Source organism: Hydra vulgaris, chromosome 08 (assembly GCF_038396675.1).
Source record: "Hydra vulgaris chromosome 08, alternate assembly HydraT2T_AEP".
Taxonomy (NCBI): Eukaryota; Metazoa; Cnidaria; class Hydrozoa; order Anthoathecata; family Hydridae; genus Hydra; species Hydra vulgaris.
Genome location: NC_088927.1, coordinates 13,024,386 through 13,096,474, shown reverse-complemented (window position 1 = coordinate 13,096,474; position 72,089 = coordinate 13,024,386). Strand labels below are relative to the sequence as shown.

Genomic DNA, 72,089 nt, shown 5'->3' with positions numbered 1-72,089 from the left:
GAGACTGGTCTTATTACCTTTCCTAAGGATAAAACAGAACTCATTGCAAAGAGCATTTCATCTAATTCGACTCTCAAATCTTTAGGCCATTCTCTTCCTTTCATTCCAATTAAACAGGTTAACCCATTGTTAGACATTCAAATCACTCCAGCCTCCATTGACCAAGTCATGTCTTGATGAACTCTTCTACAGCTTGTGATCCAGACAACATTCTTGTAATAGTCTTTCAAAGTTGTTCTCCAGAACTCTCTTCAATTCTCTCTAAACTATTTGATAAGTGCTTGACTGAGAATTGCTTTTTTGTCTGCTAGAAAGTGGCATCTGTTGTTCCAATTTTCAAAAACTCCGGTGAACATTTTGACCCCTCCAATTAGTCTTTTTCCTGTTATTAGCTAGGTGTTTTAGTCAAAGACCTTGCTAATAACAAAAAATATTGCTAATAATTTTGATAAACAAATTTCTCACACCCCATCTAGAGTCAAATATCAGACAATATGTTTTTTGATCCTCTTGATCTACAGCTGACTTACTAACTGCTGTGACTGAAAGATTTTATTGTGCATTAGATGGAGGCAGAGAAGCTAGGAATAATGCTCTTGACATATCTAAGGCTTTTGACAAAGTTTGAAATGCTTGTCTTCTCCATAAGCTTGTTTTATATGGTGTATCTGGGAAAGTTTTTAAGATTATTAAATCTTTTCTTTCCAACTGCTTTATTAAAGTCATCCTCAAAGGCCAACACTCTTCTTTATTTCCAGTAACTTCTGGGGTACCTCAAGGTTCTACTCTTGATCCTGTTTTATTTCTTACCAACATCAATGATCTTCTCAACAACATTACATCTATAGTAGCACTATTTGCTGATGACTCAACTTTATACTCCTGTCTTGACAAAAGTCTTCTCTCTTTGATCGCTTAAAACAGGCAGCTGATCTTGAACCTGATCTCACTTGTGTAACAGATTGGGGCTCACAGTGGATGGTAAATTTTAACTCCAACTTTGGGCTGGTTTTTCTAATGATGTTCTTTCTCTTCTAGACAAGGTCCAAAAATGCATTGTAAACGTAGGTGGACCCACTCTATCTGCTAAGTTTGAGCCTCTTTCCCATTGTTGTAAGGTTGCATCTCCTTAACTCTTTTCTACAAATACTATCATGGTTGCTGCTCAAAGGAGCTATTATCTCTAGTTTTATCAACTAAAACTCATTCTTGCTTGACTCGTCATTCAAATCTGATTTGTTTACTGTATCTGTCCATGCATGCTCTATAAACTTTTATTCATCTAGTTTTTTTCCCAGCATATAAACCCTTACTCTTGCCCATCTTCATGTTTTCTTGACTCGTACAACCTTTATCTTTTTAAGTTGTACGATTGTTAAAATCATTTACATTATTATTTAATGTATGGATTATTCTTGAAACTTGATATAATATTTTTGTTAATCACAAAAATTTCAAATAAAATTTTTACTTACATTTCACAGTTTTTGAATTAAAAACATCGTTCGTTCCAGAAACTATAAATTGCAAGTTTGTCTAGAAAGCTTCTCCTTGATAGTTCTAGATAGTCCCAATACAAAAAACTGTTGTCAACTTTTGAAATGGAATTTACATCAATTAAAAGAATTCTCAACATTCCTAATAATTACTTTGAATAAACTAAAAATTCATATCCATTTTTTTCTTTAATTTTTATGTGGTTAACATACAAATGTTTGGTTATTAACTTAAGCAAAGATCAAGTTAGCTTTCACATGAGTTCTAATCTATTAGGAAAATTTGTAGTAGAACCAATGATAATAAATCATATCTAGAATCCCAGAGCAATGAAAAACCTAGATACATCCTCTCTACCAGTCTTCTAGATACCAGTCTTCTAGATACCAGTCTTCTAGATACCAGTCTTCTAGCAAGCAAAAAAATAACTGAGCTTTAAAGTTTTACTTTCTGTTTAAAGTTTTAGTGCTAAACTATCCTAAAGTAAAAACTTTTTTCCTCCAAAAAATTTTTGCGGGGAGTTTAATATTGAAAATTTAATTTTTACTCTAGTAAGAAGTTAATTTTTAAATTCTTATTATTTATTACATATAATTTTTGTAAATAGGATTTTTTCAAATTTTACATTTTGCCATAATGTTAATTTTTGTTTTTATTTAAAATTTTAAATTAAATATATCATTCCATAAAAGATAAAAAATATTGAAGGAATGAAAGTTCAGTTATAAATAAATTTTCTATCATAAAAAATGGTTTTAATATAAAATGGTATATTTTGACTAAATTTATATTATTATAAAGTTTTGTATAACAAGGTTTTAATATAACACAAAACTGGGTTCCATACTTTATAAAAATAATAATTTAAAAAATTCATAAAAAAGCCTCATTCCACACAGCTTTAAATTAACATAGTACCAATAAATCGTGATTAAATGAGAGACACCCGCACAAATCTTGATTCTAGCAGAGCCACAAAAATAAAAAATACCTATTCCATAAATAATGATTTCTGCATAGTAGAAATTATTTTAATCATTTATTTTCTTGTTATGTTCATTTCAATCTTGTAAAATTGTAAGTTGTTTATCTCTGTTAACACAGAGATAAGCAATTATCTCTATGTTAAAAGTAAATTATTATGGGTTTTAATTTATATTATAATGAGAAGTATTTTATAACATAGTTTATTGATTAAATTTTAAATATGTCTGAGATCCAACTTTTATTTACTAATTCAACTGGATTAATTTGTATTATTTATAATTTAGTGTTAAAAAAAAGTTAATAAATGGTTAGTCTTTCTTTTTTTGTAATTTTTTCGCTTATATAAAAGTCAATATAGTTATTTAATCTGTTTATGTTGACATCAAAAAAAAAGTTTATGTTGACATCAAACCTAATGTTGTTAATAGTTGCATGTGTTATAATTGAGTTGATGTTGTTAAATAAAAATAGAATTAAACTCTTTTGGTGCTAATTTGATGTTGCAAAGCTCATTTATTATATTCCTGAAGAAGGTCTTAAATGACTGTTCACCATGTTTGTTGGAAGTTTTTTAAAGTTCTTTTTTTTCTAGTATTTTCTTTCTAGTATTGTACTTGATGTTATCAAGGTTAAAAAACATTAATTGTTTGAATAAGTTCATTGGTTTCGTGTAATAAATTATTTTATTGCATGGTTGTAGTGCTTGACAGAAAAATTGATAGTGAAAACTTAGTAGGTTGTATGCTTTAACTTGTTGATTGATTTGAAATAAATCTTTGTTTTGAATATTAATATTGAGTAATAAAAATAAAATCATGTTGTATGCATTGCTAACGCTTTGTATTTCTTTTCTAGTGTAGTAAATTATTAGACTTGAGCAGTAAACAAAGTTAGGTAGTATAAATAATTTTAAGAACTGTAAACAAACTTTGAAGGCTAGACCAAATATATTAGTTATTGAGAATAATTTTTTATATACTTTTGCTTTTATCTTTTTTATGTGTTCAGTAAAATGTTATTTGGTGTTAATAATGACACCAAGCAAAGAAAAATTATTAACTAATTAAATTTTGAACATATTACCTAATATGATTGAAGTTGGCAATATTATTTCTATGGTATGCATATTTTTTAAGATCAATGCTTTAGTTTTATCCAAATTGATGTCAAGTTATTACCACTAAATTCGTTAAATACTGACTTAGCCTTTGTTATTAGATGATTTGAATTGGTATCACTTGTCATAAATTTTGTGTCATATGCAAATAATGTTGATTCAAATAGCATTAAATATTAATGTAGATCATTGATGAAAACAAAAACAAAAGGAGGTCCGAAAATGGAACCCGGTTGTATACCAATAATTACTTGTACATTGTTAGAATATGCATCATTAACTACTTTTAATTACTCATTAAGTTCAAAGCATTGAAAATTTAATTGAAATTTTAATTGAAAAATTACGTTTCAGCTTTAAAATCAGTAGTTCGGAATCTACTAAGTAACAAGCTTTTCTAAAATTATTTGTAATTTTCTAAAAATAATTGTAAATTATGTAAAAAGTTTTTTAGAATTTTACTTTAGAGATAAGAATGTGCAATGAATTTTCAAATGAATGATTGCATCTTAAACTGTGTTGGTTTAAGATGCAATCAAACCATTATTGAATAAATAAATTTGTTCAAAACATGCAGTTATTCATTTAGAAATTATACGTTCTTATTTCAATTCACCTTCCCAAGCCCATGAAGGTCACTACAGTCAAGGCTACTTTAGTTATGGTGACAGCCCTCTCTTAACTCTAATTTAAACACCAACCTTGACGATACCCTCTCTCAACTCTACAACTTAAGTTTAAGTTAAGTGCCGTATCTTGTGGTTACAGCCCTCTCTCAACTCTAACTTAAACACCAACCTTAATTATACTCTTTCTCAACTCTGTAACTTAAACACAAACCTTGACATTACCCTGTCTAAACCTTGACAATACCCATGTTTAAGTTGATCGCTGTACTACCAGGGACGTGGTGGGGTCGAACTCTGAACATATATCATTTCATTTACCAAAATACATATTGAACCTAGCAATATTAAGAGAACAAAGAAACTGGTCATGACAAAAAGATGTAGAAGAACATGCAGATTTGGCCACAGCAATTATTGGAATCAGTTTTGATAGCTGTAAAGAAAAAACCCTAAGGTTATTGCAACCTTTGTTGCAAGATTGTTGCAACAAGACTTTTATCAAAGAAGATAATTGTGTTATCTATTCATATTACAACAACATCTAAATTGATCATATTTGTTCACAAAGTAGTAAGCAGTTGATGTTGCAAAAGAATTCATTTCAGTTTTAAATGACAGAAATTCTCCTGCGACTTTACAAGGTGTTGTTTGTGATGGGACCAATGTAAACACAAGCTGGAAAAATGGTATCTTTTGTTTACTTGAAACTTGCATTGACAGACCACTTTAATGGCGTGTTTGTTTACTTCATTTAAATTAGCTCTCTCAGAGCAATTTTCACTGCACTTGATGTTAGTATATCTGGTCTTACTGTATTCAAATGCATTCTTGGTGGACAACTATCGTTTGATGCTCATTCTCTATCAATATTTGATTTTGCAAGTGCAAATGAAGTAAACATTAAAACATCTGATGACATTATTCATGATCTCAATAAAGATAAGAAATACTTACTTAAAGCATGCAATGCTGGTATCTGAGGATTCCAAAATGTGTATGTAGAAACAAAGAAGTATTTCACAAAGACTCCTCTCTGATATCTCAATTATGCCAGGTAGCTTTTGTTTGCTGATCATCTGCTTCCGTTATACATGTCGACTATAAAACCCTATTACAAGTCTGATAAAAATTGTTGATAACATCATCAAAGTTCACTATTTTTGCTGGTTTTTAATCAAGAAAAATTGGAAATGTGCTTACGGAGCATAAAACTTTTTCATTGTTATGAAATAGCAATCACCCAGAAAATATTGCTAAAACTTGTTATTCCCCTCATCCTGAAAGTGTTTTGTTGTCAGCTACCACAAATGAAAACAAAAAAAAAGCAGTCAATGCAGCAAAGAAAATTACTGAATGCAGAAGTAAAAAAAATACTGATGGTGTACATGTTTTCTCTCTACAAATGCTTTCTATCAACTTCTGATTTCCTCACATTTGTAAATGATTGACTGGTATATACTATATATATATACTTTTTTTTCATTTAATATATAGCAATTACTGCTTCTTATATGAAATCGTGATTATTTTTAAATAAATAACTAACTGTTTATAACTATTAAATAAACGGAATCTTAATAATATATATATATATATATATATATATATATATATATATATATATATATATATATATATATATATATATATATATATATATATATATATATATCAATCTAAAAGTGTTTGAGGTCAGCAAAAATTTGCCAGCCTCATTTTTATGTTTTATGGTAAGACAACAATTATAGTAATTACAATAAACTGTAAATATATAAATATGTAATATATCACTAAATAAAATAGAAGTAATTCATTTTAAAATTTACCTCTAAGCCATCCAAACCTAGTTGAATAAGTTTTGATAACTTTCCCATGCTTACTGGTAATGAATGAATATCAACATTTCGACTAATATCAAGAGTTTCTAAACATTTCAGGTTACATATACTTTCAGGAACACATTTTAATCTATTATCTGCTAAATATAAGTGTTTTAATTTAAGTATTTCAACATGCAATGGAAAACTTTCTAATAAATTTTTTTCAAGAGTTAATGTTGTAAGACATGGTGACCATTCTTTAACATTAGGGAGATGTATTAATTGATTTGATGAAAGATTTAAAATGCGAAGATTAGGAAGCTTAAACAATTCTGAGGGAACATCTTGTAATTTATTTGAATTAAGATTCAGCTTTTGTACAGCTCCAAGACAACTCATAATATTTGTTGAGGATATGCTTTTAATTTTATTATGAGAAAGGATAACATCTTTATAGCTTGTTAGACCTTTGAACCAATCTTCATGAAGAAAACGTAGCAGGAGTCCTCTCCAATCAGCTTTAAGATTTTTCTTATCACAAAATATGCTCAATAATATATATTCAACACCTTTAAAATTTTTCACCATATGATTACATCCAATGCTAACTGGGTAAGCAAACACTTTGTCATTGCTTACAAGTGATCTTAAAAAAAGAAAAACATAAATATAGTTTAATAAGCTTTTTTCAAACTATCATGCCATATTTTAAAAAACTAATGATAAACTAAAAAAAAATAGATAACATTATATTTTTTAACTAAGCAAATTGTTTATGCAATCAGGCTTAGGCTCAATTGTGAGAACAGACTGATCCAATCGTCACTAATGAATATATATCAAATAATTAGTTTAACCTAAACATATACAAATTGAAACTACAAATGTTTTCAATAAATTTGATTATATCTTAATTTAACATAATGAAAAACAAAAACAAAAAACAGGACAAGATTTAAGGAGGTTAAGACAAAAAATAAAGAACTAGAAAATAAATCTTATATATCAATAAATAGTTCTTCTAGTCTTCTAGTGATGTCTGACATTAAGCTTCATTATTCTTAGCTGACTAAAACTCATTTTTTATCTCAGAAGTTAATTTCTAGAGAATTTTGGAAAATCTTTAACAGTGTCATTAACAAAGTCTAACATCTTTAATATATGGGTCTGATCCTATTACAAGAATAATGTATAGCTATTTGCAAAAAACCTTTCCTCTAACTAATAATTTTATCGTGCATTGGAGGCAGCAAGGTTTAGACAGGGTACTGTCAAGGTTTGTGTTTAAGTTACAGAGTTGAGTGAGAGTATAATTAAGGTTAGTTTTTAAGTTAGAGTTGAGAGAGGGTTGTGACCACAAAATACTGCACTTAACTTAAACTTAAGTTGTAGAGTTGAGAGAGGGTATCATCAAGGTTGGTGTTTAAGTTAGAGTTAAGAGAGGGCTGTAACCATAACTAAAGTAGCCTTGACTGTAGTGACCTTCATGGGCTTGGGGAGGTGACTTGAAATAAGAATGTATAATTACTAAGGCTAGGTATAATGCTCTTGACATTACTAAAGCTTTCAACAGTTTGACATGCTGGTCTTCCCTAAAAGCTTCCTTCTTATGGTCTACCCGGGAAAGCTTTTGAAGTTATCAAATCATTCCATTCTAACCACTTTATTGAAGTCATCTTCGAAGGCTGACACTTTTTTTCCAGTAACTTCTGTGGTACATTAAGGTTACATCCTTGGTCCTGTTTTTTTTCTTATCTATCTAAATGATCTTCCCAAAAAGCATCTGCTAAGGTTGCTTCTCTTTATCGTGCTTGCTATTTCTTTACTCCTGTTCAATTCTCTAAAAAATCTCTTATTTGTCTTATCATACAACATTGCTCTTTGACTCTTTTCTTTTTTTTTCTAGTAACTCCGAACTTATATTGTGTTTTGCTTGCAGCCATGTTTGGACTGAATCATAATATTGAAAAAAACTTTTTCTGTCATTCCAGAAAAAAAAAGTAATCCATAGTGAGACATAAATCATTCAAATTTCCATTGCCTAAGTTATCTCTCTTTAAAATGATTTCATTGCTTGTGGTCCAGACAACATTCTTGTCATAGTTTTACAAAATCTTTCTCCAAAACTCTCTTCATTAACCTCTAAACTATTTAATAAGAGCTTAATCTTGTCTCCTTACCTGTTAATTGGATTTTTTGGTAAAAATTTTTAATTGACAAAGTTCTAATATCTCATCTTGAGTCAAATAAAAATCAATACAGATTTAGAATCTCTTTTTCTACAGTTGATTTGTTAACTGTTATAACAGAAATTTCTGTTATGCATTAGATGGTTGAAATGAGATAAGAACTATTGCTTTAGTCATATCAAAGATTTTCAATAAAATCTGGGTTGTTGGTGTTCTCTATAAGCTTGTTTTATATGGTATGTTTAAGAAAGTTTTTAAGATAATTGAATTCCTTTTTAACAAAAGCATTTATGTTGTCCTCTTTTTGCTGATGACACCTATATGCTCCTGCCTTGATGATAATTCTTAAAACAAATAGCCAATTTAAAATCTAATCTCACTTTACTATGAGCCGCAACAGCTCGGGGCTTGTAGTGGCTTGCAAACTTTAAATCCAAATAAACCTAGTATCTACAAAGAAATATTGCATTGTTGTGATTATTGTGATAAATGGAAACACCTGAGTCTACTGCTTATCAAATTATCATTCACTACAGACCTCATATGGAAATCATGTACAAAATCTTTTGCTAAGTTAGCATCTGCTAAAGTTGCTTCTCTTTATAGTGCTCACCATTTCTTTACTCTATATTCCATTCTTTACCTCTGAAAAAATCGCTTATTTGTTCTTTTAAGGAATGTTTTATATTTGGGCTGGTTCTTCCAATGATGTTCTTTCTCTTCTATAGAGGATCTAAAAACATAATGTAAATGTAACCTATTCAATCCGCCAAACTTAAACCCCATCGTTGTAAAGTTACATTTCTTTCTCTTTACTGCAAAAGCATCAAATACAGCTGCTTAAACAAGCTATTATCTCTAGTTTCATCAAACTCATTCTCACATGCTAGTCATGCCCGCAAAAGCTGAAGAACTTCTGTTCGGCAGTAAAGTGCCGTACTTAGCTTTTGTCAGATTAGCAAAATATTGCTTTTGATTTTTTTTTCATCCTGTTACAAAAGGGTTACAAAAGCATTGCTTTATAAGAGATATTATATATTGCTTTAGACAATAATTATTTAAATTATTCTTAAGCAATTAAACTTTATGTAACTATGTGCAAATTTATTAACTGACTGTGTTTAATGTGCATCATTATCATTGTAATTATAATGCATTTAGCAAACTTATATAGACTTATATTAATAATATTATTATATTATAAACTGGGACTATAATATTATAGTCCCAGTTTTGTTTGCACTATAACATTGTTTGGAGGATTCAGCAGTCCTTTCTTTTTTGATAATGATAGTATCAAAAGTTTTTTTTAACTTAGTCTTAAGACAGCTGCTGCATGTTTAGGAGAACATAAAAAATGGTCTAAAAAGTTATTCTTTTTTTATGATTGGTGTTTCGCTTGTGAACATTTCTGTTGCTAATTTAGCAGTTTTTATTTTTATGGTGACAATTTTCAAAAGCTCTGAATAGTCTGCAAGTTTTACATCAAAATAAAGTAACTTCTCATAAATCATTTTTTTTTTTCATTGTTTGAAAGCCGTAGAATTTAACCCCCCCATTTTTCAATAACTGTTCTGTTAGGCATATTATGACTTCTTTAGGGTATTCTTTATGCAATACTGTAGTATTTCTTATTTTTAACTGCTCTATTAAAAAAAACCTTAACTTGTTTTCAACTCGTGCTTCCTTAAAGTCTTTTTTTAACTGTTTTTTTTCTCTAACAATTTGTCGCCTACTAACTCTTAACTTAAATAGTAAATTGCTTTGTTGGGAATTCAAATTATAAAACGTGATGAACAAAATTGATGTTGAACACACAAGATAAGATAGTTAAAGCAATTTATGTCCTAATTATCCTGAACTTTTTCCAAATAAGCAAAAAACTAGTAAATACAAATGATAAGAATACAAAAAACATAAAGAGTTTATTTAAAGAATATAAACAAAAAGATCTTATAAAAATCTCATGCTGACTGCATACAATCTTATATGAATATTTATGGAACATTAATTGATCTCCATAAATTTATTGCTTTCTTCAGTAGGACAATAAAAGAACTAAAAGCCTCTGATAGAAATTAAACTTTCTATTTTATATATAAACTCTCATTAATACATTTTATTTGAAATTCTTGTTGTAATTAATAGTACAATACAATTAGTAAAAAATTATACAATTAGTAAAAAGTTATAGTAAAGTATGATAATAAGTATGGGACACAAAAAAAAACAATATAAAGCTTAAATCTATAGTTATCTGTTATAATAATTAGTATATACTAATAGTTATCTATAGTATAATTTATCTATAACTTAAATGTATAGTTATCTATTATTTGTATATAAGTTTTAGTATACTAAAGGAACCAATAAAAAAAAAGCTCAACTAATTTGAAAGTGGTAATTTTATTTTTATACCAGTTTTCGATTGAAAAATTTGACAATTTTGCCCAAATTTGACAGAATTAAAAAACTATTAAAAGTTTCATATATTATTTGTAACTCAAAACTTAACATAAACTTGATGTCACCCTTTTTTAAATTTTATAAATATTATCCAATTAAATCAATATTAGTCTGAAGTTAAAACTTATATTTTACAACAAGTCTGTAACAATTAAGTGTTAAATATTTTAATAACTACTTATATTATAAAAAAAGTTTTGTACAGTTAAGTGTTAGCTGTTACAGACTCTTTCAACCTTTACGCATATATTATTTCATTTACTTTGTATATTATTATTTATTAGTACATTGGTGTATAATAAAATTAGTCTATCATAATCAAATATTTTAGAAAATGATGATACTGTTTTGTGCTGCTTCTAGTTTATCTATTACTTTATTAGCCTAAACTGTTATCTGACATTATTTTTTGCCTAAACTTCATCAAACCTCCAATAAATACTTTAACACAGAGGCTAACTTTTCCTTGGACTATATGTTTTAATGATCTACGCTTTTTAAATATGAAGGTTCACAAACAATGAGAAATAAATTAATGATGCATACTGAATAAAAGTAAATTTAACAAAGACAACCATTTTATGAAAATTTACAAGAAAGGGCTTCAGGAAATCTTTGAATCAGTAAGTATTTGACTTCAAATCAGTAAAATTGTGGTTTACTTCAAATCAGCGAAGAATGTGGCAATGACAACAAAATGTTTTATTATATATTTACATTTGTATTACTTTGCATTTCAGTGGTTTGAACAATACCTCAAAACAAGCTAATCTTAACCTGTTTGTTTACAATGAATGTAGACAGAATGATGTTGATTTGAGAAAAAAAAAAGAAGGATTTGAACACAGATTTTGAGAAACGGCTACAATTTTCATTTTCAACATTTATTATCACAGAGGAGACCAGGGTTATGATAAAGTTTCAATGGAAAAAGAAGTTTTACCATATAGTTTTTCTGAAAGATGAGATAAGAACTCATTTTCAAGTGCATATATGGTTAGAGGTTTCCTATGTTCATAAACTCTTTTAACATATTATAGGTACACTACTCCACCTTGTTTTTTAGAACTTTGTTGAAGTTTTATTAACACCTCTTTATTAACACCTCAACAATATTTCAACAATATTTACAACATTAATATTTCCAAAGTCAATTTTAATCTCAAAGCTTAAAGTATTAAATCGTCATAGATTACATCATGGATTATATCATATATATGGATTACGTCATGGATTATATTATTATGAATATTATAATGGATTACATCATGGATTATATCATTATATGGATTACGTCATGGACTATATCATTATATGGATTACGTCATGGATCCGTTTATATATTATTATATTATTATGGATAAGAGTTAAGTTAAGAGTTGAGATAAGAGTTAGTGAATGTCTTCAAAATAAAACAAAAAGTTGAAATAAAACAAAAGACATCAAATACTTAAAAAATATAACAAATGAAAACAGATATATATAAAAATTATGCTAAACATTTTAAAATCCTTCTTATTCATAGGGAGTTATACAAATACTGAACATTCTTTTATAAAACATCCTTTTATCCATATCGTTTCCATAACTTGTGTTTCCCTTTTAATTCTTACCTTGACAAATTTGAAATATTATTAGAGTTTGAAAGATCAAGAGTTTAAAGTTTAAGAAAGTATTTTGTACAATAAAATATAGTTATCATACAATAAACAATTTACTATACTGCAACCAATGTGGCTTACAACTAAACAATTGCACTAAACATGCAGTTCTTCAATTTACTATAAATATTTCTCATTTAAAAATTTTAAAATTATTTTAATTGATCTTTGATTGATATGGCAAAAACTTTTGATACTATTGATCACAAAATTTATTTTCAAAAGTTAGAGTGGTGCAAACAGTTAGAAATATATTAATTTACTTAAAAAGTAACCTGATTAATTGAAAACAATTTGTTTACGCATATTAAAGTATATTATTTAATTTTTGAACATTGCACGTAGAGTTCCTCAAAGACCCATTTGGGACCTCTCCTATTTCTAATTCACATTAAAAATCTATTCAAAGCTTTTAATGTAATGACAATTATATTTGCTGATGATTCAAACTTCTCTTCTTTAATACGATTAAACACATCCTTTAATAAGATTAGACACAGATTAACAAATAAAGATAAACAACCTTTGAATATTGATAAAACTTTAAATATTGATATACTAAAAGAATAAGTTTATAAGCTAATACGGGATCGTCCATAAAATATGCAATGCTATATTTCACCAATAAACAAAACAAAAAAGATTAAAAGTTTTCTCTCGCAGAGCCTTAAGTCATTAAAAATTAAAATAGCCCATTAAGTTTAACTAAAATCGCCGCAAAAAAGAGCTTAAGATCTCCTACTCCTTTTTTAAAAATAAATTCAACGTTACCTAATTTATGGATGTTTCTAAGTTAACTTATGGCTGTTTCTAAGTTAATTTATGGACGTTTCTAAGTTAAATAATTCATATTTTACTTAGGATTAAGATTTATCTTATTTGTGATTGTTATTAAAATTAAGGTCTTAAAACAAACATGAGAGTTAAAAGAATCAAACCGCCATTACTTTTACTAGGACTTTGAAGCCTTAGAATTACAAAAATGTTAAAGAACTTTAGAACATTATATGGAAAAAAAAAACTTTTTTTTTTAACTCAGAGTCCCTCCAGTAAAAAATAAGCTTAAAACTCCCGGGTCAAAAATAATAGATTTCAGGACTTAAATAGGACAAAATCCAAGTAAAAAAATTGAAAAAAAATTTTTTAAGTTTCAGGGAAGGTAAAAGGGTAAGAGAAAAATAATAAAAAACAGAATAAAAACAGGTTTTTAATAAACAGAAAAAGTCTTGTACAGAAAAATAATAAATAAAGATTACATTTTACAAAGATTCAACTTTTTTACTTTTACTTAAGTATTTTGGTCTAGCAGTACTTTTTACTTTTACATTGCTACATTTACTTTTTACTTAAGCATTTTAAAAATATAACAGTCCCAATCCTTCTACCTACAATATAAAATATTAGTTTTAACTAATATTTTATAGACAGTTATATTAATATAATTTATGTAAATCAATTAAATTTCATTCCTTTACCCTCTAAAATAGGAGCATTATTTCAGTTAATAAATTATAAATGCTACACTAGAAAAAACTTTACATACTTATCCTAATAGTTCCATAATCTTACATTATTATTTTGTGCCGATTTTTAATTAAGTATGAAAATTAACTATATTTTAAAGCATTATATTTCAAGGTTTATGTTTAGTGGGACAAAAATAGCATTAAATTTATCTAGATAAAACAGTTAAAAAAATAAAAAATTATGTATATATATATATGAATAAAGATACTTTAAATGATGCAATGTTTCAGCAGAAATTTGAATGTCGCACTTAAACAATTGATTTTTGTCTAACTCCACATCTTTATTTTCAAAAATTACTTTGATTACATCATTAAAGTGTTTTTCTACAGCATAACATAATAGCAATATAAGGGTGCTTTTAGAATAATTAGGCTTTTTTAGTGCATCAACCAAACAGTCTTTAGCATAACGAGGTTTCCGAATCAAAATAATTCCTACTACAGCATAGTTGTCTTCTTCAACTGCTAACTTGAGACATTTATCAAAACAATCAGGAGTAACACTCTCGGAATCAACTGTTTTCATATACTTAAGAAAATCATGATTGCGCCTTTGCTTCAGACTTGTTAGTATATCTATAAAAAAAAAAATTTTTTAAACATTTTATATAAAATTTTAACAAATACACAAGAAACACATGCTTAAGACAATAATGAGCAAAATGTTAAAATGCAAGCAAAATGATAAAAGTTTTTGTCCTTTAAATAAATTTCTCTTGTTTTTTAGAGCAGATATATCAACTTGTCAACTTAACACTAAGTCTTGACATCACAATATTTTGATTCAATTCTCTCTACTGTAAGTATGATTCAAAAACTGAGAAATATTAGATATTAAAACTATTTTATGTTATTAATCTTAAAAACTTTTGTTTATTAGATTTTAAAATTACAGTTTCATTTTTATAATTTATTTATTTTATTTTTTTTATTTTATTTTTTATTTTTTATTACATAAATATAAAATTATTTTTATTAAAACCCTTTAGACAAACACAACTTAACTTGTTGACTTAATAATTTAACATGACATAATTTAACAACAAAACGTTTTTATAATTAAACTATTCATATCTTACCACAAATAAACTTGGGGTAATTAAAATCCTTTTATAAATTCAAAATCAAAAATAAATTTTTCATTTTTTATCCCACCCACAGGCCATGGCACATGATCCAAGAGTAAATATTATGTTTATATTGATCGATATAAACTTTCATAAAAAAAAAAAAAATATTGGTGTATATGTCAATATATCCGTGCATATCTAACCAAATATTAAAATATATATCTGATTTTTGTCCAGTTGTAGCAAGACAATGAATAAAAAAAAAATTTAGTGACCAATAGTAACTTATCTTTGATGCAATATAAAAGTAATGTTTTAAGTTATCATATGTTGCAATAGACACTATTAAACAAAACACAAAAAAAAGAAAATTTTTTTTCAGTATTTAATTTAATTATTTCATTTAGAATTAAAATAAAACATTTATTTAGTGGTTTTTATTTTTATTTAATTTATATTTTAACTGAAACATTATTTTTGCTGTTATTATTTTAACTTAAATAGTAAATAAAAATGAACTTTTAAAACCACGCAGGACTAAAAAGGATTGTTCCACCAGTTTTTTTTTATTTTTTAGTTTTTTTTAACTTCAATAATAATATAATTTTTTTAATAACAAATAAAAAATAATAACAATAAAAATATAGTAATATAAAATAAAATAAAAATTATAATAAAAATATAGTAGCTTCAAGAAAAAAAGATATAAGAAGAAAAAATATACATGACAGCTTTATTGTAACAATGGGCAGTTGATGACAACAATGGAGCAGAAGTTTGTTAACTTGTCGGAATATACATATTTTAGATTTATTGAATAAAAAAAATCAATAATAATGATTTAGGCCTTTAATCCGATGATGGTTTAATAGTAATGCATAAAAAATCTGGTCTGCAGCTCGATTAAGTTAAAGGAGATATTTAAAAACTTTTTTAAATATCTTTCAAATTGAATAAGTATAAGCTTAAAAGTTGTATATTTTGATTTTACATATAACCTCTCTGGAAATTCATATAAGCTTTTCAAAATATTGAATGATACACCCATATTGAACCATACACCCCAAATTCCTAAACAAATTCCAATTTTTTAATTAATAACAAGCTAAGCCAAATCTTCTCTGATAAAAAAGAATTCGATTTCTCCAAGGTATTTACAAAAAAGTGGTTTTTGAAATTTTGAACTAAAATTTGTTCCTGAAAAAAAGAACGCAAAAAAGCGAAATAGAACAATTTAGTTTAACCTATATAGCAAAAATGCTTCAACTAATATGGAAAATTTGTTTTTAAAATTGGTAGATAAACACTTCCCATACTCTAATGAATTGCATAAAATTTTAATTGGAAATACAATTGAAGATACTTACTATTGTACAAAAAAAGTGGAAAGAAATATAAAAGATTACAATAATGCTTTGTTAAAAAGAAAAAAAAATTCTGAATGTAAAAATTAAAATTGTAAACAAATTACAAATTGTAATTGTAAACGAAAACATAATTGCCCAATGAGTGAAATATGCTTATCAAAAAACATGGTATATTAATGTGTTATTTCTTCTAAGAATTTATTTAATAAACAATATATTGACTTAACAGAGGGCGATTAGAAAAAATATTTTGGCAATCATACAGAGATCATCAAGGTCATATTTAAAAAAAACAGAAAACATTTTGAAAAAAAATCTGGAAAAAATTTCAAAATTTTTTCCTCATATTTAACTTAATTTAACTTTAAACTGATGGCTTTTTCAATTTTTTTTTTTTTTTTTTGTATGGATAATGACTTAAACAGTTTAAAAACATATACAGTGTTTCCAGAGAGTATTAGCGCACTCATATTTTTTTTTCCTTCAGTGAATCTTTATTATTATCTTGAATTTAATTATACAATACAATAAGAGTGATAAAAACAATATTAAAAATGTATGCAAAAGTATTAGTGCACTTACAATTTTTCAAAGATTCTAAGAAAATTTAAAATTTTATTTTACCACCTTTGTTTTTGTGTGGCAAATTGCCAAATGGAGTCAGCTTTGAAAATGTCTATTGAAGGCTTTAAATAATCCTCTAATATTTCTCTATACCGATGTTAATTAAGGCAATCAGTGTAAAGATGTGCCAGGCCATTGCTAGATCCAGCCCCAAATGCCAATTGAACCTCCTTTTGTCTTTGACTGTTACAAATTCATTATAGTTTTTGAGCGTTGGTAAAATGCTGCATTTACTGATTTCAAGTTGATGTCCAATTTCTTGATTGCTGAGACAACTTTTATGCAGACCAACAACTTGCCACGTTGTTTCAATTTATATGCTCTTCAAACCCATATTTTTGTTGTTTCAATTTTGAATTTTTAACCCTGCTGGAATTAAAGCCTATGACATCTGCATTTCTTTATCTCTTACTCAGATAGCTTACATTGTGACTTGTTTGCCTGACAACTCTAATCATTTACCTTTACTCCTTAAATTATGTCTTGTTTTTTATCCTGGCTGGTGTTCAGTTTCTCCTTTTTCTCCCTTGGGAGGTTCTGACCATGCAATGATCTCTTTAAGTCTTTACAAGAAAAAATACCAGGAAAAAGATAATCCCTGATCATTAGCAATCCTTTAAAAATAAAAAGTATTCAAAAGACATCATGCTGCTAAAATACATATGGGAATTGAAAGATGAAAAAATCGATTATTTTACAACTGGTTAGTGTAACTAACCAGTTGTAAAATAAACAATTAATAAAAAATGTTTTTATCATTCTAAATAATATATATATATATATATATATATATATATATATATATATATATATATATATATATATATATATATATATATATATATATATATATATATATATATATATATATATATATATATATATATATATATATATACATATATTAGGGTGACAAATAAATTTATTGAAAAAAATTTTTTTTTTTTATGTTCTCAACCTTTTATTTGGTTCCATTTAATGAAAAAATGATACTGGGAAATTTTGGACACAATTTGTTAAGGTTTAGGGGTTGCTCAATCCAATATTTTATTTTTACAAAGCTGCTCGAAACCACATTTTTCATATTTTATCATTTATCTTTTCTATTTTACTAATTAAGTTGACAATGCTATCAATATTTTATTATTTGTTAATCTAATGAGTCATGCATAATACACATTGTTTTTTTTAGAAAATTAAAAAGTAAAAATAAAATAAGTTGGCTGGCGTTTAAAACACCCATTGTAATATTTCATCATCCAGTTAAGTTACTGCATCAGTATTGCACTACTGCTAAAACTATTGCATTATTCTGTAAATACAAAATACATTTTTAAAACACATTATTAAAGAGATATTTTCAAAATTGATTTATTGTAAATGGAGACAAGAAGTCAAAATGAACTATGGTGTATTGGTCAAGCTACACCTGTGATCACAGGGCACAAGTTGCCATCTAAAAGACAAGTTTTAAAATCTTATTTTTTCTTCAAAAATAACAACAATGTAAAAGAAAGTGCAGGCCTTGTGACAGATCAGGTTCTAGACTTTTGGCAAAGAGCTAGAATTCCAACAAAACAACGTTATCATGTTATAACACATGTTGAAAAACTTGTTGAGAAATACAGAAAGCTGAAAAAGAATAAAGGCAGAAAAACAGAAACTCAGCAAAGAAATGTGGAAATTTTTTCACAAGAAATTGAAGAACTATTTGATATCTTTCTTACACTACAAAGAGAAGGAAGAAAAGGCTATATGAGTTCAGTTGATTCTGTCAAAACTAAGTCTGTGACAGTCACAGACCTAGTTTTGACAGAATCAGACTCCTCTCAGGGTACAGATAATGAAGTAGATGTCTTTATTCCATCATCAGCAAAGAAACTGAAAAAAAGTGAAAAAACAGAAAAAAAGAAAGTGATTACTCCAGCATTTTGTTCAGCTCTTGATCGTTTGAAAATTCCCAATCGTTCTGGTTCCTTGGTTTTGTCTACAGTTTGTCAAGGGTTAAGTGCCAATATTGAACATTTATCTACATCATATGAATCTCTTTGATGTGCACGTATTAATAATCGTAAAGAAGTTGCAAAAAGAATTATTTTAGAGTTTTAACCACAGATTCCATTAACTGTACATTGGGATGGAAAATTGTTATCCGATTTGACAAGCAGAAATGAAGTGGATCGACTGCCCATATTAGTGACAGGATATGATGTAGAAAAACTGTTGTCAGTCCCAAAACTGGATAGAGGCACTGGTGAGCAAATGAGTTATGCAACAGAACAAGCTTTATAAGATTGGAACATTTCATATGACAGAATTGTGGCGCTCTGGTTGGATACTACTTCAAGCAACACAGGTATACATTCAGGTGCTTGTACCTTGCTGGAAAAATTAATTGGAAAGTCTTTATTATACACAGCCTGTCGACACCATATTCATGAAGTGATTTTATCCCATGTTTACAAAACTTGTTTTGGAACATTTTCTGGTCCAGAGGTTAAGTTGTTTCAACAATTTCTTGATCAGCGGAGTAAACTTAATTCTAAATCATGGCTCTTAACTGATGCAGATCTCAAAGTATATGGCTCACTTTTACCATCAGCTATAGAATTTGCTGTAATTATGATGCAAGGATCAAAACAACCTGGCAACCATTACAATGAGTTTTTGCAACTAGCAATAATTTTTTTTAGGAAAAACTCCTCCAGGCCAAAAGGGAATAACTTTTCATTCTCCTGGTGCTATGCACCAAGCACGATGGATGGCAAAAGCACTGTACTCTATTAAAATCTACTTGTTTCGAAATCAATTTTATTTAACAAAAAATGAAGAGAAAAATCTTTTACGATTTTCGATTTTTTCAATATTGATTTACATGGAACATTGGTTTCGGGCTCTCATTTCTTCATCTGTTCCTCACAATGACCTGACACTGATTAGGAAATTGAATAAATTCAAAATATTTGACAAAGAAGTAGTTGAATCTGCCATAAAAGCCATTGCAGGACATTTATGGTATTTAACTGAAGACCTTGTGAGTCTCTCTTTTTTCAGTAATGATGTTGATAACCAAACTAAAGAAAAAATGTTGATTGCGCTTGAAAAGCCAGCCAATAAAACCCAGATAAAAAGAGTTAAAGGTAAAGGATTAATGGATAAAATTGTAAGCATGAACTTAGATGACTTTGTAACAGATAGATCAAAATATCTATTTGAATTGCTTGGAATAAATTGGGCATTTATGAAGGAACATTGCCCAGACTAGTGGAGTACAATAACGAAATACCAGGATGCACATAAAATTGTTAATTCTATGAAAGTTGTGAATGACACAGCTGAACGAGCAGTGAAACTGGTTTCAGATTACACAAAAATCTTGACAAAAGATGAAACTCAATTGCAATATATTTTACAAATTGTGGAAGAACATTGACGTCAAATTCCAGATATGCGAAAGTCTACAAATGTTAACGCATTAATAAAAACAAGTGAACAACCTGAATCAAACATTGATTACAATCATATAAATAACACTAAACTTGAATAAAATAATTGAAATTTTGTAGTAATGAAAAAAAAAAAAGTATATTCATTTTTACTTTACGTTGACCCTTAAATCTGATAATATCAAGCTCATTGAGCAACCTCTAGATACGAAAATATCCTAATAATATTTTGCACAGTATATTTTTTAGTTAAAAGGAACACAATAAAGGGTTGAGAGTTCAATTTCGAGCACTTTGATTTTTTTTTGTCACCCTAACATATATATATATATATATATATATATATATATATATATATATATATATATATATATATATATATATATATATATATATATATATATGTATGTATGTATGTATGTATGTATGTATGTATGTATGTCTGTATGTATGTATGTATGTATGTATGTATATATATATATATATACAACCCTCCGAATTAGGTCCCTCGGCAGGTCCCAGGTCAGCATTGCCGGCATTTGGCAATGCTGACCTAACTACCGTCTTTAAAGTGTTTGAGGTCGGCAAAAAATTGCTGACCTCGTTTCTATGTTTTATGGTAACCCCTTGATAGCAAATTTTTTTTGTCGAACTTATACCGATCTCTAACAGTTTGGGGTCAATTTATTGTTGACCTCATTTTTCCTAATTCAGAGGCTTGTATATATATATATATATATATATATATATATATATATATATATATATATATATATATATATATATATATATATATATATATATATATATATATATATATATATCTTGAGGGGTATATATATACATATATATATATATATATATATATATATATATATATATATATATATATATATATATATATATATATATATATATATATATATATATATATATTTAGGTGGTATATTTTTGTTGCATATCTTAATTTAAATAGTGTATGACTAATACCAAAATATACTTTTTTATTATGATCATGGATTATTATTGATAATGGAACTTACGGTTGCTTGGTAGAAGATATTGTTAGACAAACACTATATGAATACTATATGAATTTATGATAGACTTTAGGTTAGGCATGCAGCTGTAGCTGATCTTAATAGAACTTGATAGAATATTTTCTGTAGCTTGTGGCCAGCTGGGAAATGGAAGTCAATTAGGGCTATGAAATGATTTCCTTTTTTTTTTTGACATCAAGCTGAATAGAGGATTGTACCAAATGATATTACGTTTATGTTTTTTTTGTCTTTTTTTTTAATCTGGGATTATTAATTAATTAGGGATTGCTTTTATTTTGCTTGGAGGGTGGTTAGAATTAGAGTTGATGTGCTTTAATTGATTATCAGGTTTACAATATGGTCGAAATGTATTGTTATTTAGATTTAACGTAATATCATGTTAACTAACAATACTTATATTAAATTAAATGATGATTCGAAGATCATTTTTTTAAAAACATGTTATACACTTTTTGATCTTATCCATGCGGTAGTGGTGTAGTGGTAAAGCACTTGCTTCATAAGCAAGAGGTTCCAAGTTCGATCCCCACCAAGTCCCTGGTAGTACCGCACTCAACTTGTTTCTCCGCGCAGCGGCCTTGTTCGTCAAGGTTGTTCGTGTTTTGGAGTTATAGTGTTGAGAGAGGGTTATAACCACTATTAAGTAGCCTCCTCATCTGTAGTGGCCTTCTCAGCCTTGAGGAGGTGAATAACAAAAAAAATAATAATAAAAATAAAATTTGCTATTGTTTTTGATCTAAAATACGACATCATCATACGATACATCATACATCATACAACATCATCATACGATATAGGCCAAAATTTTCTTTGTTATAATGCTGTGAAATTTGATACAGTATAAAAATACTTATTAACTCGCAATCTTCAGCATCATCAACTGCCCCCAGCAGGACATTAAACAATCTGCCTTTTTTTTAAATCCATCCTTCATCTTTATTATCTTGTGTGCTTTATCAATGCTTTGTCTTTACTTTTGATAATGATATGATGATCAGCAAAATTCATAGCATCGCTCATTGTGTTTTTATTTATGGAAGGGTAAAAATCATTTATGGAAGGGTAAACATCAAAAACTAGAAATTTGTATGAGTACTTTGGATTAATTAATTTTATTTAATTTTAATTATATTAAATAAAATTAAATTAATGCAAAAGTACTCATACAAAGTTTACTTTTAAGTTCACAATCGATTTTTAATAAAATTATTTTAGTAATTTGTCCTACCTCATTTTTTGAAGAGTTCAAAAAGCACAGAGATGGCTTGTTAACGATGATTTTTTTGTGGTCTTTCACAATGAAAAAACAGCTAGATGATTTATTAATTTTAATTTTTTTATATACCTCATGGTTAAATATTTTTATACACCTTATGGTTAAGTATTGTTTTCCTTCTTTGGTTATATAGGCTTCCAATCTGGATTTGCTGTTTTGTAGGTGGTGGTAATAACATTTTTTAATAGATTATTGTAATGCTCTTTGGACAATTTATATATATTTAATGATTTGTCAGCTTGTGTTAGGGTTTCTTGAGATATATGTAGAGATTTAATGTCTTTTTTCATACCATTTAAAAAAGTGTTGCTTATGTCTTGAAACTTTATTGATTTAATAAAACTAAGTCTTTTTCGAAGCAAGATTTAATTCCGTAGTTAGTATAACTGAGAATGTCTTTTAATTAATAACAATCCATTTCTTGGATTGTTATTAATTTAAAAGAACATTTTACATCTGATTTTCTGTAAGAGTAATTTTGTTTTGTTTATTAATTTGAATTTAAAGTCTCCTTCTGACAGTATTGATATGTTTTTTATTGAACGATTAAAGTTTATTTTTCCATCACATTGATGACTTAAGTAGTGCGCTCAACTTTACAGAGCAAGTATTTGTAAAGATATAGATATATAAAATATATCAGAGGTTAAGTATTTTGATGTAATAAAACAAAGACTTGTACCTATTACAGCGCTCAATATTATTAAATAATAGACCTTAATTGGCAAGGTCATCGCAGATAGCAGTTGTGTTTTTTTAACCATTGAAAAAAAAGAAAATCAAAAACTGAGATAATTGTCAATTGTTTAAATAAAAAATTCAATAATATCAAAAGAAAAGAAAGCATAAAAAAAAAACAAGTTGTATTATATAAAAAATAAACACTTAAAAAAAAAAAATTCGAACATCGCTTTTAATTTAACAAGGAAAAAAAAATTAGTAGTAAAAAAAAAAAAGGAGAGATAAGTTGATAAGTTAATAAGGAGATAAAAGAGAAAATCAGTTTATTAAAAGAGAAGATTTTATAACTTTTATTTTTGTTGGTGTATCTATTATTTTTTATCATACTTTAAATATTACACTTTTATTTTTATCTAAATAAATATATATATTATCTATATATATATATATATATATATATATATATATATATATATATATATATATATCTATATATATATATATATATATATATATATATATATATATATATATATATATATATATATATATATATATAACATTATTTATTTATATTATTGTTATATTTTTAATTTACATTTCTCTTAACTTTTGTTTAATTTTTACTTATTTAATTTGACTTTATAACTTTCTTCAATATTTTTGTTTTTGTTATATTTAACAATTTATTTGGCTATTGCATTGTTTGTTTAAACTACCTTGTTTACTACTTTGTTTAAACTACCTAATTTAAACTAATTCTTTGTTTAAACTAGTTAGTTTAAACTACTTATTGTATTTTTTACACTACCATTATTATTATTACTATTTATTATAATTGTTAGTGTGTTGATGTTGTAACTGCCTTTTCCTAATAATCTATTCATTAGTATTATTTTATCTATTTAACTAATATCTATTTAACTATTTATATCGTATTTATTGTTTATTTAACCATAAAATAAAAAAATTTACAATAATATTTTATAAACTCACATAAATAAGGTGTCACTCATATAGTTAAAAATTAGTCAATGGAGTGACATCTAAAAAAAAATTAAACAAATACACAAAAAAAAAAATCTATAAATAAAACATAGAAAGAATTTAAAAAAAAAAATAAGGATAAAAAAAAAAAAAATAAAAAAAAAATAAAATAAAATAAAGCACTAATAAATAAAAATAATAATAATAATTGTAATAATAATATAAAAAAAAAAATAATAATAATAATAATAATAATAGTAATAATATGAATAAAAAAACATTACAATTAGTAACTATAATATGTTAACTTGACTAAAAATTATAATTAATGATAAAAACTATGGTAAAAAAAACTATAGTAAAGTTTATAACGATGACAGAAATTATTAAAATAAACATAACATTAGCAAAAATAAGGACAATAACCATAAAACTGTTACTACAATAGAATCACTAACACAATCATTATAAATAATATTAATAAGATTAATAAAACAAAGGTAAACTGATGATAATAGTAATATTAGTAGTAGAGTATTAGAGTAGAGTTAAAAAAGACAGTATAAAATAAAAGTAATAATAGTTTTATAAATACAGTAATATAAAAAAAGCAATAATAATAAAAGATAAAATTAATATTCATTAAATATATACGCAAATATAAATTTTTTAATTTGGTTTTGATTAAGGAACCAAATTTGTTTCTTAAATTCTCTCTAATATTACAGTTCTATTATGGCTTTAAACGGTCATTTATGTAAAAAAAAAATTAGTCAAAATTCCCACTCAACTCAATGTAATATTTGTTTATTTTGGACTCATTAAAAATGTGGAAGGCTTAATGATACTAAGTACAGTTTACTAAAATAAAGTCGCATGTTGTGGAATTGTGTAAACTACACTAAAAGTGTCTTTCCTTTCACAGATTTAACAGATAACAAATTTAAATTGCAATTTTCTTCTAATAAAATTCTTAAAACTGATGATTTTAATCTATTCTAATCCTCTGTCTACAAACCTTTTCCCATCTTTTCATTTAAATAGTCTCTAATCAAATTAATAATTATGTTTTATTTTGTGTTTTAGACAAAGAAATTTTTTCTTTATTGGACATATTATGAAATTATGTTTGTGAATATTATGAACTAAGCAAATTATGTACACTTAACTTTAACAAAATAAACACTTTCACCTTTTTTTATCTAAACATATCATCGTTACAAAAACACTTTAAAGATTTAAACATGATATTATCATTAATTAATTTTGATTTTCTATTATTTGTATAACTGAAACAAGGTTAAAAAAAAAAAAACATCTTCAATTCATCTGATTCTCATTGATAATTACAACTTTGAGCACACACCAATCCTCTTGTGGTGGTTACTGTGGTAAATATAATTGTCAAAAAAACTAATATACAAACAAAGAGATGATTTATAATTTGCATACCTAACTGTTGAGAATACATAATTGTTTTATCTATTTTTTTCTAAAAAGATTAATGTTATTGTTGGTTGCATTTATAGAGACCCTTGCATGGATATCAATACTTTTAATAATATCATGTCTGTCCTACTTCAAAAATGTCCATTGAAAATAATTCTGTTTTCTTACTTGGTGATTATAATATTGATCTGATACAATCAAATAATGACATTGCGACGTCTGATTTTTTAAACTTATTTTCTTTTTATAATATTCGCCCTTAAATCACTTGCCGACTAGAATTACTGATCACTCTGCTACAACTATTGATAATATTTTCGCTAATTTAATAACTAATGAAATTATTTCAGGATACTTGACAACTTCTGTTTCTGATCATATATCTCAATTTTGTATATATATATAAAATTGCAAACTTTGGAAAGGCATTAACATTTTTTTTTTTTTTTTTTTTTTTAGATTATTCACCTCCCCAAGGCCCGAGGGGGCCGCTACAGTCGAGGAGGCTACTATTTTTTTGTGTTTTTTATTAATCTCAAAAATTATAATAAATCATCCCCCAACTGTTTGCAAGAAAATGAAATATATATAACTGACCTGACACTAATCTCTGAATCATTGAACACTTTTTTTACAAATGTTGCTCATAAACTCAAATCCAATATTCATTTGTCTTATGTTAACTAGCAAAAGTATCTAAAATATCCAAACTTACATAGTTTATTATTATCTCCAACAAATATTCCTGAAATTTCATCTCTTTTCTCTAAATTGAATCCTTGTCGTTTTGTTTGTGATGTTTTTATCAATTTACAAAAAGCTTTCGATACCTCTGACCATAGTATTTTGATTTCTAAATTAAAACATTATGGAATTTGCGGTATTGTAAATGACTGGTTTCGATCTTTTTTTTCAGATCGAAAACAATTTGTAATTATTAATAGCTTTAATTCTAGTAATAAATCAATTTTGTGTGGTGTTCCTCAAGGTTCTGTTCTAGGTCCTCTTTTATTTTTAATCTACTTTAACAACCTAATCAACTCTGTTCACTTCTCTTCACTTTATCTGTTTGCTAATGATACAAATCTCTTGCACATCAACAAATCGTATCATTCTTTATATAAAAATGTAAATTTGGATCTAAAAGGTATAGTTCACTAGTTAAATGCTAACCTAATATGTTCTAACACCAAAAAAAGTGAACAAACTTTTTTTTTATCTCTGAGAAAAAACTAAAAACTATTTCTTTAAAAATGTTGAAATCAAAATCAAAATAAATAATAATCTCTAGCTAATGGTATGCTTTCAATAATTCATCATTATGACAATAAAGTTACACTTAAGAATATTTTCTATGCATTATTCTCATCTCATCTTAACTAATGTAGCTACATAGACAGATACATTTTTACTAGAAATATATTCAATGGAAAACTAAACATACCATCTTTTACAACCCAGAAGTATGGTTAACATTCTATTGTTTATCAGTGCGCCTGTGAATGGAACAGGAGCCTTGTGTGCAATTTGAGACCAAAAAACTACATCAAAAAACACCTTTTCTCTGACTTAAACTAAATTAATTTCTTTCCCTTATTTTACAATTCTTTTTTCTAGCTTAAGGAAAGCCTCTAAATTGTTTAGGGCTGTTGAAAGAATCTGATGATTTAGACAGATCGAGCATGACAACAATAGTAGCAACAGGTTTATATGAATCAAAAAGAGGTGGAGATCACAGTATACTCAAATCTTAATATTAGAAGCAGTAGGGTTTCCATTTGTTGAAAGATATATAAGCTAAAATTTCAGATGTAATGTTTGCATTATTTTTTATACAACTTTTTTTAAGATCAAAAGGTCTGTTTGTCACAGAACTGCACATAAAATCAATATCTGTAAACACGTTTCTATCATAAGGAAATATAGCTGCTTTTTTAAATGCAACTATAATGTTAAAATGTCTTACTGCATTTCGAAATGCAATAAGACACTTTTAAACTTTTCTTTCAAACTTTAAAATCAAGTAGTTTAATAAAAATTTATTTATTGAAAATTACTTTTTGTGGGTTCTGCACAGTAACATGTCCAGTTTCATCAACGTTTATAATCTGTGTTCCATGTTAGTGATCTTGCAAGAACATTTTTACTTTTTTAAAAAATATAGCTACATTGTGGGCATTTAATGATGTCGCCCTAAAAAAAGAACATCTCAGGTGTTCTAAAGGACATATCTGGATGATGTTTTCTAAAATTGTTCATCCATTTCAAACCTGCCATTGAGTCCTTGCCCCACTTTTGTGGAATACTAATTTTATTAATAGTTGCAATCTCAAAAGTTATATGCCCACATTATTTTATTGGAAGACCATAGAACATTCCTGAGCAAGTCCAAATATATTCATTCAGTTCTAACTTTTTCTCATCTGTGAATATTCTTTTAATATAGTAGTTTGGAGTCAATCTAATATTTTTATCAACCAGCATTTTTTTCCAATAACGACGAAGCGATGCATATGGGATGATGGAAGTTTTTGCTATATCTCTAATAACTTTTTCTTTTTTGGATTAAAATTATAACTTCTTTCATATCTTTACTGGAAGTTTTTGCTTTTAAGGTAGTTCTTTTCAAGTAACCCTTGAAATACTGTAAGTCAAACTTGATAATGTTTTTACGCAAAAGACAACACTAAGGTAAAACTTACAACACTAACGTAAAACTTATACTAAGTACAAGTGAGCCACAGTTCCTCCTACCCATGAAGGCATGGCTCATTCATCCCCAAGCTGTGCAACTGAATTAAAGTGTTGAATGTACAATAATAGTTCTAGAAAGTGTTGAATGTACAATAATAGTACTATAAATTGTTACATTTGAGAGTACGGAAGGTAAAAAATGATTCTTTTGACAACAAATACGTCACTTTTAATTCCTTTTGACTTTCATCTAACATTTCCGTGTTGTCATAAAGTTAAAATTAATTTTAATTGGAATTTAATCACTTTTAAAAAAAACGCAAAAATGCAAATTTAATTGACCAGAATGTTTTGAAAAACATTCTGAATGTTTTTAAAACATTCTGAATGTTATTAATAATATAAAAAATGTTTTTAGTAATATAAAATACATTTTTTTTTTCTTTTTTAATAAAATGTTGTTTTTTTATACTGTAAATCATGCATGGAGTGTTGCTACATCAACTATCTTATAGCCTGCTGTTAAAAGGAAGTGCTGCTACATCGACTATCTTATAGCTTGCTGCTACAAGCGAGTGTTGCTAAATCGACTATCTTAGAGCCTGACTCACAACAGAGTGCTGCTACATCAACTATCTTATAGCCTGACTCGCAAGGGAGTGCTGCTACAGCAACTGAGGGTTTAGTTGGGGCAGGCAGTCTATTAAGTAATAAAAAAAAATTCCAGTTTTGCATTTTAACTTTTTTTTGTGTCAACAAAATACAGAAAAACTTTCTGACAACCAATTAGGATTTATATATATATATATAAATATATATATATATATATATATATATATATATATATATATATATATATATATATATATATATATATATATACATACATACATACATACATACATTCATACATACATACATACATATATATATATATATATATATATATATATATATATATATATATATATATATATATATATATATATATATACATATATATATATATATATATATATATATATATATATATATATATATATATATACATATATATATATATATATACATATATATTCATATATATATATAAATATATATATATATATATATATATATATATATATATATATTCATATATATATATATATATATATATACATATATATATATATATTTATATACGTATATATATATATATGTATACATATATATGATATATATATATATATGAATATATATATATATATATATATATATATATATATATATATATATATATATATACATATATATATGTATATATATATCTATGAATATATATATATATATATATATACATATATATATACATATATATATACATATATATATATATATATATATATATATATATATATATATATATATATATATATATATATATATATAAAAATAGAAAATTATTTGTTTTTTCAAAAGATAAAGGTATAATTGAATCACACGTTGAATGTTTTCAACTAATCATAAAGATATAGGAACTTTATATATAATTTTTGGGGCATTTTCTGGAATGATAGGAACTGCTTTAAGTATGTTAATTAGAATAGAACTTTCAGCACCACGAAGAGTAATAGGAGATGATCATTTATATAATGTAATAGTAACAGCTCATGCTTTTGTAATGATATTCTTTTTAGTTATGCCAGTCTTAATAGGAGGTTATGGAAATTGATTTGTGCCTATATATATAGGAGCACCAGACATGGCTTTTCCTAGGCTAAATAATTTAAGTTTTTGATTACTCCCTCCTGCATTAATTCTACTTTTAACTTCATCTTTAGTAGAACAAGGAGCAGGGACAGGTTGAACAGTTTATCCCCCTTTATCTGGGCCTTTAGCTCATTCAGGAGGGTCTGTAGATCTAGCAATTTTTAGTTTACATTGTGCCGGATTTTCAATTGCTGGAGCAATTAATTTTATTACAACCATCTTCAATATGAGAACACCAGGTTTAACATTTGATAAACTTCCTTTATTCGTATGATCTGTTTTAATAACAGCATTCTTATTACTTCTTTCTCTTCCTGTTTTAGCAGGAGCAATAACTATGTTATTGACTGATAGAAATTTTAATACTACTTTTTTTGATCCAGCTGGAGGAGGAGATCCCGTTTTATATCAGCTTTTATTTTGATTTTTTGGTCATCCAGAAGTATATATTTTAATAATTCCAGGATTTGGAATTATTTCACAAATTATTCCTATTTTCAGTTCAAAAAACCAAGTTTTTGGGTATTTAGGTATGATATATGCTCAATTAGCTATAGCCTTTTTAGGTTTTATTGTTTGAGCTCATCATATGTTTACTGTAGGTATGGATGTTGATACTAGAGCTTATTTTACAGCAGCTACTATGATTATTGCTGTTCCTACAGGAATTAAAACTTTCAGTTGATTAGCAACAATGTATGGAGGAAAAATTAATTTATCTACACCTATGTTATGAGCTACCGGCTTTATATTTTTATTTACCTTAGGTGGTTTAACTGGTGTAATTTTAGCTAATGGATCACTAGATATCTTATTACATGACACATATTATGTAGTAGCTCATTTCCATTATGTTTTATCACTAGGTGCAGTATTTGCTATGTTCTCGGGGGATTTTACTTTTGATTGGAAAAATTTCTGGATTTGCCATTAATAAACTTTTGGTAAAATTCATTTTTGAATTACTTTTATAGGAGTAAATTTAACTTTCTTTCCACAACATTTCTTAGGACTAGCAGGAATGCCTAGAAGATACGCAGACTTTCCAGATAGCCTACTCACTTGAAACACCATTAGTTCTTTAGGCTCGATTATTTCTATTATAGGAGTGGTTTGATTTATTTATGTAATTTTTGATGCTCTTTATTCAGAAGAAAAATTCATTTCTTGAAATAATTGAGACATACAAAAAACTAATACTTTAGAATGATCACTAAATTGTCCTCCTAACCATCATACTTTTAACGAACTACCTTTTATAAATCACTCAACCCATTAAAACAAGGGAATAAAATCTTTGTGTTTTCCTCCTCCTAAAAAAAAGGATCACCCCTACCCCCCCTCCCCCCCCAGCCGAGCTTTGCACTGGCGCACCCCCTGCTTGAATTCAACCCCTGCAAAATTCAAACACCGGGCCCCCTGCGTTAGCCACAGCAGGGGGTGCGCCAGTGCGGCGCTAGGGCTGGGGGTAGGGGTGATCCTCTTTTAGGAGAGAAGAAGCCCAAGAATTTTTATTCCCTGTTTTTAATGGGTTGAGTGATTTATAAAAGGTAGTTCGTTAAAAGTATGATGGTTAGGAAAATTTTTAAAAATTTTAATTATTAGATCCTCTAAAAGAAGAAGAGTAAACTAATGGAAAGTTATTTGGCTCATGACCAGAATATAAGGGTTCGATTCCTTTCTCTTTATTTTTAAATTAAATACTTAAATTATAAAAATAGAATAATCAATAAGAATAATATTAATAATATTATTATAATCTTTTCATAAATGATTAAATTTAAAATGAACTGAAACATCTTAGTTATTATAAATAAACATTATGAAAGTAAAGGCGATTGAAATCATAATTTTTTCTTTGAATTTACAAAATAAAACAATTGATTATATCTATAGAACTAGTACTGTGAAGGAAATTAATAAATAGTTTATATTAAAAAATGAAAATCATTTACCTTTTGTATAATGGGCTTATAAAAATATAATTAGCAAGCTATAAGGCTAAATAATTTATAAAGTTAATTATTCCGAAACTTAACGATCTAATTGTGAATAATTTATAGAATGAACCAATAAATGATAAAAATTTTTGGATAATTTGCAATTGGCAGTGAAAAACTAATCGAGTTAAGAAATAGCTGGTTTTTCATGAAATTTATATAAGTAATTTTTTTTAAAAAAAAGCAGTTATTTAATGCAAAGATTATTTAACGAGTAAAAAACAATTTATATCCAACATCAATGAACCTTATAAACATTTAGAAATAAATTTATGATTTAGACAAAAAGCAAATAAGCTTAGAATCAGCTATATTTTAAAAATTACGTAAAACTTTACTTTAGAAAAATTATAATTTTATAATACAGTCAATTATTATCATTTTTGTGGAAAATAGTAATGAAATTTCTTTTAATACATTATGAAAATTTTAAAAGAGTAATAATATAAGCATTAGTAAAATTAAATTTATCCTATTTTTTTCTTAATTTAATAAATTGATTAAGGTAATTCAATTTCTCAATTTATAAGGAATATATTAATATATTTTTCAAGAAAATTTTAGTTCACATTTTGTAAAAATCTAAATCAAGTTGGGATAAATAATAAATTAATTTTTTCTTAAGGAACTCGGCAAAATAAAATATCGACTGTTTACCAAAAACATAGCCCTCTAAAATATTGAAGGTGAAACCTGCCCAATGATATAAAAATAATTATAATCTAATTTAAATAATATTAAATGGATGCAGTAACTCTGACTGTAATAAAGTAGCATAATTAGCTGTCATTTAATTGATGGAGAGAATGAATGGTTACACGAATTTTTCACTGTCTTAAGAAAAAATTTTTAAAATTGAAATAATAGTTAAGATGCTATTTAAAATTGTAAGACGAAGAGACCCTATAGAGCTTTACTATAAACTTTTTTTTTAAATAGTAATAAAAAATTATTAAAATTAGAAAGTTTGGTAGTTTAGTTGGGGCGACTGTTTTTTAAAAATAACAAAAATAAGCAATATAATAAATTTATTTATTGTATAATTAAACAATTTAACAATTACTATAGTAGGCTATAATGACCCGTTATTATAACAAACAATAAATTACGATTAATTAATAAAAGCTACCTTAGGGATAAGCAGGATAATTTTGTTTTAGAGTCCTTATCAAAAACAAAGTTTGTCACCTCTATGTTGAATTAAGATATCCTAATAATGCAGTAGTTATTAAAGGTGGGTCTGTTCGACCTTTAAAATCTTACATGATTTGAGTCATTCCGTCGCAAGACAGGAAGGTTTCTATCTACAATTATAAAATTACTTTAGACTTTTAGTACGAAAGGAATAAAGCTTCATCTAGTTAATTAAAAAAACTAATAAAAAAATTTTGAAAGAATCTAAAAATTTAAAGTAATTATTTAATAAAGAGGGTTGATTAAGTAGATCAAATAGTCTTCAAAATTATTAGTATTGGTTCAAATCCAATACCCTCTGTTTTATGAAAAATTTAACATTTTTAATAAGTTTTTTCACTTGTTTATTGTTTAATAATTTTATTTATAAAGACATTCCTGAAATAAATCAACTTTCTTTTCAGGAAAGTGCCTCCGATCTTGTAGTAATAATTTAATATTTTTTCATGATGATACTATGTTTTACATGGTAATTATTCTTGTATTGGTAGGATGATTATTATTTTCTGTAATTATTAACAAAAATTATAATAAACTTTTATTAGAAAATAATTTTATTGAAATTGTGTGAACATTAATACCTGCTATCATATTGATTATTATAGCTATACCCTCTTTATTTTTATTGTATTCTATTGATGAAAATGTTGAACCTTCTTTGACTGTAAAAATAGTTGGTCATCAATGATATTGATCATACGAATATTCTAATTTTTCACCAAACATAGAATTTGATTCTTATATGATTCCTACTGCAGATTTAAGTCAAGGTGATTTTAGATTACTTGAAACTGATAATGATCTTGTTTTACCAGTCAATACAAAAATTAAATTGATTGTTTCAAGTGCTGATGTTATTCATTGTTGAAATGTCTTCTTTAGGTGTAAAAGTAGATGCTATTCCAGGTCGTTTGAATCAATTAAATTTTATTATTAATAGACCTGGTAAATTTTTTGGTCAATGTTCAGAATTATGTGGTCTTAATCATTCTTTTATGCCTATTTCTATTTACTCTGTTTCTCAAGAAAAATTTATAAATTGATCAATTAACAAAACTTAAAATGTCTCAATTAGATTTATCTTTATATTTCAATCACTATCTTGTTTTACTATTATTATTATTTTTATTAATAATTTTATTAAGTTTAAGATTTTATAATTTTTTTTTGATTTTTAATATAAGAAATAATTTTATTTCAAATAATTTAGAGTCAAATAAAAATAATTTCAAACAATTTTCTATATTATGTAATATATTAAAACTATAATGTCTTCTTATTTTGATCACTTTTTAATTATTAAAATTTTTGGGTTTTTATTTGACTCTCATCTAGTATTAGTATTATCTGTATTTATAATTTTTATAGCTTTAAATTTTAGTTTTATAATTCCTTCAAGGATTCAATTGTTTTTTGAAATGATTATTAATCATTTTTTTCAAATTGTAAAAGAAAATTTAGGAAATAATTCTCAAATATTTGTATTATTTTTATCAACTTTATTTTTTTATCTTTTATCAATTAATCTGCTAGGATTTTTTATTTTTACTTTACCCTCTACTACTCATATTTCATTAACTTTTGGATTGTCGTTTTTCATATGATTATCAATAATAATATTTGGATTTTTTAATTTTAAAAGCTCTTATCTAAGTATGTTTATGCCAACAGGAGCTCCTTTAGGTCTTTCTCCTTTATTAGTATTTATAGAATTAGCTAGTCATGTTTCTAGACCTATAGCTTTAGGAATGCGTTTAGCAGCTAATTTAACAGCTGGTCAATATCTTATTAGCTATTCTTTCTGATTTCATATTTAAAATGATATGTTTTTCTTCTTCTTTTTTAAATCTATTTCCATTAATGATTATAATATTTATGATTATATTAGAAATAGGTGTTTTAATTATTCAAGCTTATGTTTTTACTGTGTTGTGTTTAATTTATTTAAAAGATAGTTTAATCTTACATTAATGGAAATACATTATCATCCTTTTCTTTTAGTGAATCCTAATCGTTGGCCATTTTGGATATCTATGGGTGTATGTACTAACCTTAAACACTGTTGCCTTTTTTTCATAAAGGATTTTATTATCCTTTATTATTAAGTTTTATTCTAATAATTTTATTTATGGTTTTATGATTTACAGACATATTTATAGAATCTAGTTTAGAAGGGGCTCATACTAAGTTAGTTTTAACAGGTTTAAAATTAGGTTTTATATTATTTATAATTTCAGAAATATTATTTTTCTTTTCCTTTTTTTGAGCATTTTTTCATTCTAGTCTTTCTCCCTCTATAGAAATAGGAATAAATTGACCTCCTTTAGGGATAATAACCTTAAATCCGTTTTCTATTCCATTATTAAATACTATTATTCTTTTATCATCAGGAATAAGTGTTACTTGATGTCATCATAGTCTAATTCAAAAAAACAGAAATCAAACTTTAATTAGTTTAATAATTACAATTACTTTAGGCTTATTATTTACATTTTTACAAGCTTTAGAATATTTATAATTTAATTTTTGTATATCTGATTCAGTTTATGGTTCCATTTTTTTCGTAGCCACAGGGTTTCACGGAATTCATGTCATTATTGGTACAATATTTCTATCAGTCTGTTTGCTTAAAATTTATTATTCTCATTTTACTAACTCTCGTCATTTTACTTTTGAAGCTGCATCATGATATTGACATTTTGTTGATGTTGTATGATTGTTTTTATACATATTTATTTATTGATGGGGTTCCTAAATCTTTCAGATTGGTATAATTAAAGTTCGATTCTTTAACTGTAATAATTTTCATGATCTTTGATTATAATAATTTATTAATATTTTCACTTGTAGTTTTTGTTATATTAAATTTATATTTAAATAAATATAGTTTTTTTTGTTTAATACCATTAATAATTTCGTTTATTATAATCACACAATTTGTTAAAACAAATTCTTTTTTGTGAATTAGTATAATAATATTTATCATTATTTTAAATAACTTGCATTTAAAATTAGAAAATCTAATCTAATACGGTTTTATTTTGTTGTCAGTAATAATAATAATACTGTCTAATAATTTAATAATACTATATTTATCTGTAGAGATTGAAACTTTTTCTTTATTAATTCTTATTAGTTTAAATAGAAATAATATAAAAAGTCTTGAAGCAAGTTTAAAATATTTTATTTTAAGCAGCATTTCATCTGGATTTTTTCTCTTGGGTCTTGCTTATTTATTTAAAATTTCAATCTTATTGGATTTAAATTTATTTAATTTCGTATTTAATAACACATCTTCTTTTCATTCTTTTGGCAACTCTATATTAATTCTTTCTCTTCTATTCAAATTAGGTTTAGCCCCTTTTTATTACTGAATTGCTGACATTTATGAAGGATCAGATCTTGTATTAATATTATTATTATCCTCTTTATGTAAATTATCTATATTCATTATTTTATTAAAATTTAATAATAATTTTGAAATGCTTATGCTTTTAGGGACATTATCAATAATCATAGGCAACTATTGCTGGATTTAATCAAACTAAAATAAAAAGGTTAATAGCTTATAGTGGTGTTTCTAATTTTGGGTTTATCATTATAGCATTAAGCTTAAATAATATAATAGGCATCGAAATTTGTTTATTATGTCTTTTTATTTATTTATTTACAAACTTATTTATAATTATGATATTAGTATTATATAAAAATAATATAGAATTTATTATAGAATTAAGCGGATACCTAATGAATAATAAAATTTTAACAATTGCTTTAGTTATAATAATTTTTTCTATAGCAGGAATCCCTCCTTTTTTAGGGTTCCTAAATAAATTCATTCTTATTTCTACTTTAATAAATTATAACTATATTATAGCAGGATGTTTATGTTTATTAATTACCTGTATTGGAATAGGTTTTTATTTCAGAATAGTAAAAATACTTTTATTTCAAAATAATAACTTTTATGTCTTTTGAAATAATATTATTTCTTTAGATAAAAATAGTTTATATCTGAATTTTATTTATTTAGGTTTTATTTTATATTATACATTGTTTTATTTATTAAACCCTAAATTTTTTATTTCTTTCTTAATTTATATATTAAATTTATAACATGATTTTAATTATAATTCTTTTACCTTTATTTAGTAGCATATTATGTGGATTATTTGGTAGATTTTTTGGTAATAAAAGGAGCTAAATTGATTTCTTTTGTTATTATCATTATAACACTTATAAACTCTTGAGTTGTTTTTTATGAAATTAATTTTAATAACAACTTTTTATACTATGATTTATTAAATTGATTTAAACTAGGGTTATTAAGTAATTCAATTAATCTAAAATTCGATTTAATAACCATTAATATGCTAGTTTTAGTTATCACTGTTTCATTTTTTGTTCATCTATTTTCTTATTCTTATATGGAAAACGACCCTCATTTATTAAGATTTATTTCTTATTTATCGTTATTTACTTTTTTTATGATTATATTAATATCAAGCTCAAACTTAATTCAACTTTTTATAGGATGAGAGGGGGTTGGATTATGCTCATATTTATTAATTAATTTTTGATATACTAGAATACAAGCTAATAAATCAGCAATTAAAGCAATGATTATAAATAAACTAGGAGACATTGGATTGCTAATTGGAATAATATATCTATGAATCTTTACAGGATCATTTGAATTCAATGATATTTTTATAATTTCTACTACTAATAATATTTCTATACTTTATATTCCACTATTCTTCATTTTAATAGGAGTCATAGGAAAGTCTGCCCAATTAGGGTTTCATATGTGATTACCTGATGCAATGGAGGGGCCTACACCAGTTTCGGCTTTAATTCATGCAGCTACAATGGTTACAGCCGGAGTATTTTTAATTATCAGAATGTCACCTGTATTTGAACTTTCATCTACTGTGTTAATCTTAATCATTATCATAGGAAGTTTACCTTTTTTTTTCTCGGCAACTATAGGAATGGTTCAAAATGATTTGAAAAAAGTGATAGCATATTCTACTTGCAGTCAACTAGGTTACATGATAATGATTTGTGGTTTTTCTTTTTTATGATCTAAGTTTATTTCACTTAATAAATCATGGGTTTTTTAAAGCATTATTATTCCTTAGTGCAGGATCCATTATACATGCTATAAATGATGAACAAGACATGAGAAAGTACGGTGCTTTAAAAAATTTTCTACCTTTAGTGTTCGTTTTTATAATCATAGGATCTATAGCATTACTAGGGTTACCGTTTTTATCAGGATTTTATTCTAAAGATTTAATTGTTGAAGTAGCATTGTTTTCAAATTTTTTCACTTCTTTCTGTTTGAATTAGCATCAGTGCTGTGTTTATTACAGCCTTTTATTCTTTAAGATTAATTTATTATACATTTATTAACAACCCACAGCAAAGTAAAAATAATTTTTCTAATATTCATGAAAGTGATTATAAAATTATTATTTCATTAACCTTATTAACATTATTTTCTATTTTTTCTGGTTACATGTTTTAATTTATAATTATAAAAAAGATAATTTTCCTAATATGATTTATAATATTAGTAAGTTACTACCTCTTTTTTTTAGTATATTAGGAATTATCATAGCTACAATAATATTTACTAATTTAAATAAGACTTGAAACGTTATTTTTATCAATTATTTTAAAAGTATTTACTTACTTTTTATAAATAATTGATATTTCGATATTTTAATAAATTACATTTTTTCTAAAAAATTAAGTCCTTTAGGGTATAAAGTTACTTATAAACTCATAGATAATCAAATTTTAGAAAGTTTAGGACCGTCTTATTTTAATAAAATTATAGGTATAATTTCAAACAAATCAAGTAAAATTTATTTAAATTCTATTTATTCTTATATTTTAATTACATGTTTTTTTTTTTATATTCTGCATTTTAATTAATATCAAAAGTTAAAGTCTATTTCTTAGGACTAGCAGGAATGCCTAGAAGATACGCAGACTTTCCAGATAGCCTACTCACTTGAAACACCATTAGTTCTTTAGGCTCGATTATTTCTATTATAGGAGTGGTTTGATTTATTTATGTAATTTTTGATGCTTATTTGAGAAGAAAAATTCTTTTCTTGAAATAATTTAGACATTGAAAAAACTAATTCTTTAGAATGATCACTAAATTGTCCTCCTAACCATCATACTTTTAACGAACTACCTTTTATAAATCACTCAACCCATTAAAAACAGGGAATAAAAAAAATTCTTCGGTTTTGTTCTCTCCTAAAAGAGGACTACCTCCTCCCACCCTTAGCGCCGCACTGTGCGGGTGAACGCAGGAAACCTGCGCCGCACCAACCTTGAATGTTCTCCCCCCGTTGAAGGGGGGAAAAAAACAGGGGGGTTGGTGCGACGCGGGGCCCCCTGCGTTAGCCACAGCAGGGGGTACGCCAGTGCGGCGCTAGGGCTGGGGGGGTAGGGGTGATCCCTATATATATATATATATATATATATATATATATATATATATATATATATATAAATAAATATATTCCCATATATTTATTTATATATATATATATATATATATATATATATATATATATATATATATATATATATTTATATATACGCCGTGTCTGCATGCCGGCAGCCGGGTAGTAAAAACGTAAAGCCTACATGCCCGGCAGTTCAAGTACGCATGCGCTTCATTTTATAATTGAAGCTGGTAGATCTAAATATCTGCTCTGCATTAGAATATTCTATCTGCCCGATAGTAGAATAAACTAATATATGTTCTTATGTTAAAAGTGCCGGGTGGATTATATATGCAGAAACTGCATGCCCGGCATTTATGTTAACTTTATATTTTTTCTTTTTTAAAAAATGCCTTGTATATAAAATATGAAAAACTAAAAACCGGTGGATTATATAAGTGGTGGATTATAAGTAGAAGCTGCATGGTTAGTCTTTATTATTTATCCAAAGTATGCGGTGTTTATAATTTATAAAAAAGCAAAACTTTATCTTTGATATTACTTATGCAAAAAGGGCCGGGTGGATCAGAGTAGAAGCTGCATTCCCGGCATTTATATGAACTTAATATTAAATATAAAAAAACTAAAAACCGGGCAGTAATTTTAGTCTTTAGTTTTTCTTATAAATACAGTGTCGGATTCAATTAAATTTGAAAAAACTACACACCATGCAGTAGCCTTAGTCTTTATTATTTATCCAAAAAATGCGGGGTTTATAATTTATAAAAAAGCAAAACTTTATCTTTGATATTACTTATGCAAAAAGGGCCGGGTGGATTTTATAAGTAGAAGCTGCATTCCCGGCATTTATATGAACTTAATATTAAATATAAAAAAACTAAAAACCGGGCAGTAATTTTAGTCTTTAGTTTTTCTTATAAATACAGTGTCGGATTGATGAAATTTGAAAAAACTACACACCATGCAGTAGCCTTAGTCTTTATTATTTATCCAAAAAATGCGGGGTTTATAATTTATAAAAAAGCAAAACTTTATCTTTGATATTTAAAATGTAAAAAGTGCCGGTGGGATTTTATAAGTAGACGCTACATGCCCGGCATTTATATGAACTTAATATTAAATATGAAAAAACTAAAAACCGGGCAGTAATTTTAGTTTTAAGTCCATAGTCACAAGAATAAATAGTCTGGAAACAAACAATAGCTCTTTGTTTAATTTTATTGTTCAAAAAACTACTCGTTCTAATTCTTCTGAAGGTGCACAGTAACTAATCAAATAAACAAATCTCGTAGCGAAAGTATTTATCTTGTATTTTTTTTAGTAAAATACATTTTGTTAATATTTATTCATTTAAGCTTTCGACTATTTTTGCTAACCAGTTTATATATATATATATATATATATATATATATATATATATATATATATATATATATATATATATATAAAGTAATATATTAATTTATAATAATTTCTCTGATTATATTTACAATTTATTGAAAAAATAAGGTTCTGTGTTTAATGTGATTGTTTTCTCCTTAATTCTCCTTACTTTTTCTTTCAAAAAGTTGTCGTTTGCGACCAAATCTCCTTAAATATTAGGAAAATATCTCCTTATAATCCTGTCTTTTAGCCTCAGTTTTAATAGTAGGAACCCTGTAATACCACAAATGATAATTACCATTTATAAAAAATATCTTATAAGTTCTTTGCCATATTATGATATAATTGTTCAAACTAATAACTATAATTGTCCCTTGATTGTTCAAATACTGTAACAAATAAAAAAAATTTTTTCAAAGTTATTTAAGTATTTTAGTTAATAAAATATGTTTTTAAGTTGTGGTGTTATTACCTCTTTTCTATTTTAATTATTCTGGAGATATATAGTAATGTGTGCTTATAAAATATCTTATGCAATGCGCTATTTTTACTGTTTTGATAGAACTAGGCTGTTATAGCTATTTTTTTGTTCTTTATATTTTCTGTAATATTATCCTAATTCTACTAACAATAAAATGCAAATAATACTTATCTAATAAAAATTTTTACCTTGCTTAAAATATAAATTTCCAGCATTTCTTAATTAAGTTCCGGCTTCTTTAACTGTTGACCAATGATTAATAGAGTAAACTTAACATCATATTAAATTTACAAAATTAAAACCATGTTTCAACAGTAAGCAAAATCAAGTGATGACAAAGGCAACTAAAAAAGAAAAAAAGAACGTAATTATGTTTGAAATTGTAAAAAATTTAAAATCATTTGTTATTAATTGTTTGTTTATAAATTGTTGTTATAAACTGTTATTAATCTAAATATTATTATATTAATAATAATATTTAGATTAATAATATTATATTAACATATACTATAAATCACTCAATATATTACTATAATTATATAAATAGAAAAATTCATAATTTACTTTGTTTTCAAGTGCTTAAAGTAAAATCGAATTAACAGACATTAACACTGCTTGACACTGAATTCTTGCAAGTAAGTTATTCCTTGCCAGAAGCATCTCTCACATTTCAACAACGATTAATTTTATCTTACCTAGACCTATCTCTTTTATTTAACAACAACTATTTTTAAGTCGCCTATTATCATTTACGCTATAATAACTTTGAGACTAATATTATCAATTTCAATTCACTATTATCATTAAACATATTACCAATAATATTAATATTGTTTCAACTGAGAATAAATAAACGCAAAAGAATCATACTAATTGTGATCTTTTCTAATCGAAGACTATATTTCAACTTTAAAAGTCATCGGAATAGATATTTCTTGAACCAATGTTGCATGTTCAGGATTGCGTACCAATTATGCCATCTTTTGGAAAAAAAAAAGTGAATAAACCATAAGATTTAAGTTAGCTGACATTCTGAATAAAATTCCTAAATTACATTTTGGGTAAATAACTTCCCTGGAAGCAGGTGCAGCACTCCAACAAATACAACAGCAACTTCACTAACTTTAGTTTGCAAATGAAATATAAACTATTTAAGCAAAGTTGATTGTGATGTTATTGCTTTCTAAAATTTACTGCTGTTAGTGAGTCAGAGATATACATTTGATAATGTTGGGGGAATATCTTGATCTGGCCTAAGATTACCCACATAATGAAAAACTTGACCACATAATTTAAAACATGGCGGCCTATGATTCATAGGTTAAACCACATTATCAGTAAATAAAGCAAAATAAAGACAGGCCTACTAAATTCTAATGTATTTTAAAAACTACCTTTCTATAATGGCAACATAAAAAATGTGTTTCATCAAGAAATGTTTTAGCACAGCAATGCTGATAAATCTGGCTCATTTCTCCTAAATAATTATAATCTAGAATATTACTTCTTGCTATACAATATATTCTGATTGTCTAGCAGTATTTTGCACATTTTGAGAATGATTAATCTCATTCTTATGGTAAGACCTTTGTATCAAATAATTTTTGCCGACCTGATGCCGACCTCAAAAAGATTGAGGTCTGACAAATTATTACCAACCTCATTTTTCCTAATCAATGGGTTTATATATATATATATATATATATATATATATATATATATATATATATATATATATATATATATATATATATATATATATATATATATATATATATATATATATATATATATATATATATATATATATATATATATATATATATATATATATATATATATATATATATATATATATATATATATATATATATATATATATATATATATATATATATATATATATATATATATATATATATATATATATATATATATATATATATATATATATATATATATATATATATATATATATATATATATATATATATATATATATATATATATATATATATATATATATGTATGAGCCCATGAGATACATAGTGGTATAAGTTACTTTTTTCAATATTTTGAGTTATTGCCACCAATGGTTAGCATTTTGTTTATTCTAGTACATGGCAGAGTGGTATAAGTCTAATGATATCGATAATGATGCTGGAACTGTTTTTTCTTAAGCTCCTTACTAAACAGCTGTTTTTGTTCACAGCCATAGTGATATTAGTCAGACTTATTTCAAAATGAGATATGAGGGACTTATACCACTATGCATTCTCAGGGGCTCATATATATATATACATATATATATGTAGAGTTCTATGGTCAGCTATGCAACGAGCGCAACATGTTTTTAAAAATTTAACTGACTCATTATATTATAATTTTTAATTTTTTTTTACGTTTACACTCAAATTATCCTTTTTTATTATTATTCACAAAAAAAAAAGGATAAGAAGACAATTTGAGTAAAGTAAAAAGACAGCAGTCAGCTACGCAACGCGCAAAAGCTTGTTTTTTTAATTTAAAGTTTGAATTATTAATATTTAAAGAATATGCAAATGATGCAAAAAAAAAAAAAAAATGCAAGTTGCAAAGAGTGCAAAAAAATAAAATAAAAAATCAAATTTTATTTTATTAAATGATTATAATGAGATAATGATTATAATGGTAAAATGGTTACAATGAGATATCCTATTTTTTTAATTTTGATTTTAAGATTAAAATTGAAATTATTGAAATCATCAGTTAAAAAACTACAAAAAGGTGTACTTCAAAAGTTATATTTAAAGATTATAAAAATGGAATAAAACAGCATAAAAATTTATCAGTTTAATCTTACATGTCACAGTTGTTTTTTTTAGAGTGTGCAAAAAAAACAATCTACCACTGTAGTGTTATAATTATTTAAAGTAATACTCTCTAGTGTGCTATAGTTCTTATTCTCAGTTTTTTGACCTTAAAAAAACAGCCAAGTTATTTACATTTCTATGTTAAATTTAGTGTTAGGCTTCTCTAGAGAATTTTATGATGATTGTGAAACAGGTTGATTTTCTATCTTTAAGTTTAATAGTGGTTGTTTAACATTCAGATATCTATTTACTTTGCATACATACATTTTGGTGCCTACTTTCTTTAAAATTTAATAGTAACTATGTAACATATGTTAATTCTTATATTGACAGTGTTAAAATGTGATGTTATGCTGTAAAGTTTATTTTGTGAAGAATTTAATACTAATTTAATTATGAATTTTTATTTAAATGTTTTTTAATGATTGTATATCTTCATTTTTTGTATTTTCTATAGACATATTGAACAGCTTAAAGGAATGTCGAAATGAAGAGTTCTTAAATTATCTTAAAAATATAAAGCCTGAAGATGTTACTCTAGACTGTTTTGAAAAATGTTTAAAAGTTGCGATTGACCAAGATAACTGTACTGCAGTTGGGGAGTTGATGCTTCTTAAACCTCGCAATGTTAAAAGTTGTTTAATTAATGCGCTTAAAAAGCAGAACTGTTACAAAAGTACACTTTTACTGCTATTATGTTATGCTGTTGAAAAACACAATAATGCTGTTTTAAAATATATCTGCGAGACAAATTGTTCAGAGAATATAGAGTTAGACCAAATTGATTCTGGCTTACAAATTCCTACTAGTTTATGGTATATATTAAGGTAATTCTAATTTTAATGATTTTAATATATACTTTTGTTTAAAGAATCAAGCATGTATGCAGAATCTATAGTTTCAGGTTATTGGAGTCTGTAGTCTTACCAAAATATGAAAGCCAAAGTTTTTAATTAAAAAAAAAAAAATCAAAGAAGTAACAAAGCTCATTTTTATTTAAATTCTGTTTTTATGAGACAACTATATTTTTGTTTTGCATTTTTGGAAATGGAAAATATTTGATTTGTGGATTGATTGATACAAATTTATAACTTGAAAGCTAATGAATAAATGATTTTAGTCAGCATACATGATTGTTGAACATACTTTGTTGTAATTTAAGATTTTTTTATTTTTAATTTGAATTTTAAAGATGTAATGTTTTAATTTATTTTAAAGATCTTATATGATTGAAATCAAAGATTACTTTGTATACCCAATAAGAATTGGATGTAGCCCTTTGGTAAAAAATTATGAAGGTATTCAATTTATATTGTCAAACTTTTTTTGCGATAAAAAAAAATTGGTTGCTAATTGGGGAAATCTTTCACTACCCTGTTTCCATGAAGAATGGCAAAATGTATGCATGGTAATAAAGTTTAAAAATGTGATACTATCTTTTAACTGCATCGAAAGTATTTCATCAAATAAGATTACTATTTACTTGAAAAGTGTGCAAAGGTTGAATCTAAGTTCTAATAACTTAAAAGAGATCCCTCCGGATTTGCTTAAGCTTCCTATGTTACATAATTTAAATTTATCATCAAATAAGTTAAAGCATCTCCCTGATGTTACAGAATGGTCACAGTACTTTACAACATTATCTCTAGACAATAATTTATTAGAAAGTTTTCCAACAAATGTTGAACAAGTTCCCATAAAACACCTTTATATTTCAAATAATAAATTGGCTTCTATACCTGAAGGTATATGCAAGCTGAAATATCTAGAAACCTTGAAAATTTGCGGCAATGTTAATATTCATGCGCTACCTCTGAATATGGGGAATTTGACGAAACTTACTCTTTTAGATATATATATATATATATATATATATATATATATATATATATATATATATATATATATATATATATATATATATATATATATATATATATATATATATATATATATATATATATATATATATATATATATATATATATATATATTATCCGGACAGAATTAGTAAATATATAAGATACAAAAATAAGCTAAGTGTAAACAAAAAGCAAAAAAAGAACAGCACGCAATACTTGAATGATTGAAGAGATAAGTTTAATAAGTTCTTTTTTTTTATTTTATTATTATTGGTATTTTTGTTAAACAACTTTAACTTTAATAGTATTATAAAAGTTTAGTTAATAAATAGCTCGATCATCGATAGAAAATCAAACATTATTTATTTGAAATACTTTTCAATATTTAACAACAAAGCACCTTAAGAAGACTCAGTCATAATCCTTGTTAAGTATAACATTCAAGATACAGCACAGTGCAGAATCAACCTCAAATTTATACAACATTTGGAGCTGTCAAGTACCAAAGTATTCAAAAAATATGCAAATGATGCAAAAAAAAAAAAAAAATGCAAGTTGCAAAGAGTGCAAAAAAATAAAATAAAAAATCAAATTTTATTTTATTAAATGATTATAATGAGATAATGATTATAATGGTAAAATGGTTACAATGAGATATCCTATTTTTTTAATTTTGATTTTAAGATTAAAATTGAAATTATTGAAATCATCAGTTAAAAAACTACAAAAAGGTGTACTTCAAAAGTTATATTTAAAGATTATAAAAATGGAATAAAACAGCATAAAAATTTATCAGTTTAATCTTACATGTCACAGTTGTTTTTTTTAGAGTGTGCAAAAAAAACAATCTACCACTGTAGTGTTATAATTATTTAAAGTAATACTCTCTAGTGTGCTATAGTTCTTATTCTCAGTTTTTTGACCTTAAAAAAACAGCCAAGTTATTTACATTTCTATGTTAAATTTAGTGTTAGGCTTCTCTAGAGAATTTTATGATGATTGTGAAACAGGTTGATTTTCTATCTTTAAGTTTAATAGTGGTTGTTTAACATTCAGATATCTATTTACTTTGCATACATACATTTTGGTGCCTACTTTCTTTAAAATTTAATAGTAACTATGTAACATATGTTAATTCTTATATTGACAGTGTTAAAATGTGATGTTATGCTGTAAAGTTTATTTTGTGAAGAATTTAATACTAATTTAATTATGAATTTTTATTTAAATGTTTTTTAATGATTGTATATCTTCATTTTTTGTATTTTCTATAGACATATTGAACAGCTTAAAGGAATGTCGAAATGAAGAGTTCTTAAATTATCTTAAAAATATAAAGCCTGAAGATGTTACTCTAGACTGTTTTGAAAAATGTTTAAAAGTTGCGATTGACCAAGATAACTGTACTGCAGTTGGGGAGTTGATGCTTCTTAAACCTCGCAATGTTAAAAGTTGTTTAATTAATGCGCTTAAAAAGCAGAACTGTTACAAAAGTACACTTTTACTGCTATTATGTTATGCTGTTGAAAAACACAATAATGCTGTTTTAAAATATATCTGCGAGACAAATTGTTCAGAGAATATAGAGTTAGACCAAATTGATTCTGGCTTACAAATTCCTACTAGTTTATGGTATATATTAAGGTAATTCTAATTTTAATGATTTTAATATATACTTTTGTTTAAAGAATCAAGCATGTATGCAGAATCTATAGTTTCAGGTTATTGGAGTCTGTAGTCTTACCAAAATATGAAAGCCAAAGTTTTTAATTAAAAAAAAAAAAATCAAAGAAGTAACAAAGCTCATTTTTATTTAAATTCTGTTTTTATGAGACAACTATATTTTTGTTTTGCATTTTTGGAAATGGAAAATATTTGATTTGTGGATTGATTGATACAAATTTATAACTTGAAAGCTAATGAATAAATGATTTTAGTCAGCATACATGATTGTTGAACATACTTTGTTGTAATTTAAGATTTTTTTATTTTTAATTTGAGTTTTAAAGATGTAATGTTTTTATTTATTTTAAAGATCTTATATGATTGAAATCAAAGAATACTTTGTATACCCAATAAAAATTGGATGTAACCCTTTGGTAAAAAATTATGAAGGTGTTAAATTTATATTGTCAAACTTTTTTTGTAATAATAAAAAACTGAATGCTGATTGGGATAATCTTTCACTACCCTGTTTCCATGAAGAATGGCAAAGTGTATGCATGGCAAAAAAGCTTAAAAATGTGATACTATCTTTTAACTGCATTGAAAATATTTCATCAAATAAGATTACTTTTTACTTGAAAAGTGTGCAAAAGTTGAATCTAAGTTCTAATAACTTAAAAGAGATCCCTCCGGATTTGCTTAAGCTTCCTATGTTACGTAATTTAAATTTATCATCAAATAAGTTGAAGCATCTCCCTGATGTTAAAGAATGGTCACAGTACTTTACAACATTATCTCTAGACAATAATTTATTAGAAAGTTTTCCAACAAATGTTGAACAAGTTCCCATAAAACACCTTTATATTTCAAATAATAAATTGGCTTCTATACCTGAAGGTATATGCAACCTGAAATATCTAGAAACCTTGAAAATTTGCGGCAATGTTAATATTCATGCGCTACCTCTGAATATGGGGAATTTGACGAAACTTACTCTTTTAGATAAAACAGGATTAAAGGTAAATTGTTTAATTTAAATTTAAAATTTGTTTAAAATTTATATAAATTCAACATACGCAAATATAATCTGATAATTTTTTATATAATAAAATATACAAAAAAAATCTGATAATTTTTTTTCGTATGTTTTATTAATATTGTTGTTATTACTACAAGTATTACTAATACACACATACACACACACACATATATATATATATATATATATATATATATATATATATATATATATATATATATATATATATATATATATATATAGCGCGTTTCATAATTATAGCAGCATCCCCCATTTCTCTTAGTCCATGTTTTCCACAACGAATAAACAAATTGTATTAATGCTACTTCTTATGGATAAGTAAGAGTAGAAAAAGTACATGTGTTATAATCATTTTTTTTTTACTTACAGGCAGCTATGGCCTAAAATCGATTTTACGTGCGTTTCATAATTATAACCGCAGTACGACCTATAACCATGAAGTAGGAAAACTAAGGCGCAGGTTTTTTTTCTAATAACCGATATAGCCACCACTGTTCTTAATAATCTCAAAAATGCGATTCGGCATGCTTCTGATCAGATTCTCAAGCAACTAGACTTCAATTTCATCCCAAGCTTTCACAATCGCCATTTTTAGTTCGGGCACGGTCTGAAACTGACGATTATTCGCATACACACATCGTACAAGCACCTTCCATAAATTCTCAATAGGACTTAAGTCAGTGGACGCGGGCCACTGTAAAAGTGGAATATTTTTCTCAATCAACCACGCTGTAGTGCTTTTGCTGGCATGAACACTTGCATTGTCTTGTTGAAAAGTCAAACGACGGCGTGGAAAACGTCGGATGAAAGGTAGAAGATTGTTCTGAAGTACCAGTTGGTATTCTTCACTGTTCATTTTTGTCGAAGGAAACGTTAGGTAAGGAATAGTAATATATAATAAAAAAGTCATTACAGCATTAATAGCATACATATTTAAAGTTAACTTATATTTTAAATAAAAGTAATCACAAGTGCGGTTATAATTATGTAATGCCCGCAAAATTGATTTTGCGCTATTGCGTCCACTAACTAAAACAAAAATAATTATTGCACCTACATTTTAATTTCTTTTACCTACATATTTAAAATAATATGAGTAATATTTATTTAATTATTGTATTATATATAGATCTCAAGAAATTATGTGTGCCGCTATAATTATGAAACGCACTGTACATATATCAGGCCTTGTTAAGAAGCGCTACGCAGCTCGCATTTTGCTTGCAAAAAGGCGATTTGCCTACGCGTTCAGCAGTTTTGCGCTACGCAAAAACTTATATCTTTTAGAATATTTAAATTATCTTTTGATTACCGTTAACGTGACGTTTATTCAGAAGAAATAAAGTCGTAAGTAAAAGCATTTAACCGCAATTGTAAAATAATAGATTTTTTTGTTAAAGAAACAGTTTATTTCATAATTTTTTTTTTGTTATTTAAAATCAGTTAAAAAAAAAAAGTGTTTTAAGTTTTATCTTAAGGAATTAAATATATAAATTCCTTTTAAATATAAAAATTATTTTTAGTCATAATTAGTTATGATTTGCACGATTTATTTTGATGTAAATATTTTATTAATAAGATATTTTGTTTATTGTTAATTCAATAACGTAAAGTTTTAATGACGTTCATTTAATTTATGAAAATAAATTATGATCACGAATATGTTATCGGTAACTGATAAATAACAAAAAAAAACTTTATTGTTTAAAAACATTAAAAAGAGTTCACAAATTAAATAAGAAAAAATGTATTAACAGTTAATAAAATAACCAAAAACCAAATATAAAATCATAAGAAAATAAACTAATATTTTACGTTTCATGAAAAAAATATTTTTTTCAAAATAAAATTTAGTTCATATTTGAAAAAAATAATAAAAATGATTTTTTTAATAAGAACTTTTTTTTGTAACTTTTAAGAAGATTTTATTTGTAACTTTTGTTATAGTGAGAAAAAAACAAACTGTTTGTATGATTTTTAACCCGTTAATAAAATAACTTTAATTACAATGCGGTACTTGAAAAGATGCTAGTGACGCAATATAACAATATAACTTTTAACGATGCAAAATATATTTGCTGAGTTGAGTTACTTAGAAATGCGTTACGCGTTTTCGCTACGCAGCGAAATCTTGTAACAAGGCCTGATATATATATATATATATTTATATATATATATATATATATATATATATATATATATATATATATATATATATATATATATATATATATATATATGGCTCAAAAAAAGATTATCTGATAGTCTTTCCTCCTTAGCGAAGAAAAAAAACATTAACGGAAAAAAAAAAATTAATTAGTTAAAGGAGAAATTTCTACTTTTTCAATATTTTTTCTTAATCTTTTTAAATATTTAAAATATTTTTTTTTCATTTAATAAATAATATTGAATTATGATATGCAAAAACCATATATGTTACAAAATCAACATATTCGGTAAATTTTAAAAAACCTTTTTATTTCCTCATTGTTAATGATTTGTTTTTAAAGACCACTTGATAACCGCGTATTTACTAACGATGCAAGGTATTTTGGCACACGTTTGATTTTTTCAGAATATCATTGATACTGCACATAAGGAACATTTTTTGCAATAAAATCTCCAGATTTTGCAAAAAAGTAAAAAAAATGCGAAGTGTAGTTTTTGAAGTCAAATTAATAAATTTTTAACTTAAGGAGTATTTTATTTTATTCTGACTAAAATATTACAAATAATAAACATATTTAAAATGAGTAATTCTTATTTTGAATATACATTTGCAAACTGTATTATAAATCTAAATAACAAATTTAAATTTAATTTTTGAAAAAGTTATAAAAACATATATATGTATATCTATATATATATATATATATATATATATATATATATATATATATATATATATATATATATATATATATATATATATATATATGTATATATATTTATATATGTATATATATATATATATGTATATATATATATATATATATATATATATATATATATTATATATATATATATATATATATATTTAAATAAATTGTCCCCACCACGTCCCTGGTAGTACCGTGCTCAACTTGTTTCTCCGCGCAGCGGCCTTGTTCGTCAAGGTTCGTGTTTTGGAGTTATAGAGTTGAGAGAGGGTTATAACCACTATTAAGTAGCCTCCTCATCTGTAGTGGCCTTCTCGGCCTTGAGGAGGTGAATAAAAAAAAAAAAAAAAGTAAAAAAAAAAATATATATATATCAAAGCAAGGCCTCTATTATTCTTTTTACAAAACAAAAGACATGGCACTACTCATGAAACAACTAGCAACTGATAACCTTTTAACCTTGTCAACAAACTTGCTTTTTCCAATTATGAGCTTCATGTGTTTTTTACAAACTTTCTATAATATTTCAAAAGTTATAAATGTTTTAGTAACACCCCTTAAGCCAATATTTTCAAAAAATAACAAGAAGCCATAAATCTCGGTTTGAAACAGCCGTTATACATGTAATTGTGCTTTTAATGATCATATACTAAAAATGTACTAGAATAAACAAAACTATTCAAAAATTTATGCCTAAAAAATCTTAAGAATTGCTTAAAAAAATGAGAAAAACACTAAAAAAACAATTCTTAAGATTTTTTAGGCATAAATTTTTGAATAGTTTTGTTTATTCTAGTATATTTTTAGTAAATGATCATTAAAAGCACAATTACATGTATAACGGCTGTTTCAAACCGAGATTTATGGCTTCTTGTTATTTTTTGAAAATATTGGCTTAAGGGGTGTTACTAAAACATTTATAACTTTTAAAATATTATAGAAAGTTTGTAAAAAACACATGAAGCTCATAATTGGAAAAAGCAAGTTTGTTGACAAGGTTAAAAGGTTATCAGTTGCTAGTTGTTTCATGAGTAGTGCCATGTCTTTTGTTTTGTAAAAAGAATAAAAACACGAATAAAAAGTGTCATCGTATGACATCAAAGGTTGAATTAAGCGATTGTGATTTGCAAAATCTGTTCTTGAAAATTTTGGTTTATGCAAAGCTTTGTAATTTGTTTTAAAATATTATAGTTAGCAAAGTTATAAAAAACAAAACAATAAATTTACGACTACAAAAGTAATAACACTCTAGTCACTAACTGCATTATAAAAGTAATAAAGATATAGTAATGTTATTACTTATATAAAGCACTTATAACTCTAAAGTTCATTCCTAGTTTAAGCAACATTAATAATTCCAAACTTTAATTAAAGTAGAAAAGCATCTAGAAAAAATAAAGTGGATCTTCATATAATATTAAAAACTTAGGGAACTTTTACAAATACACTTGAACAACTTTATAAAAATGTACTGTATAAAAAGTTAAGCATTATGAAAAGTTACTAATAGTCCATAAAAATGCACATTAATTTTAAAATCAACCAATAAAACATTTTAATTGGTTGATTTTAAAATTAACGAGCGTTTTTACGGACCATTAATAATGTTTTTAATAATGCTAAATTTTATAGACAATACGTTTTTATAAAGTTGTTTAAGTTCCTTAAGTTTTAAATATTATTTGAATATCCAAACTATTTATATACTCTATATTTCTAGATGCTTTTCTACTTCAATTAATATTTGGAATTACTTATATTGTTCGAACAAAGAAAGAATTATCAAATTTATAAGTGCGTTATAAAAGTAATAACACTATTATAGTGTTTTTAGTTCTATAATGCAGTTAGTTACTAGAGTGGTATTTCTTTTGAAGTTGCAAGTTTATTGTTTTATTTTTTATAACTTTTTCGCTAACAAATTTTAGTTGATTTGCCCCTTAAAAATAAAGAACACCGTTTTGGGTAACCTAAATTTTTGAAGACCGTATATTTTTCTAGTAATTGCATTTCGTGATCGCTTAATTTAACCCTTGGGCATTCATGCATTTGCAAAAAAAGTTATTTTAATTAATAAACGTGACAAAATGGCTGAATTTTAGTAATTTGATGTTACTTTTTATCAAAAAAATGTCATAAAAAGTTTATTCTCATTGTTTGACTATTATAAAAACCTTAATTGTTAAAGGTTAACTAAAACAGACTTTATTGAATTCTGAAAGCAAACCGCAATTTTTGCAAAATTATGAAAAATTATGAATCAATAAACTCTTCTCACAAAAAAATAAAATGTTTGTTAAAATATACAAATAGTTAATTTAAATCAGTTAATAATTTGTTTTTATTCTCATAAAAAATTGTTTTATAATCAGTTGGTCCACTGATAATTTCTTTAGGTAGTAAACTATTTTTGTACACTCAGTTGATACTAGATTCATACTTTATTATGAACCAGAAGAACAGTTGCTTGACTCACAATTGTGACAATAACTTTTACAATTTCTTAATTTATTAAACAAAATTTTTACACCGACTAGATATATATATAAGACTTATATTCCATTCTTTAACCAGAGAGGAAGTATGTAGTGCAGAGGTACTGTAGAGTTAGAACTAACTTCTGATCATAATAATGGAATGGACATCTAATTTATAAAATAAATGTTACATTTAATGAAGGGTAATACATTTTTTACACAAACATCATTAGCTCATTTTACAGATGATTTTCTAATAAACGCAAAGATTCTGCTGTTTTAAAACATTCAATTGTTTATTTGTTCTGTATCAGTCTGAACCCTGATACAGAACTAATAAACATTATATACAGACCCTGATGATATAGAACAGACAACGGGATTTTATATACTTCATACCCTTATCCCCAGCACAAAGAAGCCATACTTCTTTGCCAAAACTAACATCAGAGTTGAGGTGGTTACAAACATGAAGACAATTGAAAACCTCTTTAATATAAGTTGTCTTGACCATCAGTACAGATACTAAACAGTTGTTTTATTCACAGATGCATAAAGCAAAATGAATGTCACAGTAACATGTTTTTTACTGACATTCATTGTCAGCATTTCTTGTTCTTGTCTTATCTTGGGCTTAGATGGGAGAATCCTTGCACCAAGATTACACAGAATATGTCTTAGCCTATAGAATTCAGCCATAGGCATCCTTAATTGGCTCTGCAACTAAACCTAACTTGTTTGCAGCACAACAAAACTTTGAATTTTCACAAAACAAGAATTACAAAACAACATAGACAAATCACTTTCAAAATCTGCAAAAGCTAATAACTGAAGGAATACAAAAGCAAATTTAGATCATCTAGCTGCAGCATGCCTACCTAAGTTAGAATAAGGTTTACCATGTTCTAACTTAATGTAAGTATATTTTTTACCAACTATGGGTTTTTTAACTAATATAGTTGTATCTGATATAGTCTGTAGATTACTTACTGATATAGTCTGTAGATTACTTAACTTAAATTCAGAGGAACCAATGTTGTCATAGTCTAAATAAGAATTGACAGCAACTAAATCCTTTTCACAGCTAGCAAAACATTTGCAAATTTGGCAACTGTTCTGGTTTATATCACTGATTTTTGCAGTTTATTTAGCAATCTTACATTTTTAGTATTAGAAAATTTAGTTTTTTTCAAACTGCTCCTTCTTTTTTATCCTAATACTCATAGTCTCTAATTGAGAAATTAATGAGTTCAATGTGTGTTGAGAGCCCTATTTTTAGAATTTAAATCTGTAATTCCAGCTTCCAACTTAAATACTTGCATTTTAAGTTTCTCTATTTGCTCCACATTTGTTTTATTTTCAGAAGTTAATGGATCAATTTGACTCAGTAGCTCCTGACTCCAATTTAAAGTAAAAAAGGTTGGAGCTAGCCACAGTTGCATTTTAAAAAATTATTTATTTTTTGTTACTAAAAATTTTTTTTTATATTTCTTTTTTTGCGTTTTAACTTCAGACACATTTTATCAAATTCATCATTAATATGTTATTACTAGGCATATCAAAATCAATTGAAAAAAAGAAACCTCATTAAAATAAATAAATTTCCTCTTAATTCAAAGACTGTCATTAAAATGAAACGACATTGTTAGTGATCTTATCTGCCTTAATTAATAGCTTAACAAAAGGAAAGTTACACTTATCTTCCCCACAATTTTCCTTTCTAATGGCAAAAAAGATTGGCAACATTTTTTCATAAGAAAATGTGAACAAAAGTGTATGCAAATATCTAACTTATGTAAACTTTAAACTATGTAATGTTAAAACATATAAGAAGTTTTACAGTTTTCTTTTTACTTAAAAATTTCATTGCAACAACATTTCCTTAATTTTGATTTATATCATTTATTTGCCTTTTTATAAAATCTTTTGTTTATTAAATAGCCTTAAAACATTTATTAACTTCTGACTCCAAGGCGAAATACACCTTTTAGGCTGAAGTAGTTAGTTTGCAAGGTTTCTGAAGTGAGTTGTTGTGGTTCATATTCTTACGCTTCCACCATTTTTTAAAATCTGTTAATTTTTTAAAATACAAAATAATTTATTATTATTATTTATTTTTATATATTATTATTTTTAAAAATCTTTTCCAATTTTCTAAAATACAAAATACAACATTCTTAATGTTCTATTGATGTTAAATACATAACATATATAGACATTATATGCTATAACAAACAAAAGTGAGTTTTTAAAAAAGCTTTAAATTTTTTGTGCATATGTCACAATAGAGATACTTATGTTATTAATGTGCTTAGGTAATTAGTTAAGTCTGGGTGTTTAACACACATTAAAGAAGCAACTTTTTTTCTTATAGGAAAAAAAATTTGCATTCAAACTTTTATTTTTGTCCAAATGAGCTGGGGATGGTAAAAAATGTAAACTTATCATGACTCGCATTATATGGGTCATGGTAAGTTTATTGTTTTACATATTTTAAGTCTAATTCCAAATGTTTTTTAAAGTTTTTATACCAATTGTAATTAATCAACACATTTCAAGCAAGTATTCTAAATAATCTTTAGAATACCCACTTTGTGTACTAAAATCAAAACTGCTGTTATTTAGCGGTTTGCGCAGTGACTACCAAAGTATTTAGAGTTAATTATATAAAAAATTATTATTTTTATTCATAACTTTAGATTCTCTGTTTAAATAAGCTGTTGTTTAAATAAGCTTGTTTGCTGCAAAGATTCTCTATTAAAAAAAAGTACACAAAATAAGAAGATTTTTAACATTTGTAAAGTAATAAGAAGTATAGTCTTATATTTTTAGATTAATAGTCCTCCGGCTATTAAGAATTTGAACAAAACAGAAGATATAATGCGTTATTTGATAGCATTAAAGAGAGCTGCAGAGCCTTATTACACAATGAAACTAATGATTGTTGGGTTTGAAGCGCAAGGAAAGACAACTCTGCTAAAAAGGCTTCAAGATAATACAAGTTATAATGAAAATCAACCTACAGAAGGTATGCTTAAAATATTATTTATGGAATCCACTAGTGTAATACAATGTGTTGTAAATATACTTTCAATATAGCTGAATAAAACACAAAATTAATGAAAATAACCAACTTGTAGTAAATTAAAGTTAAACTACAGAAGGCAGAATGTTTATGAATGTTTATGAATACTTAACTACACACAAGCATTTTTCAATGTAGCTGATGGGTTCGAATAGAGTGTTTATAAAATCGAAATAAAATTGTAAAGGTCACAAATTTGGAAAAGAAAAAATTAAGGGGTCTAAGCCAAGTGCCTTAGGCATTTCAGATGCTTTTTACAAATAAAAAATATATGAATTGTCAGGTCAGGTATATGGTCTTCATGATCACCATTCTACTGGTATCATGTAACCCAGTGCAACCTGTTCCATGTCCTGCTGCCTTGTGGGATTCACTTTCTAAGTAAAGGCTAGAAGGAGTTTGCTTCCTATCGTCAGTGCTATTTAAAATCAATCATGCTTATAGTAATATATATATATCTACAGGCCTTGTTACGAGATTTCGCTGCGTAGCGAAAACGCGTAACGCATTTATAAGTAACTCAACTCAGCAAATATATTTTGCATCGTTAGAAGTTATATTGCGTCACTAGCGTCTTTTCAAGTACCGCATTGTAATTACAAATAAAATCTAAGTTCTTATTTAAAAAATCATTTTTATTATTTTTTTCAAATATGAACTAAATTTTATTTAAAAAAAAATATTCTTTTCATGAAACATAAAATAATGTTTGTTTATTTTCTTATGATTTTACAGTTGGTTTTTGGTTATTTTATTAACTGTTAATAAATTTTTTCTTATTTAATTTGTGAACTCTTTTTAATAATGTTTTTAAACAATAAAAAGTTTTTTTTTTTAATATTTATCAGTTACCGATAACATATTTGTGATCATAATTTATATTCATAACGAACGTCATTAAAACTTTACGTTATTGAATTAACAATAAACAAAATATCTTATTAATAAAATATTTACATCAAAATTAATCGTGCATTTTTTAAACTATTATGACTAAAAATAATTTTTTTTAACTAATTTTTAACAAAAACAAAAAAAAAAAGGAAGCAAACTGTTTCTTTAACAAAAAATCTATTAGTTTACAATTGCGGTTAAATGCTTTTACTTTTGACTTTATTTCTCCTGAATAAACGTCACATTAATGACAATTAAAAGATAATTTTAATATTCTAAAAGATATAAGTTTTTGCGTAGGGCAAAACTGCTAAACGCGTAGGCAAATCGCCTTTTCGCAGGCAAAATGCAAGCTGCGTAATGCTTCTTATTAAGGCTTATATATATATATATATATATATATATATATATATATATATATATATATATATATATATATATATATATATATATATATAAAAATCTTAAATATATATAAATCTTAGATATACATATATCTTAAATATATATATCTTATATATATACATCTTAAATAGACATAGTATTATTATCATTATACCATAATAATACATTATCTATTTTGTACATAGTTGGAAGTGCCTCATTTGCTATTTTAGCTCACTTATAATCTACTTATATGTATGTTTGTGTTCTGTTTAAACTTCTGGCGCCTTGTTGACTCACCCATAAGTTGCTATTTGTATATATGTTTGTGTTCTGTCTGTTTATGTTTATTTGTATGTTTGTGTTCTGGCTTGGTGTTGGTTCACTTGTAAGTTACTTTATATATGTATGTTTGTGTTCTGTCTGAACCTTTAGCACCGTGTTTACTCACTCGTAAGTTACTTTATATATGTATGTGTTCTGTTTAAATATTTAAATTGGTTTTGATGTAGTGTATGCTCATTAACTAAAAAGACCCCTCAACTATAAAACCTGCATTCTCCCTTATCTCTAGTATTTTTTTTAACCGTATTTTCATCCACTATGAGGAACCCAGCCTTGTTTTTGAAAACCCTGTCCTCAGTGTCAACATCATAACATTTCTGGGGTTCAAATCCACAGCAATGCAAAAAAACTTTTTTAAGTTTTTTTAATCTTGTTGTTTTTTTAAGTTACTGTTTGCAGGAAGTAGCTCCTTTTAATTACTCCAGGTCAGATGCTAAGCTCCATTATTCTTAGTTCACTGAATCTTGCATCTTATTTCAGAAGTTTGGCTCTAGAAACATGAAAAAAAATCTTCAGTGGCATTAATAAGGGTAGGTCTAACATTCCATTTCTCATTCATGGGGCTGATCTTATAACATCTCCCATAGATAAGGCAGAACTATTTGCAAAGAACTTTTCTTATAATTCGACTCTCAAATCTTATGGCCATTCTCTTCATTCCATTCCAATTAAACAGGTTAAGCCATTGTTAGACATTCAAATCACTCCAGCTTCTGTTGCTAAAGTCATATTTATAGAGTTTAATACTCTTCTACAAATTTTGGTCCAAGCAACATTCCTGTCATTGTCTTGTAAAATTGTTTTCTAGAACTCTTTTCAATTCTCTCAAAACTATTTAGTAAGTGCTTGGCTGAGTCTTGTTTTCTTTTTTGCTGGAAAATGGCGTATGTTGTTCTCATTTTTAGAAACTCCAGTGAATATTCTAACCTCTGAATCAAAAAAAAAAAATCAAGTCTCAAATAAATTAATAAAAGTTTAAAATAATAATGATATTCCAAAATATTCAAAACAATAATGCACAGCAAATAATTTTTTTTTTTGTTTGGAATTAGGAACATGTGTTCCTAATTCTAAATGTACATATCAAATCTCAAAAACTAGTATTCAGTTTATGATAGTAAAAAATTTATACTAGCATAGACCTCTAGCTTAGAGTTAAGTAAAAAGATTTTTAAAATTTAAAATTACTTTTATATTTCAATGTAAGGGTATAACATTGTGTTGGTACGAAGTGTGCATTATCTATTTATTAGATCCTGCTATCCATTATTTTTTTGTAATCAGTTAAAAAAAAAAAACCTTCACTGTCAGTATCTGTTTCTGTCAGTTAACCACTTTTAACCAGCAGAAATCTCAGTTATTAGTATCAGATTGGTTGCAACCTCAGCAAATGCTCCCCCATTAATCAAATAGGATCATTGTAGTGCTTTTTTACCATTTAGCAATGCAGTTTTTTTTATCTTTGATTTTTGATTTTTAGTTGTATTTTTAAATGGCAGTAATTCAAGGACTGAAATATTGTTCAGTAACCCATTTATTTTGCTCCCTGAAAATTATTATTTTATAACCCTCCATTATTATAACCAGCTCATTATTCTTCACCACTAAAGAGTATCGCACTTAGTTTTTACTAAATAGTATTGCAACAATATATCTGTATTTGTCAGTTATCTGTAAATTATCAAATCAGTACAATACAGCTATGATTGCCATCTCCAAATGAATACTAATTCATTTGAGGTGGTAACTCTAGCTATACTGTAAAGATTTAATAATTTTTAAAAAACTATAATGAAAAGGTTGTAGTATTCAAACGTTTTAAAACATCAAGCTACAAAAACTAAAACCAATAAAAGTTATTTACACTCTGGCTTCTTTTTCAACTAGTTTTCTTTTTTTAGCAGCTTGTGTAGCTTCGCTCTGAACCATTGCAGATAGTTCAGTCATATTATAACTTGTTGTTCTTTTAATTATTGTTTCCTTTTCTTTACTACCAGAAAGAGGCTTTAATCTCTAAGTACACTGAGCACTGATTTATTAATATCAAAAAATGGTTGTTTAACGGCATTTTTGATGCTATCTAGTTTTTGGAGCAATACTTCATTTGTTGTCTATTCATAGAGTTTTTTGAATTTATTCTATTAGTCTTATCAAGTGAAACTTGTGAACCGGTTGACTTGTGAACCGGTAGACTTGTGAACAAGTAGACTTGTGAACCGGTAGATTTGTGAACCGGTAGACTTGTGAACCGGTAGACTTGTGAACCGGTAGACTTGTGAAACGGTAGACTTATGAACCGGTAGACTTGTGAACCGGTAGACTTGTGAACTGGTGGACTTGTGAACCGGTAGACTTTCCAGAAAAACAATCTCAATTTTGCCATTTGTTATGTCTTAAAAAATAGCATCAATTGCAGTTTTATTTGGAGTAATTTTTGAACGATTAAGTGGAAATATACTTTTATTTCAAAACTACTATGTGCATTTTCTGCTTTAAAGCCTTTATTTGCAAAAAGGTCTTTTAGCATGGTTGGAAACTGCCGGTTACGTAAACTTAAATAAGAATTTCTAACCAAGTAAACTAAATTTGCTTCCATTCTGTCTTTACTGTTTTGAACATTATTTTTTTGTAGGTTATATAAGATTAAAAGCAGTTTAATGATTTTAATGCACAACTGTTGTGTGATAATTAGAAAAACAGACTGGACACAGTCCAATACCACATAGCTGACACTGCTAACTTGTGCAGGCTCGAGTTTGGTGCCCAGCTACACATTTTATTTTTTTCCTGCACCAACTTTCACAAGATTGTGACCATATAATGAATTGTTATTTGCAGTATGGGGAAGTGGGTATGGGACAATTTTACTTCTAGCCATTTCAATCTTTCTTGATGTTTGTCTTTTAGAAATTACTTTCACTGGAAAATAACCTCCAGCTAAACTTTCCACTATAGCCATGTTGTAAATGTTTTTATTGTAAAGGGCAACAACATTTGGTTTCATAACTATATTTCCTCTTCTGTTTCGCATTTCAGTAAAACCTGCTTTGACAACAGTAGATAGTAATATAGACTTTTTTTTACCATCATGGTATGCCACACACAACAAAGGACCTATTCTATATTAGCAAACCTCCTTGTTTTTTAATCTTGATTTAATGCAGATTTCTGGTAGGCCTTTCCTGTTGACTTTCACTGTGCCTGTTGCAGTGGTCTGATGAGCATATAGACCTAATAACAGTTGAGGAGAAGTATAATAATTGTCATTGCCTTAGTGATGACATTGGTGGAGGAAATTAGTTTGGCACAAAAGACGAAAAACTGAACTATAAGTCATTCTATAGGCAATGGCTGCTACATCTGGGTCTTTTCTTCCCTTGTAAATTTCAAATTGACACAAATAACCATTGGTGCTGTCTGAAACACACCATAACTTAATCCCAAATCTAGAATGATGTTTGTTTGGCATATATTAATGCAGATGTGGTGTCTTTCCAATGCAGCCAACCATACTCTCATCTATAGAAATGTTTCTTTGTGTATAATAATAATAAAGAAATTTGTTGTTAAAATGTTCAAATAAAAAATGAATTTTATAAATTTTATTGAGTAGTTGTTGATTTGGCACATGGATGTCTGTAAAATGAAGAAACTTAAGCAAAAGTTGAAACCGGTCACGATTGAAGCGGGTAACAAACCAGGGAGTAGATGCACAAGGATGACATATATCCCAGTACAATTTAGGGTTAGCTTTTTTTTTTTCCAAGGAAAGCTCTTATCTCTAAAAGATTGGTCTTTCCCTGTTTAATCCAACCATGACCTCTTGATGTTGGATGGAACCTCAAATGTTGTTGATTATTTTGAATTAACGTATCAGCATAATTATTAGTAAAATTTACTATATTTTGCAAAAATTCAGGAGTAAAAAGTAAGTCTAGATATTTTATAAGCTTAGACTCAGGTAAAATGGAGTGTTTGGGTCCTGATTCACCAGTAAAGTGAACAACATTAGGACCATGGTCATCTCCTAGAACAAATACCCAATCATCTAAAATATTATCACCAACACCATCTACATCAACATTGCCATCAGAACTAAAGTCTACATAAAAATAAAAATAAAAATTATCATACTAGGTGATATATTTGTATTAAACAATATTGTATACAATTTTTAAATTAAAGTTATCGTGCCTTCATCAAACAAACTGTCATCGCTGGAACTTAACAATTCTTTGCTTATACAACTCTTGTCATCCATACAACTTTCTTCACTGTCACACATTTTCAATGCCAAATATATAACAATAAACCAAAAGATAGAAAAAAATGTGTTCTATTTAATGCTACCATTTCTAATGAATGAACAGCAGTATTTTGTTGTTATAAGTCAAAATTTCTAAGAGCACTTTTAAAGCTACGATCGTGGCTCTTCGCGCTTTGACGGTATAGCCACAATCGTGGCTCATCAAGCTCAAAGGCTTAAAATACCATTTCTTTTTAAGCTGAAAGCTTATTGCTCTTGGCCTACCAACACCACCAGCTTCATTTATTCCTTTTAATCAGCAAAAATTTTAAAAAACCACTCCAAACTGAACAACAAAAAAAGCTAGCTTGACTCAAATGCAGACAAATTTTACAGCACTATAGAAACAATGACTATTAATTTGATGATGAATTGTACTTTACATTAAGCCATGCTGATGAGCCAGGCAATGACGCTTTCTACACCGACAACTTAAATAAGACAGGGGATAATGTTAAATACGGTTTCAATAAAAAATATCCCTAAAAGTTGCTTGTATGGCTTGCTATATCATCAAATGGATTGACAAAACCTTTTTTTTTAAATCTGGAAACGCAACTAACCAAAACATTTATTTTGAAATTCTCAAGAACAAACTCTTTCCATTTATTAAAAGAATATATAGTGCTGGTGGTTATGTGTTTTAGCCTGACTTAGCGTCTGCTCATTATGCTTCCATGGTACCTAAATTTTTGGAAGACAAGAATATACCTTTTGTCTCAAAATTCATGAATCAAGCTAATTTTCGGGAAGCTTGTACAATAGAAGATTTTTGGGAAAACTTGAAAATGGAGGTTTACAAGAACAACTGGACAACAAAAAATATTGATGAGTTAGAAAAAAAGATAGTTAGATGCCTTAACAATATGTACTTAACGTTTGTACGAAACCATGCTTTATCGATCGGGAAAAGGCTTGATAAAATAAGGAGATCTGGACTTTCTTTTCTTTCTTATACCTCTTCGCTTCCAACAAGGCTGCAAGCAACCACTAATTAGAATTACTAAAAAGTTACTGGAAGAGATAAGATGAAGATTATAGAGCAAGATAACAATTAACAGGCTCAAAGGATTGCAAATTATATGAATCAGGAAAGCAAGATGAAGGAAACAAATTCCACAAGGACTGATGTTCGAGGAAAAAAACTAGAGGAATAAGAGCAATTAGGAACAGTCACAGAAAAAGGATGACACTTAATTAAATGACGAGTAACACGAGAATGAATTTTAGTAGATGGGACAAGAGACGCTAGCTCTTTAGAGCAGCGCCCATTATAGTATTTGTAGAAAAAAGAAAGAGAAGCAACATTATGACGATGTGATAATGGTTGGAGGTTGGCTGCTAGAGCAGGTCCAACTATGTTTACAATGCGTTTTTGCACCTTGTCTATTAGAGAAAGCGCATCATTAGAAGATCCGCCCCAAATATGGCAACAGTATCACAAGGCCGGATTTGAGATTTACTGAGATAGAGAATAGAATCCTGAGTAACAAAGTGTCAAGCTCGATAAAGAGACGCAACCTTAGCAGATGTTAATTTTGCAATGGATTTGTTCCAATTTGTTTCAGATGTTAATTTTGCAATGGATGGTTTCCAAGAAAGATCGGAAGTAAGAGTCCTAGAAAATGAAAGGTAGATGACTCATGGAGTACATTACCGTTCATAAATATATTAAGATCTAAATTATTGTGGTAATGATTAGCTGAAAGAAATTAAGTTTTATCTAAATTAAAGTTTGCCAGCTGCTGAAAGCCCCATGCAGTAGCAGAAATGAGATCCTTTTTGAGCTCAAATGCCCCCTCCAAACAATTAGAGAATGTTGGCTTTTAATCAAGACAAGAATAAATGGTAGTATCATCAGTAAACAATGCTACCTTAGGTGTGGGAATTTTTTGGAGATTGTTAATGTAAATTAAAAAGAGTATAGAACCAAGGATAAAACCTTGAGGAACCACTGAAGTTACAGGATATGAAGAAGAGTGCTGTCTATCGAGATACTTTTATACTAGGATTGGTAAGGAAGGATTCAATAATCTTAAAGATGTTACCAGATACACCTTAAGAAAAGCTTATGGAGAAGACCCGCATGCCAAACTTTATCAAAAGCTTTAGAAATGTCAAGAGCGATGGCTCTCCACCTTTATCTTAATGCACAATAAAACCTATCGGTTATTACTGTTAGCAAATCAGCTGTAGAACGAGAAGATCGAAATCCATATTGATGGTCAGAAAGTAAGTTATTAGATTCAAGATGAGAAATTAAGTGTTTGTTAATTAAAGATTCAAAACCCTTGCTTATGATAGGAAGAAGACTTATGGGACGGTAGTTAGACGAATCAGATCGCTCTCCAGAATTTGTGAAAATAGGGATAACAGATGCCGCTTTCCAGCAGGCTGAAAAACAAGACGCTGATAAGCACTTGTTGAATAGTTTTGAAAGTATAGACAACAGCTCTGGAGAACACTTCTGCAAGACTATAAAAGGTATGTTGTCTGGGCCGCAAGCTGTAGAAGAGTCTAAGCAAGAAATCACTTTAGATACAGAAGCTGAAGTGATACAAATGTCAAGCAATGGATCAACCTGTTTGACAGCTATATCAGGTAGAACGCAACTAGTGGAATCAAGAGATAATATTGATGAAAAGTTCTTAGCAAAATATTCAGCTTTGTCTTTAGGTGAGGTCACAAAGTCTGAACCATACAAGAGAGATGGAATTACAGATTTGCCCTTATTATTAACACTATTAAAGATTCTCCAGAAGTCACAAGAGCTTAATTTTTGTAATGAAATACGAGATTTCATGACCTGAGAATAGCGGGCTTTGGTGTTAGACAGTCTCTTTCTCCAATGGTTTCTAGCAGTAATAAACAGACGTCTGTTTTCTGGAGAATTGTTTAGCTGATAGATATAGAAGTAATGGGTTCTATTAGCAATTGCAGCAGCACAATGTGAGGAAAACCATGGGGAAAAGAGTGAGGCTTGACCTGGAATCGTCGAGAGGGAATAACAGATTCCATGCCATCCTGAATCCACGAAGTTATGTAAGAAGCAAATTTGTCAACAGGAAGATGAAAGATTTCTACCCAATGGCCATCACGAAGAAAATCATGGAAAGAGTCCCAGTCAGCTTTAAGGTAATTGTAAGAGGTACGATGGTTGGGGGATTTAGTTGATGAAAAAGAATGAGATAATAGTTTTAGAGAGATCAAACTGTGATCAGAAGCACCTAAGGGTGAATATGGAGAAATTGAGCATTGACTAGGATCAGAATCAAGACATAAGTCAAGTTGAGAAGGTAAATGATTCGGGTTGTCTAGAAAGCTAGTTGAAAAGTTGACTATTTGAGTTAGGGATTGAGAAAGGTAAAAGTTTGGGATTGAAAAAGGCAAAAAAATTATTTTTTTATTATTAATTTTTTATAATAAACTCAATTGATAATATTATAATGTATTTCATAGATCTAAAATAAAATTTTTAACACTATTAAATTTCAGTTTAAATTTGTGCCAAAACTTAGTTATCACCGCTTAGCATATAGCTTTTACAGAAAAAAGAAGGAACAAAATCAAGAAAAATGAAAGAAAAGGTTGATGCCCCAAACCCTCAGTCAATATAAAGCACTTCGTTGTTTTTCAATGCATGTATTTGTCATAAAATAACTTTTTTAGATTTATATTTACAGAACTTATATATCATAACAGTAATGAAAGATTTTGTAGGTATTCTTTGTGTACAAAACATCTTTTTGACATGTTCGGTATTTCTCATCAACTGACCATTAACTGAAGACCAATCTTTTATAACTTTTTTTATTGCAAAAAGTAGCAAAATATTTATGATGCATGCCTATTTACATACATTTAGCATGAGATTTACATAGCCAAATGTTTGGAGGATATTGGAGGATAGTTTATCTGATATCTAATAGTAAAGATTATTAGCAAAAAAAATATTGAAAACTGTCTGTTTTCGATGTATAAAAACTAATGATTACACACATGTTAAATTGTTTTTAAAAGTCTGAGCGAAAAAAACATTGTTAATTAAAATAATATATTTTAAAATGAAATTCAATAAAGTTAATTTAAAACAATAGTAGCATGAGTTGATGAAAAAAAAATGAAAAATAGTGTTTTGGAACACATGTCAAATTAATGTGTAAATAACTGCATAAAATTACGCTTAAATTAATATTTAATGTTTTTTTAAGCTAGATATTTGCTCTAATGACATGTCTTCACCATTATGAAAAATTTTCACCATGCAATGCTGACATTTTTGTGTGACATCACAATGCTTGATTTAAACTAGATTTAAAACTTTAAAAAGTATGGATATGGAGTGGAAAAACCTGCTATGATAAATAAATAAGCCATGTTAAAATGACACAAAACATTTAAATCATAAAAAATTTTACCAATTCTTTTATTATATTAGGCATTTTATAGAAAAATGGTAACAAAATATAAACTTGAAAAAACTTGATAAGCAACAACAAAAAAGACGAGTAATGTTTTGTAGCGATTAAACAATTATTATTAATTGATTATTAATTTTTTTTATTTTATTTTAATATTAATTCACCTCCTTGAAACCATGAAGGCCACAACAGTCGAGGAGGCTACTTTTTAACTGTGGTTACAACCTTACAAGGTTCATGTTTCAGAGTTATTACTTAACTGAATAACTCTGAAACATGAACCTTGATGAACAAGACTGCTGCATGGAGAAACAAGTTGAGCGCGGTACTACCAAAGACATGGTAGGAATCGAACTTGGAACTTTTTGCTTATGAGGTGAACTATCTACCACATCACTACCACATTTTTTCATCTAAAATTACTGAAATATTTTATTTAAAAGTTAAATAAATATTGTGATTTAATGAATAATGATTTATCTTTTATTCATATATTTAACTTAACATGTGTTTTGAATAACGAAATATAAAAAAAGTTGTGGGTGGCGTTATAGGACAAATGTGAGGCTTATATCACCATTAGTACCTTTTTTTTAAAAAAATAATATTTCCTTAAAACTATTTTAGTTAAGAGCTAAACAATTATACTAGTTAATCAAAAAGATTTTTAAATTAAAATATTTATATAATAATTAGTGTTGTTACACAATTATATAAAAATTAGTGCTGTGACTAAATCAACTAAAAGTTGACTAGTCGAAAGTTAGAAATAAGTTAATCGACTAAAAGTTAAATTGTGAAGCTCTAAAATCTAAATGTCATCCATAAAATACCATTGCAAATATAATTGTAAAGGAAATTTTTATATTTTGCAAGTATTTAAAATGGACCCTAAATAATTGGGGCTCAGGAAAAAATTATCTTGTTGTTGGAGTGGACCCTGCTCTCATATTGTTTTGTTTCATTAATATTTAAATGATGTTAAAAAACAAGAAGCTAAAAATTACTTTATTACTTTTATCACAACTTTAAAAATTTCCATATTTTGACAAAATCGACTATTAATCACCTTTCAAAAGTGTATAAGTTGATTTTAGTCAACTTTACAAAATATATATATATATATATATATATATATATATATATATATATATATATATATATATATATATATATATATATATATATATATATATATATATATATATATAATTTGTTTTAACAAAATATAATTAGCAATTTATATAATTACCGTGTAAACTCATCATAAATTCTTGTAGGTTCAGGCTCATAAAACTTAATTCGAAAATAAAACTTTCATCAGCATCTAAAAGTAAAAAAAAATTAAAAATTATTTTTAAAAGCTTGCCAAGAATACTTTCAAATCATTTATTTTATTATTTTGATTTGGAAGCACACTCATTTTTTCTGTACAACACATCTAAAACTATTTTATTGTTCTAAACATACAACAAGTGACATATTAAAGAGCTAAACATACAACTTGTAACATGATAAGCAACATATACCTAACATATGTTTATGTTTTTTTTTAATGAATTTACTCCAAACAACCAATCAAACTGCAAACAAACACTATTTATGTTATGTTAACCACTTACTTATGCTTCAAAGAAAGTTAAAAAGCAAGAAAGACCTGCAAAAGTTAACCTGCAAACTACTGTACTTTAAATTGTTAAAAAACCTTGCAAATTTAAAGACAGCCTCATTAAAAGAAGCAGCCTAAATATGACAACATTTCATACAAGAACAAATAAGTGATTTATAGATCAGGAGTAAGAAAAATGACACAATAAATAGATGCAATCTTAGCATGTGCTAACTTTGCATATGGATTGGAAGATATTCAATTTTTGAGATTTCAATGAAAAACACATTTAATTCAATGAAAAACACATTTAATTCAATGAAAAACACATTTAAACAAGTTTCAAATAAAGTTTTTTTCATTTTAACATAAAATTTTATAAATGTTACCAAAAAAGAAAAGTACTAAAATAAATATGGCTTCACTGTACAAAAACAAAACAAGGTAAAATTTTAAATTATAATATTTATTGATAACATATATTTAAAAAGCTTAAGGTCCCTGTTCATTAAACAACCCAAGTAAAGTACCACAGCATTCAATCAATCTTAAAATATATTTTATTTACAGCAGTGACTATCATTAAGAAGTCTGACTGCTTAAACAGTTTCATTATTTTCTGGATACGTCATTTAAAGTTAGTTCAAAACATGAAGCAACAATGTTTCTAAAGAAATGCTTCAACAAAATTTTTGCAAAAAAAAATTACAAAATTTTTCTCAAAATTTATATATAAAAATTAGAAATTAAAAGCTAACTGTAGCACCAGTAAACTACATAACTGTAGCACCAGTAAACTACATAACTGCAGCAACAGTTATGTTGCAACTATAAACTGGAAAATCTATATGAAATTTTAATTTTTGTGCCTTCTTATAGTTGAACTTTTAAAATTACCTCCTATCTGATGTTTCATTTCTTTGTGAATATCTAACCAGCACTAAAATAAAAAAATAGTAAAGTTTTTTTTCATATTTCATGTAAACAATACATATGATAGCATTTTATAATATACTTCATTTTAATAAATCATATACTTTTATACTTAAAAAGAAATAGTTATGCAACAGAAAATCTTTCTACTAGCTCTTCTCAATTAAGTCATCCAAGAATTACTCAATTAAACACTCAAGTAAACTAAGCAAGCATAATAGTGAGCAGGGGGTATTCATGGGGGTATCATGTTTTAACAAAACAAATAAAATTAACCTTGACTCCAGTCTCATTAAAAAACAATAAACCCATATATTCCTTTTGTGTGATAGATAAAGTAGCAACAACGTTATTGAAAAGAACTTCTCCTTTGCTTGATTTCTAAAATGAACAATATTTTTACAGAAATTAAAATAGAAAATAAAACATTTAACAATAAACCTGATGAAATAAAAAATAACTACCCGCCTTTTTTAAAAAAACTACAATTATATTTGTAATTTATCTCACAATTCAAATACTCTCTAAGTATAGACCACTATTGGATAAAGAGAATAAACAATTAATAAAACAAAAGACTATCAATATCAAACTAAAAGTTCAACTGGTAAATCTAGTAACCTATATTTATAATATAAAACAACTCGATCAACAACTCGAGTTCGATCCCCACCACGTCCCTGGTAGTACCGCGCTCAACTTGTTTCTCCGCGCAGCGGCCTTGTTGGTCAAGGCTTGTGTTTCGGAGTTATAGAGTTGAGAGAGGGTTATAACCACTATTAAGTAACCTCCTCATCTGTAGTGGCTTTATCGGCCTTGAGGAGGTGAATAACAAAAAAAAAAAAAAAAAAAAAAACTCAATTTAAAAAAAGATTATCTGTAATTATTAAGATATTGAGAGACATTAAAAAACTTAGGATAAAAGAAATTATTAATGATATTACAATGATACTCACTTTTTTTTTTTTTTTAAAAAGATTAAAAAAAAAACAGTAAATGGAAGACAGGAAACTGAAAATAACATAGATCAGAAAATCATTAAAAAAAAACAGCTGACAGAAGAAAAAAAACTGAAAATAACATAAACCAGAAAATCATTTAAAAAAACAGTTGACAGAAGACACAAAATTCTTTTTTTATTTTCAGATGTTTGAGGAAAAAACTTAAATAAAAAGCTCTTTGAGATTGAAGGAACAATTACAGCAAAAAATATTTTTTAATGATAAATCCACAAGATTGTGTCTTCTACAAAAACAACCATATTAATACTTGTAGAGGAAAAACAAGTAACCTTACAATTTAATAGAGACTGAGGCTTGGCTGCTAGAGTAGGTCCATACCATACAGAAATTAAACACACATTTAGCAATGCCTATCTGACAATACTTAAAGTTGATAATATTTTCCCAACCTTGTTTCAAAGTCATTATTGTGAAAATACTATTTTTATTAAATAAAAAGAC

At 26.6% G+C, this 72,089-nt stretch overlaps 2 protein-coding genes and 2 pseudogenes across 2 annotated transcripts in view; 3 read left to right on the top strand and 1 right to left on the bottom strand.

Moving 5' to 3' along the window:
* The window catches only part of LOC101237797 (leucine-rich repeat serine/threonine-protein kinase 2), a 62,817-nt gene extending 48,337 nt beyond the window's left edge, over positions 1-14,480 (bottom strand). Inside the window, exons 1-2 of the mRNA XM_065802440.1 lie at positions 14,102-14,480; positions 6,057-6,696 (exon numbers count right to left, since the gene is read on the bottom strand). Coding sequence (XP_065658512.1) covers positions 6,057-6,696; positions 14,102-14,421 — 960 coding nt within the window. The 5' untranslated portion in view covers positions 14,422-14,480. The remainder of the gene's footprint in view (positions 1-6,056; positions 6,697-14,101) is intronic.
* A 15,551-nt stretch (positions 14,481-30,031) lies between these two features.
* Positions 30,032-31,581, top strand: LOC136083029 (cytochrome c oxidase subunit 1-like; annotated as a pseudogene).
* A 2,220-nt stretch (positions 31,582-33,801) lies between these two features.
* LOC136084181 (cytochrome c oxidase subunit 2-like) lies at positions 33,802-34,609 on the top strand (annotated as a pseudogene).
* Positions 34,610-38,322: 3,713 nt separating this feature from the next.
* On the top strand, positions 38,323-57,748 carry LOC136083028 (leucine-rich repeat-containing protein 40-like). Its single transcript, XM_065802439.1, has 6 exons — positions 38,323-38,566; positions 45,164-45,533; positions 45,925-46,553; positions 47,843-48,212; positions 48,604-49,252; positions 57,482-57,748. The coding sequence occupies exons 1-6, from the start codon at positions 38,323-38,325 to the stop codon at positions 57,746-57,748; spliced, it is 2,529 nt and encodes an 842-aa protein (XP_065658511.1).
* Positions 57,749-72,089: the final 14,341 nt, after the last annotated feature.

What these genes read in the sequence shown, in the direction of transcription:
- LOC136083028 (XM_065802439.1), top strand. Translation starts at nt 38,323, where the DNA reads ATGGAGGGGCCTACACCAGTTTCGGCTTTAATTCATGCAGCTACAATG. An exon ending in TTACATGATAATGATTTGTG is followed by an intron (nt 38,567 to 45,163) that starts GTTTTTCTTTTT and finishes TATTTTCTATAG; the next exon opens with ACATATTGAACAGCTTAAAG. An exon ending in TTTGACGAAACTTACTCTTT is followed by an intron (nt 46,554 to 47,842) that starts TAGATATATATA and finishes TATTTTCTATAG; the next exon opens with ACATATTGAACAGCTTAAAG.